General features: G+C 43.8%; 1 protein-coding gene and 1 pseudogene across 3 annotated transcripts; both read right to left on the bottom strand.

Moving 5' to 3' along the window:
* LOC118236601 overlaps window positions 1-1849 on the bottom strand; it is an 8013-nt pseudogene extending 6164 nt beyond the window's left edge.
* Window positions 1850-21729: 19880 nt separating this feature from the next.
* LOC118235930 (protocadherin-1-like) lies at window positions 21730-51886 on the bottom strand. 3 transcript variants are annotated; one of them, XM_035433829.1, is made up of 6 exons: window positions 51049-51886; window positions 49612-49756; window positions 43994-44817; window positions 41077-43251; window positions 25996-26212; window positions 21730-22681 (listed from the first exon to the last, which is right to left on the bottom strand). In XM_035433829.1, the coding sequence occupies exons 3-6, from the start codon at window positions 44789-44791 to the stop codon at window positions 22392-22394; spliced, it is 3480 nt and encodes a 1159-aa protein (XP_035289720.1). In that variant the 5' UTR covers window positions 44792-44817; window positions 49612-49756; window positions 51049-51886; the 3' UTR covers window positions 21730-22391. The 3 variants fall into 3 exon arrangements, with proteins under 3 accessions (XP_035289720.1, XP_035289718.1, XP_035289719.1); XM_035433827.1 differs by lacking the exon at window positions 49612-49756 and having other exon boundaries at window positions 51049-51885; XM_035433828.1 differs by lacking the exon at window positions 51049-51886 and having other exon boundaries at window positions 49612-51039.
* Between the last annotated feature and the right edge of the window lie 20203 nt (window positions 51887-72089).

Here is a 72089-nt window from a genome sequence, read left to right as displayed (position 1 = left end):
ATTAACTGATGAAGTTAACAACTAACTACTGAAGTTAATCTGTGCTGCTTTGACAATGCATTTTTACATAATTCATGTTACCAACTACAGTTAATGCTTGGGATTAAAAAAAACTGTTCAAGTATTTGCTAATAGTTAATGTATAAATAAACTTATAATTAGTTATCAAAACAGGATAATCACGTAACTGACAGAATGTGTTCTTACACACAACTACACAATACATTTCATGCTTAATTAATGTATTTGCACAATTCATTCATGTTAACTACATTAATGCCAATTCATGTGACCTCTTTGTAAAGTGTTACCACAGCATTATAAGTCTACAAAAATGCTAAGAACAGTCTTCTGGTGTTACAGTAAGCAGGCAAGAAACTTGTTTTTGTGTGTTGTACTGGCATCTTGATTTGGGCAAGTGGGTTATGCGGGGCTCGCACCTTGATCTGGGCGATAGTGTAACGCTGGTGACAGTGTGGGCAGGGTTCTTTGCGATGGACACAGAGGTTGTGTGAATGCTCCTTCAGGTCTCGGCAGGGCAGGGTTTTAGGGCAGCCTTGGTTGGGGCATTTTATGGTTGCATACTGACATGTCTTCAGATGTTCCTGGGAAACAATTAGAGTTTTAATGCCTAACTGGTTAAACCTGAGAATGTGAATGTGTTCTGCTCAGCCAGAGGAAACTAATGAGACATCACACTGTGACAAACCAACAACTGCATGTGTTTGTGTAAATATATATGTGCGTGCCTGTGCGGTTAGGGTTACCCTAACCCTAACCCTAACCCTGTGCCTAACCCTAACCCTAACCCTAACCCAACCCTAACCCTAACCCTGTGCCTAACCCTAACCCAACCCTAACCCTAACCCTAACCCTAACCCAACCCTAACCCTATCCCTAACCCTGCAGGCTAGTACAGTAACCCTAACCCTAACCCTGCAGGCTAGTACAGTAACCCTAACCCTAACCCTAACTGCAGGCTAGTAACCCTAATCCTAACCCTAACCCTAACTGCAGGCTAGTAACCCTAACCCTAACCCTGTGCCTAACCCTAACCCTAACCCTAACTGCAGGCTAGTACAGTAACCCTAACCCTAGCCCTAACCCTTGCCCTAACCCTAACCCTAGCCCTAACCCTTGCCCTAACCGTAAACCCCCCCTAACCCTAACCCTAACCCTAACCCTAACCCCAATCCTAACCCTATAGCATATATAGGGGCTATATATGTATAGCCCCTCTATATGCTATACATATATAGCAAACCGAAACTGCTGAACAGTTCACACATCAGACTGTATAAATTCACACAAGGACAGCCATAATCCACAACCGTTTCTTACAGGGTGACTTCACATTTCTCAATTTCGTAATAAAACGCTTTGCAAAAAGAAATGATATCTCCTAAAAAACATGTTTTCAACGTACAAAAATGCCAAGTAAAAATTATTGATATCAAAATGACGCCAACTTATGGTACTACAAAAAATGTAGGCTATCTTGCCTCACCGAAATGACATAAGATGTCTTTCAAAGCAATACTACCCAATATGTCCTCTATTCTTTCAAGTCATTTGGCCCTGTGTTTTGTAATCTTACCATTTTGCAATGTCATGCAAACTTTGTAAACTCTAACCCTAACCCTAACCCAGCGTACCTGCAGTTCATGAAACATTCCACAGGGTGGCAGCAGAGGACCACTTATAAATGAATTGTTCCCATGTGATGACCGTTTGGCCGTGTAATAAGCCAGCGTACCTGCAGTTCATGAAACATTCCACAGGATGGCAGCAGAGGACCATTTATAAATGAATCGTTCCCATATCAAGAACGTATGGCCATGTAGAGCATGGCATGAAATGGCACGTCTTTTCTATTGTAAGGAATCCATATTAAGACAGCGATCGTGAGCCAAATGGCTGATATAACTACACTATGGGTCGATGGATCACTACAGCTTGTTCCCACTTGTATTGAAAGATAGAAATCTACATTAACAACGTGTTCCACAAACGTTCCACATATAGCTAGCGTCGCAGCTAACCAAAGTGCAATATTTGTAGTTAGCATAGCCTCACAGTCATAAATAATATTGTGGCGATCCTGACAAAGACTAACCTAGCTAGCTAGATAGCGGGGCTGCAAAGCAATTTGGGGGGGGGGGGGGGGGGGGTTGTATAAAATGTGTATTATTGTTGTAAATAGCCAAACTGTTCGCATGTAAATAGCGCTGCTTAACTGTAAATAGCCTGTGGGGTTTCGTAGAGTAGTCTTGTAAATAATCATGTTCAAACGCACTTATGTATAACAACTGTAGCATGAATGAGTGTCTCTGTTAGCTTGTTGGCTAGCACCGAAGCACCAAACCGTTACCCTCAGTTCACCTGCTATTCTGTTGTAGTGAGTGACGTTGTTACAAAACACAGGGCCAAGTGACTTGAAAGAATTGAGAAAATATTGGGTAGCATTGCTTTGAAATACATCGTATGTATACAAACAGTGGCTGTGACAAAGCGTGCGCTGTCGTGTAAAGGCCAGTGTAAACGCAATAGAAACGCAGTTGAAATATGGCCAGTGTACTTACTCACGGATTTGACGGCCATCCAACGAGCCTTGATTAACAAAAGAATCAGCAAGTCTGTAGAATTAGAGCTCCCTAGGTCGCAACTTGTGTACCCTTCTGTCCTGCTCCGTTGTCTGTTATTTCGTGGAGATGCACTTTTAGTGTTCGTAAGGTTTATAAGGCATTTTCATAGGCTTATCTGAAGGCGGGAATCGTGTTCGCTGTTTTGCTAAGCTAGAACCGGAAAACTTGATTGTGGAGAATAGGAGCAGGCGCATATGTCCCAGCAGGCTTTGCATATGAGAAAATAACAACACTGTGAGAAAAATTAGGACGAAATGATGAAATTGCGTAGTTGAAACAATATGTTTTTAGCAGAATGGGCATGTAGGTGAAGGTTGACATGATCAGAGAATATAGTCCGGAGTAAATAAAGTGACCATGATCGAGCTTAGTTTCCTTAATGCTATATATAATAGTCGGTGTAAACCACTACTCGTTAAGGTGGAGGGTTAAGTAACGTGTGAAATCAATCGCACTGTTGTGCTTCTCTCATGTTCAATAGTAGTGGTTATACTTATAGGTGAGTCATGATTTTAAATGTAATGTTATAATGGGGAGTTGCAGAACGTACATACGTAGTCATTATTTGTATGTGGCTAGATAGAGAACTGGGCGAGGTAACATGAATCTAGAAACGTGGCGTTTGCTGAAGGTTTTGTACGGTAGCCCAGTGAAGAAATATAGTTAGTAGAAATTACACAGTGGCCGATTTAGTATCTCCAATTAACCTGTCTGCATGTCTTTGGGATTGAGGAAACCGGAGTACGCGGAGGAAACCAAGGTGGACACGGGGAAAACATGCAAACTCCGCACAGAGCTGAGATTCGATAACACGACCTTCTTACTGTGCGGCCACAGCGCTACCCACTGCGCCACCGTGCCACCGATTACAATGCTTGCTTGGCAAAGCTATCAAGGATGATCAAGGATGACGTGCCCCTAGCCTCATAGCTCCAGGCTAGCTCCAGTAAATAGGCTACTTGCACAACCGCTTCCTTCCCGTAATTCGTACTGCTCGGTTGTTTCCGGTTTATCAATGGCGACCTTCTACACCCGCTGTCAACAGGAGCTCCCAAAGATAAACATCACTCGCGTTCATAGGATTTTCAAAACGACTAAAGACTCAACCGGCAAATTGGAGAAAGGCTATTAATTATATGCCATGTTGTATATTCGTAACTACGAAGGTAAGAAAACTACTATTAACTGACTGACTAGCTAATGCTGATTAACGTCAAATACTAGCCTCCGTTGTAGCCTACAAGGTCGCTAACATTAACTATCTGTCTTGGGTAATGTTGGGTAATGCTGTGTGCTTCATCTGCTGTTAATTCTCTACCTACAACATTGTAACATGCTTTCTTAACCGGCGTTATATATCAGCCTTAGCTGTCGTTCGAGTTTTTGGTTAACTACGTAGTCAAAACAAAATCCCCGTCCGATATTGCTTGTGTCGACAGTGCTGCGACGGAAACGACGATAGATTTAGCTAGTAGCCACATCTATTCAAAATGTAAACGAGTAAGGCGTTGTTCACGGTCGGGAAAAATTTTATGACCACGTTAGTCTTGTTGTTAGCCACTGCTATGCATAACACTTACTAGGTAGCTACCTAGCGTTATTTGCTACGCGTAAAGTATCATGGATGTGTAAGATGTGTTCACGTAAGTAATACAGACATAACGCTAACGAGACTTTTGATTGCATCTGTTATTTTATTTATTCGGTGTCCAATAAAGACAGACTATCAGGGAGGTCGGCGTGAGAGCGTGACAGTCTGTGTACTTTCCAGTAATGCACGCATTCACAAGGAGTCTGTTGCACACAGCTACAATTTCACTCAATCAACATGTCATATGGACGGAGTGTAGCACAGTGGGTAAGGAACTAGACCTGGTCGGAGGTTCGATTCCGGGTAGGACACTGCCGTTGTACACTTGAGCAAGGTACTTTAACCGAAATTGCTTCAGTATATATCCAGCTGTATAAATGGATACAATGTAAAAATGCTATGTAAAAAAAAAAAAAAAAAAAGTTGTGTAAGTTGCTCTGCATAAGAGCGTCTGCTAAATGCCTGTAATGTAATATGCACCATTTTAAAGAAGAATCTTGCCATCTAGGTCATTGAACTTTGTCAATGTGGTCCAGGGTGTGGGTGTTGCAAGCTTTATATTGTATTGTAGGTGTCTGTCGCAGTTATTGCTTTATAAAATGTGTTGATAATCAGAATGATTGTTAACAGCCTGATTGTTGACAGGATGCAGGAGAGATGTGACCCCTGAGATCACAATTTTCTCTCTCTCTCTCTCTCTCTCTCTCTCTCTCTCTCTCTCTCTCTCACTCACTCACTCTCTAATTCAAATTCAAATTCAAATGCTTTATTGGCATGACATCTTTAAAAATATATATTGCCAAAGCGTAGTGATAACAGTAATTAACTACACTAAGAATATATAATTAAGAAGAAAAAAGAAAACAAGCAGCAATAACAATAACAGCATAAATGATAGGAACATAATACTTATCTATTAAGTTAACCGAATTAAATTAATTGAAAAAAAAACATACATACATACATACGCACACACACACACATATATACATACACACACGTATACATATACATATACATGCAAACACATCTGCATATATACATACACACATACATATGTTTGCAGGATGCTCACCCACTGTCCCTCAGGCTGTGACAGGCAAAAACGTATCTAGCTGCGAGTGAGGCTGTCGCTCCTTCTCCTAATAGGACTCGCAGCTTTTGTTCATTTGTTAGGGAGGGAAATTTGTTTAGGAATGTTGAATTCTGGATCTTATTAAAATATGTTTCCCTTATCTGTGAATATTTTTCACAATATAACAGGAAGTGCATCTCTGTCTGTACCTCTCCTGTCTTGCAGTGACCACATATACGTTCTTCTTTGGGTAGCCATGTTTTTTTGTGCCTTCCTTTTTCAATTGCTAAGGTGTGGTCACTGAGCCTGTACTTGGTCAGGATTAGTCTCTGCTTTGTATCTCTGACAGAGGAGAGGTACTCTGCCAAATTGTATTCTCTGTTTAGGGCCAAGTAGCAATTAAGTTTATTTTGTGTTTTGGTTTCATTATTCCAGTGTTCCAGATAGGCATCTTTTGTTTGTTTAATTATTTGGTTTATTCTAATTTCTGGTTTTAAAGCAGCGCTGGTCTGAGTTTGGTCAGTGTTTGGTTTTAGTTGGTTAGTGAGTCTCATGACCAGCTGACTGAGAGGACTCTTTTTGGGTTTCAGGTCTTGGTTTCTCAGGGCTTGAAATTGAATTGTGTCTTGGGGACTTGATTTGAGGTGCATCCAAAATTTAAGTGCTCTTTTTTTAATGTTAATTATCAATGGGTATCTGCCTAATTCTGCCCTGCATGCATTGGTGGGAGTTTTCCTTTGGATGTTTAGTATTGTTCTGCAAAATTCTGCATGCAAGGCCTCTATAAGATGCTTGTCCCACCTACTGTAGTTGTGATAACTGAGTGGACCACATACTTCATTTCCATATAAGGCAATTGGTTGGATTACACTGTCAAAGATTTTAAGCCAAATTCTAATTGGTATGTCTATTTTCTGAAATTTTCTTCTGATTGCATGAAAGGCTCTGCAGGCTTTTTCTTTTAGTGTATTCACTGCCAGACCAAAGTTTCCTGAGGCACTTCTTTTGAGCCCCAGGTAATCATAAAACAGGGAGTGCTCTAGTACGGTGTTTCCTAGAGTGAACACATGTCTGGTTTCCTGAGATCTGGGTTTCTTTTGGAATATCATTATTTTAGATTTTTTAAAGTTTACTGTCAGTGCCCAGTTCTGAGAGTATTGCACCAGTAAATCAAAATGTTTCCCTTGTTCTGTGGGTGACAGCAACACCAGGTCATCCGCATAGAGTAGGAATTTAACTTCCTTGTTGTTTAGGGTTAAGCCAGGGGTAGCAGATTGTTCCAACAGCACCGCTAACTCATTAATATAGATATTAAAGAGCGTTGGTGACAAGCTGCATCCCTGAAAAACACCTCGTCCTTGAGTGAAGAAATCTGTTCTTTTATTCCCAATTTTTACTCCACATTTATTATTGACATAAATAGATTTTATTATGTCATAAACTTTACCCCCTACACCACTTTGGAGAATTTTATAATATAGTCCTTCTTGCCAAATAGAATCAAAAGCCTTTTTAAAGTCTATAAAGCATGCAAAATTTTTATCTTTGCTTTTTTGGTGTAGGCTACATGTTGGTTAATTAGGGTATGCAGGGTGTAAACATGATCAGTTGTGCGATGTTTTGGTAGAAAGCCAATTTGTCCTTTGCTCAAGACATTGCAATTCATAAGGAAGGCTAGCATTCTGGCATTGATAATGCTGCAGAAAATCTTCCCCAGATTGCTGCTCACACAGATGCCTCGGTAGTTATTAGGGTCAAATTTGTCTCCACTCTTGAAAATTGGGGAAATAAGCCCCTGATTCCAGATATCAGGAAAGCAGCCAGCTTGGAAAACAAGATTGAATAATTTCAGCAGGGCCTGTTTCAGCTCAGGGGTGCTGTGTTTAAGCATCTCTGTCCTGATGCTGTCAGGTCCACAAGCTTTTCCAGGTTTTAGCTTTTTAATGTTGACTTCTAATTCTTTCATTGTAATTTGGGAATCAAGTGGGTTCTGATAGTTTTTAGTAGTTGCTTCAAGGATTTGCAACTTTTCTTGGATTTGTTTTTGTTCATAATTTAGATTATTAGGTGAAGTTTGCTCATAAAATTTTTCAAAATGATTTTTCCAAATGTTGCAATTTTGTAAGGACAAATTGTCTGGTTGTTTTTTGCTCAATTTGTTCCATTTTTTCCAGAACTGATTTTGATCAATGGAGTCTTCAGTTTCTTGTAGTTTTTGATTATAATGTATCCTTTTCTTTTCCTTTTTGTACTCTCTTAGTTTTTCAACATAATTTTGTCGCATTTCTGTGTTGAGTGGCTGTCGGTGTTTTTGATTGGATAGCAGTCTTAATTCTTTCCTGATATTTCTGCAGTCCTCATCAAACCACTCTTCTTTTTTCAGTCTCTGTTTGGATGCAGAGCTGTTTTTGGTAAGGCCTGCTTTATTGGCTGATTTATGATATATATATTATTAATTTTTGTTACAGCTATATTTATGCCTAATTGGTTTTGCTGGAACTCTGTTGAGAGAAAGGTGTTAATAATGTTAGTAGTTTCAGGTGAACTGATTACACTTTTGAATTTGACTTCACTGTCAGGAGCCCATCGATATGACCTGTTTAATCTGTACAGTTTGCAGGGCTCAGACTCTGCTATTTGTTCTATAATTCTTTTTAGGTATACATTTATCTGACAGTGATCTGTTAGTGGTGTTTGTGGTCTGACAGTGAATGCACTAATATCGGAGGGGTCCATGTCAGTAATGGCATAGTCAACTACACTACTCCCAAGAGCTGAACAATATGTGAACCTCCCTTAAGTGTCCCCTTTGATCCTGCGATTAAGCATGTATAGACCTAGGGAGCGACAGAGATGCACCAACTCTTTCCCATTTTTGTTACAAATATGGTCAGGATTATTTCTGGGAATAACGGTAGGAGTGAAGTATAGAGAGGACTGTCTGAAGATATGGCTATTTCCAGTAGAATCTACTATGTCAGGTTCAGATCCTGTTCTGGCATTCAAATCTCCGATCAATAGAACATGGGCCTGGTAATGTGTGATCTCTTTATGAAGATTTTCAAAAAAGTTTTCATTGTTGTATGGTGACTCTAAAGGGGGAATGTAGGCCGCACATATATATATAAGTCATTATCACATTTGATAATATTTTTATTTAATTTTAGCCAGATGTGTGTTATTGCCTTTTTAATTTGTTCTAATTGGGTTGACATCATCTCTGTACCATATGATAATCCCACCTGAATCCCTGCCGTGACTTATGTTTTTCTGTTTGAGGGATGACAATAAAATTTTTTCATAGCCTGGGGGACAGTGAGTATCAGCATCACCTCAACACCATGTCTCCAGCAATATTATAATATCATGTTCTGAAATGCATGAGATTAATTCTGGGTTTGTGCTCTTCAGTCCAAAAACCGAAGAATACAAGCCCTGAATATTCCAAGAACTTATTGAGAGAGATTTCATTAACAATTGATTATGTAGATTTCTGTACAGTGACAAGTAGAACAATTTGATCAATGTGTTTTTAAGCAATTTATTTAGTAAAGCAAATTTTATTTATTTATTTATTTATTTATTTTCAACCAAGAATCCTACAGATGAGCTGTAGCAACTGTTTCACCTCTCCTATGTTTGAGTGGTTTGATACTACCTGAGCATAGGTAGGCTGGCACTCAGGGGGTAGCTGGGCTCCGCTGGGCTGGGTTCTGTTGGGCTGGCCTCTGCTGAGCTGGGTTCTGCTGAGCTGGGTTCTGCTGGGCTGGGCTCCGCTGTGCTGGGTTCTGCTGGGCCATGTTCCGCTGGGTTGGGTTCTGCTGGGCTGGGTTCTGCTGGGCTGGGATTCACTGGGTTGGCCTCTTCCTGGCGGGATTCTTCTCTCCTTTGATGGGTGTGGCATGTGCTGTCGTCTCTGGTGGGGCTGTGCTGTCCCTCTAGTGCAGGGGTGGCCAACTCCGGTCCTGGGGAGCCGCAGGGTCTGCGGGTTTTTGTTTTGACCTTAAATACAACAACCACTTACACAAAATAAACCAGGTGAGGTGAGTTAACTATGTAATCAACTGCTTTAATTGATCAATTAAGTGCCAAGTAAAAACAAAAGCCAGCAGACCCTGCGGCTCTCCAGGACCTGGGTTGGCCACCCCTGCTCTAGTGAGATGTGGAGCTGAAGGACTTCTGTCAGTTGCTGCCTCTCTCAGGTCTTCTGCGGAGATCCATACACTGTCACGGCCGAGGTGGACATGGTCGTATAAGTGCTCATGTGAGTTGGGTGATGCGCGATGTTTATGTTGGTAATTATGTTGAATGGGAAGTCGGTCCGTGGCAGCAATGTGGAAATGGTGATTTTTGCCCTTGGGAATTCTCTTTGTGCTTTTTTAACCACCTTAATCACTGCTTCTGGTACATTCTGCCCCTTGTGACGCAAGTCATTTGTACCTGTGTGGATTATGATGTTGTCAGGATCTCCCAGGCGTTCATGACAGAGTAGTTGGAGTGCACTGTCTGTGTGGGGGCACCAGAACTTTCCAACGCTGTGATGGGGGAACAGCTGCCTGTGGTTGAGGAATTTGCCGTTGGAATCAATAAGTATTGCAGTTTTAGGGGGCTGTTGATGGCGTGTTTGTCTCTGTTCTTCTGTAACTGGCTGTGCATTGGCCGGGGCTGTCTGTGAGGCTGGAAGAGCAGTGTTGTCCTGTGGAGGGCTGGGGGGACTGGGGTCCTCATTAATGTCTAGGCTGGTCTGTGGTTCTGTCTGGCTATTGGTCTCCGTCTGTGAGCCTGTGTCTGTGGTCTGGCTGTGCGGGGACTGCTCTGCTGCTGTTATACTATGCACCTGCTCCCTCAGATGGAGTATGTGTAAGTCTTTGTGCTGCAGCTCCTCTCTCACTTTAAGCAGGTCATGTCTGAGAGCCTTGTTTGCTTTATGAAGCTCAGTCACATTTTCTCCTAACTGTCTAATTGTTGTTTTGGTTTCCTCTTTAAATAGCCTCATGTCATCTCTTAGCTGTTCAATAATGTCCATCTCTGATAATTTGTTCTCTCTGAATTCAGTAATCTCCACTTCTAGAAGGGAGAGGCACTCCTGAATGCGCTGCACTGACGCTGGTGTCCTGAGTGTCGGTGGGCTGCAGTGGGCTCTGTGTGCGCTAGAGCAGGCTGGCAGAGGGGCTCTACAGGCTGTGTGCACAGGGGAGACTGGAGCAGTGGTTTCAGCAGCTGAAACATTTAGGGAAGCCAATGCACCTGCTGCTGTTTTAGTGGCCTTTTTGCCGTTACCAAGAGTGTTTAGGCGATCAAATCTTTTTTCAAAATCCTCTAATTTAGTTATTGATCCCTGAACCATTACAGTGCCCGTATTATAGAAATTTATGTTAAATTTGGGTACAGTGTCCATATATAGCTGACGAATTGATTTGTTGCCACTCATTTTCATTTGCCTGTAGTCTTCATGAAGGGCAGAATGCCAGGCCTCTGGGTGCTCAGTATAGAATAGCAGGTCTGTTAGAGTTTCTTTGTTGCCTTGCAGTTTATAATCTGCTCTCAGTGTTTCTGGGTAATCTTTTAGCAGTTTGCTCCTGTACTTTTTTTTCCCTGCCTCACTTGTGATGTCATCAGGGTAGTGGATTGCTGAACAACGTAAGCTCCTCCCACTATGCTGCTGTTGAAATGTATCCATTTTCCCACTCTTTCCCAACTGAAAAAAAAAATGCCGGTTGCTGTGCTCTGCTGTCAGTTACTGGTGCAGAGCTGAAGGGCCTACTTTGCCGATGTGAATTAGCTGTAAAGTTTTGGGTTTTTGATAAATTGTATAAGTGTCCTACCTTCCAAATCTTCTTTATTCAGTTCCCTTATCCTTCCAGATTCTTGCTCAATGTCCTTTTCCCTGGTTATATTGGTTTTGATCTTATTCTTCCAGCTTGTTTATGCTAGTTTTAATAGCAGGCTAACTACTTTGTTAGCATACTCTGCTTACTGTCTCCTCACCAAATGAAAATTGTTGTTTTATTATTTATTTATATTTTTGGTGTATCAAAATTTTGCTCACCTTCTTCCTGGTCTCTTTAGCTTTAATATAAGGTTATACTTCTCATTGTACACAATCGATAATTAATAAAATCACTGGTTGTAGTAAGCACTCATAATTTTGCTTCTCTCTCTCTCTCTCTCTCTCTCTCTCTCTCTCTCTCTCTCTCTCTCTCTCTCTCTCTCTCTCTCTCTCTCTCTCTCTCTCTCTCTCTCTCTCTCTCTCTCTCTCTCTCTCTCTCTCTCTCTCTCTCTCTCTCTCTCTCTCTCTCTCTCTCTCTCTCTCTCTCTCTCTCTCTCTCTCTCTCTCTCTCTCTCTCTCTCTCTCTCTCTCTCTCTCTCTCTCTCTCTCTCTCTCTCTCTCTCTCTCTCTCTGCAGCAATCCGCCAGACCGTCTCCAGATCTCTTGTGGCACGCTACCAGAAATGTGAGCCGCCCTCACATTTTCTCATTTTTTTGTCATTCTGTATCTGTCTGTGTTTTTTGCTGGACCCGGAGCCCGCCCTCGCTACCAGAAGTCTTACTGTTAAAAATGCTGTCTTCGCTTTTATATACAATAAAAAAGAAAATGACCTAAATCAGCTTCAGGCTCACTGTTTGTACTGGTCTTTTACTCTGCTTGCTTTTTCTTTTCCAACCAGCCTTTGACTAAAGGTAGACTTAACATTCCTGATTTACTTTTCTGTTAGTTTGCTTTTTTTTCTCTATGATAGCACCTGATGTGTCAGAGATCTGGGTCGATCCTCAGAGCGCACGTTACTTTGGCAGAAAAAAAATAATTTAATCGTGCTTCGCCCTGCTGTAATCAATGGTCATGTGAAAACATGTATACCGGTATAATTACCTGTGCCCAGATATGCATTTTAATGCATACATTCACATGCTGTGAAATATTCTCATTTATTTATACTCATCCCTGAGAAATTATAATATAATGAATGATTAACTCTTCAAGTAGGCAAGTTTAATTAGATTCTTAGAGATTAAAACTGTTAGAATGCTCATCTGAAGTGCACGTGTAACTACCTGATCTATGCAAATAGCAACTTTCTATGGGCTATAAGCCTGCGTTATGATTTGTTTTTATAGTTGTTGCTATTTGAATTACCTGTTTTTAATTTGTGTTTTATGAACATATTGTTTTTGCCACTCTGTTTTTAAAATATGTTTTTATTACATCTGCTTTCCCCCCATTCATATTGGGATATTGAATCATGCTACAGTTTATATGTCTTATCCTTACAGCTCAGGACTCACTGAGATGGAAGAAACCTGGTTTTTGAATGTGTATAAATGTGTTACTGAAGGTGTGTTGGGTAGGGGGTGCGATGCCTGTCTCAGTGACCCAGCGTTCCTTCTCTCCCTGCAGGAGGAGGTTTAATGTGCTTCGACAGAAACCGGATCTCTTCAGAGGAGAGGTATACCTAAGAGAAAAGTGCGTGGGGGCGGGTGGGGGGCGGCAAGGTGCGCCCGAATACCCCTGTACCCCTCTTCGGTTCCGTCACGATCGCCCTGTACCCCTCTTCGGTTCTGTCACGATTGCCCTGTACCCCTCCTCAGTTCTGTCACAATCCACTGTACCCCTCTTCAGTTCTGTCATGATTCCCCTGTACCCCTCTTCAGTTCCGTTACGATCGCCCTGTTCCCCTCATCAGTCCCATCACAATCCCCTGTACCCCTCTTCAGTTCCATGACAATTGCCCTCTGCCCTGTGTTCAAGATAATAAATGACCACTGAATCTTGAAACAAATGTGTATTATTTACGTGTGAAATAGGACGGAGTGTGGCACAGTGAGTAAGGAACTGGGCTTGTAACCGAAAGGTCGCAGGTTCGATTCCCGGGTAAGGACACTGCCGTTGTACCCTTGAGCAAGGTACTTAACCTGCATTGCTTCAGTATATATCCAGCTATGTAAAAAGTTGTGTAAGTCGCTCTGGATAAGAGCGTCTGCTAAATGCCTGTAATGTAATGTAATGTAATGAAACCTATGGCAGGATTGTATATGTATTCCATATTTAATCACAAATATTCAGTGTGTAACATTTTAATTGTTGTATTGGCATGCCTTTGGGATATTGTTCCCTATCTTGTTGCTAACCAACAGGACGGCCACTGTCTACTTGCAGGACATGATTCGATTCTATACACCTGCTCGACCACTCCGCTCTGCAGCAGCTGGGTGCCTTGTACCCTCTCCCACCCGAGTAAAGGGATCACAGAGCTTCTCCACCCTAGCTCCTTAGTGGTGGAACAAATTCCCTGTCCCTCTTCAAACCTCTCGCTCAATACCCATCTTCCGGCCCGGTCTGAAGATTCATCTCTTCAGACTATACCTGGACTAACTGCCACCACTCTGTGAATCATTTCACTTTAAATCCCCCTTTCATGCTACTCATGTTACATGTACCCCCATTCCAGCACTTTTTGTCATTTGTATTTTAGTCCTAATATTGTAGCTTGTTTTTCTCCCTAGTTTGCCTTGGCATAAGCTTGGTCAGAATAATGTTCACTGCATGAACTGAACTGTGTTCTTGGCTATAAATAACGGTACAAAATGAGTATTGTACCTTATTGAACCTGTGTTTTGTGCTTGTCATTGGACCATGATATGCACTTTTGTATGGCGCTTAGGATAAAAGCATCTGCTAAATAAATGTTAAATGTGAATGATTTCCAATCCATCGGTACCAGAAAAAGCATTTTGAATTTTTAGGTGGAAATACTTTATTGATCATAAAATTGTTAAAACACATTGTAATTCATTTATTTCATCACAGCTGTATTATAAACATGATTTCTTATCCATCTGTACCACAAAAAAACATTTATATTTTTTAGGTGGAAATACTTTATTGATCATAAAATTGTTAAAACACATTGTAATTGATTTATTTCATCACAGCTGTATTATAAACATGATTTCTGATTCATCGGTACCAAAAAAAATGCATTTCGGAACGGGTGCCGCTTTTGACCCTTTTTGGACATAAGACATAGTCTTATGTATTTTTCCATTTTCCATGAAAACACATTGATCATAAAATTGTTAAAACACATTGTAATTGATTTATTTCATCACAGCTGTATTATAAACATGATTTCTGATTCATCGGTACCAAAAAAAATGCATTTCGGAATGGGTGCCGCTTTTGACCCTTTTTGGACATAAGACTATAGTCTTATGTATTTTGCCATTTTCCATGAAAACACATTATTGATCATAAAATTCTTGAAACACATTATAATTCATTTATTTCACCACAGCTGTATTATAAACATGATTTCCTATCCATCTGTACCAAAAAAAAAGTATTTAGATTTTTTAGGTGGAAATACTTTATTGATCATAAAATTGTTGAAACACATTGTAATTCATTTATTTCAACACAGCGGTATTATAAACATGATTTCTGATTCATCGGTACCAAAAAAAATGCATTTTGGAACAGGTGCCGCTTTTGACCCCTTTTGGACATAAGACTATATATAGTCTTATGTATTTTGCCATTTTCCATGAAAACACATTATTGATCATAAAATTGTTAAAACACATTATATTTCATTTATTTCACCACAGCTGTATTATAAAGATGATTTCTTATCCATCTGTACCAAAAAAAAAAGCATTTATATTTTTTAGGTGGAAATACTTTATTGATCATAAAATTGTTAAAACACATTGTAATTCATTTATTTCATCACAGCTGTATTATAAACATGATTTCCTATCCATCTGTACCAAAAAAAAAAGCATTTAGATTTTTTAGGTGGAAATACTTTATTGATCATAAAATTGTTGAAACACATTGTAATTCATTTATTTCATCACAGCTGTATTATACACATGATTTCTGATTCATCGGTACCAAAAAAAATGCATTTCGGAACGGGTGCCGCTTTTGACCCTTTTTGGACATAAGACTATATAGTCTTATGTATTTTGCCATTTTCCATGAAAACACATTATTGATCATAAAATTGTTAAAACACATTGTAATTGATTTATTTCATCACAGCTGTATTATAAACATGATTTCTGATTCATCGGTACCAAAAAAAATGCATTTCGGAACGGGTGCCGCTTTTGACCCTTTTTGGACATAAGACTATAGTCCTATTTATTTTGCCATTTTCCATGAAAACACATTATTGATCATAAAATTGTTAAAACACATTGTAATTCATTTATTTCATCACAGCTGTAATATAAACATGATTTCTGATTCATCGGTACCAAAACAAATGCATTTCGGAACGGGTGCCACTTTTGACCCTTTTTGGACATAAGACTATAGTCTTATGTATTTTGCCATTTTCCATGAAAACACATTAATGATCATACAATTCTTGAAACACATTATAATTCATTTATTTCACCACAGCTGTATTATAAACATGATTTCCTATCCATCTGTACCAAATAAAAGCATTTATATTTTTTAGGTGGAAATTCTTTATTGATCATAAAATTGTGAAAACACATTGTAATTGATTTATTTCATCACAGCTGTATTATAAACATGATTTCTGATTCATCGGTACCAAAAAAAATGCATTTCGGAACGGGTGCCTCTTTTGACCCTTTTTGGACATAAGACTATAGTCTTATGTATTTTGCCATTTTCCATGAAAACACATTATTGATCATAAAATTGTTAAAACACATTGTAATTCATTTATTTCATCACAGCTGTAATATAAACATGATTTCTGATTCATCGGTACCAAAAAAAAAAGCATTTAGATTTTTTAGGTGGAAATACTTTATTGATCATAAAATTGTTGAAACACATTGTAATTCATTTATTTCATCACAGCTGTATTATACACATGATTTCTGATTCATCGGTACCAAAAAAAATGCATTTCGGAACGGGTGCCGCTTTTGACCCTTTTTGGACATAAGACTATATAGTCTTATGTATTTTGCCATTTTCCATGAAAACACATTATTGATCATAAAATTGTTAAAACACATTGTAATTGATTTATTTCATCACAGCTGTATTATAAACATGATTTCTGATTCATCGGTACCAAAAAAAATGCATTTCGGAACGGGTGCCGCTTTTGACCCTTTTTGGACATAAGACTATAGTCTTATGTATTTTGCCATTTTCCATGAAAACACATTATTGATCATAAAATTGTTAAAACACATTGTAATTCATTTATTTCATCACTGCTGTAATATAAACATGATTTCCTATCCATCGGTACCAAAACAAATGCATTTCGGAACGGGTGCCGCTTTTGACCCTTTTTGGACATAAGACTATAGTCTTATGTATTTTGCCATTTTCCATGAAAACACATTATTGATCATAAAATTGTTAAAACACATTGTAATTCATTTATTTCATCACAGCTGTATTATAAACATGATTTCTGATTCATCGGTACCAAAAAAAATGCATTTCGGAACGGGTGCCACTTTTGACCCTTTTTGGACATAAGACTATAGTCTTATGTATTTTGCCATTTTCCATGAAAACACATTAATGATCATACAATTCTTGAAACACATTATAATTCATTTATTTCACCACAGCTGTATTATAAACATGATTTCCTATCCATCTGTACCAAATAAAAGCATTTATATTTTTTAGGTGGAAATTCTTTATTGATCATAAAATTGTTAAAACACATTGTAATTGATTTATTTCATCACAGCTGTATTATAAACATGATTTCTGATTCATCGGTACCAAAAAAAATGCATTTCGGAACGGGTGCCTCTTTTGACCCTTTTTGGACATAAGACTATATAGTCTTATGTATTTTGCCATTTTCCATGAAAACACATTATTGATCATAAAATTGTTAAAACACATTGTAATTGATTTATTTCATCACAGCTGTATTATAAACATGATTTCTGATTCATCGGTACCAAAAAAAATGCATTTCGGAACGGGTGCCTCTTTTGACCCTTTTTGGACATAAGACTATAGTCTTATGTATTTTGCCATTTTCCATGAAAACACATTATTGATCATAAAATTGTTAAAACACATTGTAATTCATTTATTTCATCACAGCTGTATTATAAACATGATTTCCTATCCATCTGTACCAAAAAAAAAAGCATTTAGATTTTTTAGGTGGAAATACTTTATTGATCATAAAATTGTTGAAACACATTGTAATTCATTTATTTCATCACAGCTGTATTATACACATGATTTCTGATTCATCGGTACCAAAAAAAATGCATTTCGGAACGGGTGCCGCTTTTGACCCTTTTTGGACATAAGACTATAGTCTTATGTATTTTGCCATTTTCCATGAAAACACATTAATGATCATACAATTCTTGCATCACATTATATTTCATTGATTTCAACATGTTTTCCTATTCATCTGTACCAAAAAAAGGCATTCTGAATTTTTAATTGAAAACACTTAATTGATCATGATTGTTAATACACAATTAGCATTTTCTTTTTAAAAAAATTATTTTTCTGCGTTAGTTTTAGGACTAAGGTTTTATTTTTCAATTAGGGTTGAGGGTGACCTATGGTTTTATTTATTAGTGTAAGATTTAGGATTTTCTAATTAAAGTTAAGGCTGACCTAGGGTTTTAATAATGGTTAGGGTTAGGGTTAGAGTATTATGTGTTTTTACTTATGGTTTGGATTATAGTTCTGGTTTTATTATTGTTATTAACGGGTTGTAGTTTTATTTCGGGTTGAGGCTGACCTTGGGTTTTATTTTTTTATATATAGTTTAGACTGACCTAGGGTTTTATTTTTTATTTCAGTTTGAGACTGACCCAGGGTTTTATTTTTTATTAAGGGTTGAGGCTGACCTCAGGTATTAAAAAAAAAAAAAAAAGGGTTCATGGTTACTTTTTTTAGATTATGGTTGAGGCAGTCCTTTGGTTTTATATTTATTTATGGTTGAGGCTGACCTAGGGTTTTATTTTTTTTATTTTTTTGAACACTGACACATTTATAAAGCAAATTCACATTTAAAATGTGTCAGTGTTCAAAAAAATTTTAAAAATTAATTATACCAAAAACAAGACAAATGTGGGTGTGAAAGTCAACATTATCAGTAGTGTAGGTGAGTGGAAGTGTGAAAGGTATGCTGCAGCAATGCTGTATGGTGTAAAACCAAAAACACAGTCCACACCAAAACAGAAACCAAACAGTGGTGAGAGAGCTCTCCCTCAAACTGGAGACAGTAATCTTAATCTCTCTGGGAGCCCTGAACACATGTGCTCCCAATTGCATCAATGACCCTCTGCGACCCTCTGCTCTGCTCTTCAGGCACCTGTGAACAATACCACAACGTAATAAAAACATAAGCTTTTATAAGGGAAGTGGAATAAATGCAAAAATTTTGAAAATGTCATTTTTTGATTTGGATGGATATATAAGAAGAGCCATTTACAATCAGTTTAACAATAATAGCATTGCAGAGTTAATTCAGCATGCAATAAGCTGAGAATAATCATGAGAGCATGGATGAGTATTATTTCAGGCGGTTATTTAAAAGAGAAAGAGACATCAATACAGTTATTTATTTTTCAGAACATATTTTATTATGAAGCTTTAAAATAGAAGACTAATTACAATGGATTCTCTCAACATGCAAATACTTCAACAAAACGAAACGTATAAGAATAAAACAAGCATTGTATAATCAACCTAGCTTCTCAGTTTTAAAACATGTGGAATCCAAATAAAGCATTGAACCCTTGAAGGAAAAGAAGCTAGGGAATCACTACAGCACAGTGACACCAAAGAAACCCATTCAACCCAATAATGCCCCTAGCTTAAGTAGTTTACAATGTCTATAACCATTACATTTTTTAAACAGTAAGTTTTAAAGCACACTTGCAGATACAGAAAACTGTGCAAAAACATGGCATTACAAGTATATTTCTGTACAAATATAACCAACATTTAGGCAAACAATTTTACTTTCTGAAAAGACACTTTAAAGGCAGTGTATTTCTGTAATTCAGGCGAACAATGACATCCATTACTTCCCACAGTAAAGAAGCTCTAACCATAAATCATCAGTAATCACTCAGAGACAACAGTAACACTTTATTGATTATTTGTGATCCATGAAAACCCTCACAATATGAGCACAGGAGATGATTAGTATTTTAAGCTGTTCTTGGAACCTTACACTCCGAGCGGTCATATTATATATAAAATGAAAACATTTTAGTTTTCAGTTTCATTCATGTGTTCAGGGGTGATAAAAACTTTGAATGATGGATTCCACTTATTTTTCCTGTTGCTCCATTATTTTTCTGTAGTATCAGAGAAGATGGCCTACACCAGCATGTAAATGTGAGAAAGTAATTTCTATCTGATATGGTAATTATACACTGAACAACACATTCAAAATTTGCAATTTATGATATAATATGCATGTTCAGACAAGAATAAACCCGATTAATGAAATACAATTTCAGAAATGTACTTCAAACTAAAGCTCCATAATCTAATTATGCTCAGGTCTGTCAGTGATGATCTCCCACAGAAGAAATTTTGCTGAAGAGATAAGTTATAGAACGGGAGAACAATTAGCAGGAGCACGCTGACTCTCACACACAGAGAGCTACAGCACTCCTAATGAGGTTTTCCTCTGATCTTGAAAAATTGCCTGGGATGCTCAAATCAGCTGCGATACAGTTTAGTGAATGCCCAGCTTTAACAACTGTCACAGACTGCTCATAAAAGTAGAACATAGAAAGGTGAAGTAACCTTCTACCTAACCACTTTCTTTGTGCTGCTACCTTCAAACATGCTGCTGATTTATCAAAGCCTTTCATGTCACCAGTGCTGAGAGGGCCTGTAGTGTTGGGTCATGTGACTGAGAGGGCCTGTAGTGTTAGGTCATGTGATTGAGTGCCTGTAGTATTGGGTCATGTCAATCTCTACTTTTTGCACATTTATCATAGTGAATGTAATAGAAGTTTCAGATGTAGGACTGCAAAAAAGTAGGAAGAGAGAATATAAATAAAAAAATAAATAAAAAAAAATAAAAATAAAAATATATATATATATATATATATATATGAGCCATTAGATTAGATGAATCATCAAGACTGATAACAATTACTGCTTAATTACATCCATTATTTAATACCTGAAGACGTCAGGTGTAGCAGGTCCAGCATGTCAGCTGTTACTGGAGTTAATAGAAACTGCCAGCATCTGTGGGTACAGCTGAGAGCGAGAAAGTGTTCTCAACATGCATAACATTTTTGACATGACTGAGACAATGATGCTCTTTCAGATGTGAATACAATGGTTCTTCAGAACTCTGAAATATCAAAATGCACTGTGTTCATTGAATTATTATTGATTGGAAATGTTATGTCGCCTTGTAAAAAAAAAAAGTTACTGGCACGGTGAAGCTATAGACTTTCACTTGACTGAACCGATAATCAAACTAGCGGAAAAAGGCATGCCATTAGAACAGTCATTATTTCTGTCTACATTAGCTGTCTGAACAATATATCTCATTTCAGCGATCAGCTCCAAGAGCAGTATGCTATTTGTGAAGCTGAGAGGCAGTGATTATGAGGACTGAATCATCCACCATCTTCTGATCCGGTGTCACCAAGGACTGAATGCAAATCCACCCTGGTCCCAAAACTATGTAGCAGTTAATCCAGTGCTTCTGTCAATGAAAACACCTCTTAAACACAGCACTACCATCATACAAGTGGCAGTCCGCTCTCACCTGCTGCTGAAGGTAACACCCCTTCCTGCTGGAACTCTCGGGGTGCTGCCCCTTGCTCCCCGCAAGTAAGTGACTGAGAAGTATTGATGCTTGTGACTGAGGGTCAGATGCTAACTCTGTGACACACCTTTTTAAAGGCATATTACAACATTAATGCACTGTGGTTTGGCTTCATTTTCTACTGCTTTTGGATGCTAGAATACTTCATATGGCACATTAGAAACATGTTGCAATAAACTGTTGTCTAACTGAAGCAGGTATCAGCAGCTTTAATGAATTTTGCAATATTTTATACACATTATTATTATTATTATTATACTTTTATGGGAAGGGCACTGACAATTGTTATGTCAGTTACTCTGTGGTTTCTCAAGTATGCCAGCTCATCATTAAGGAACAATAGCACCTCTGGGTATTTGAGAGTCTGTGGCAGCCCCTAACCCTGGACGTGTGCCATTGCATTACAGTCTGGGGGGGGGGGGCGTTTCCAACTAAAAAACTGAGAGCTTGAGAGCCAGGAGGATACATTTAGAGCACAGTCATGGTGTGGTCAGTTTGCAGGTCAGGGTTCCTCTTCAGGGAGGGGACAGTGTACTTCGCAGCCACAGTGATTTAGACTGTGTATAACCTATAACTAAGCACAGTGTGTTCTTTCTGTTTTGGCTTTTTTTGTTTTTACAAAACGTGAGACTTCCACAGAACAAAGACTAAACATTACAAAAGAACCCCTCCTAAGCTGTTCTAAAGTATCACGTTAAAATGACCTTCAACCAGGCCCTGTTACCAGTGCATGTGCCGCAGAACTCTCTACTCAAACTAATGAATTCTGGCTGTTTTCTTCCAGTAACAACAACAATTCTTTATCACTGTAAAACAACTACAACAAAATGCCCCAAATGTGAAGCTCCTAACAGCCAAAGGGAAAGCACTGAAGCCCGACAGACATATGCACACCATTAAAATGTATTTACACCGCTGTACAGTAAAGTCTGCTTAGTGTGATTTATTAATATTAATAACTATTTCCTCTTGTGCAGAACGACTGTCATCAGTGGGATTTATTTGGAGCTGGATAAGATATGGATTCTGGCAGGACTGGTGGATTACCTTTACAACATTCCACAGGCTTCCAGAACAGGCCAGGAATGTTGTGATGTATCTTTCAGTCTTACATCAATGCATTGCAGGAAACAATAAAAAAAGGGAAAAAAAAAAAAAACAGTTAATTGTATCATCATAAATCAATGAGCTGCTGCTTACATTCCTGTAGGGCTGAATCTGTTTCATGTACTTAAACCTTCTGGGTGGTTCAGTGAGGGGCATTTGTGTGCTCCTCACAGGTAGATCTCTCTTTTGGAGGTGTGACGGGCAGGTGTGTCCTTGCGGAAGGCACCGTGGGAGGCCGGAGGCCCAGTGCACTGTTCCTCCTCGCTCCCCGGACGCCCATTGGCCAGCTGTCCTGCTCTCTCCTGGTAAGGCACGAATGTAGAGAGCTTTGGGGCACTCTTGGTCTTGCGTGTCGGGGACGACTGACCTGGCATCCAACAGGTGTCTGAATGACCAAATTCAGTGCATTCTGGAGTGCAGTTCCCCGTCATGGTAACGTCAGGGAGAGACCGTACATCTGTACAAAGAAACACCGCACAGTGGATTTATCATGCTGTTTCCATGGAAACCAGACACCTCCACAGAAACCTTGCACTTGTCTTCAAGGGAGTGAAGAGCTGTCAGTCATAATTTTTAATTTAATTTAATGACAGCCTATTTATGCATTCCAGTAATGGCAAGTAATGGCACTGACAACTGGGACATGTAGGACTCAATTCAACCTTAAGACAGAGGTACACGGGCACCTAAACAGCAGTTAAAGGGATCCACCATGTGCTAGCTTCAAGACACTTACATTCAAGAACAACATCATTTAGGATAAGGGAATAAAACTGACAGATTCACTTCTACTCGGTTTAAAATATAATCACAAAATATGTTCTTGTGTTCATTGGCTGATAAGATTATCAGCCGTAAACCTACAAACCACTCCCAGGGCTCATTTTAAAATTTGCAATAAAGCCAAAAGTACTGAGTATAAATCCAAGAAAGTTATAGTTATCTTATACAATACATTTGTTAGACCACATGCTAGCAAAAATGTCAATATCCTTAACATTTGCACACAGATATGCACGCCCACGCAGGCAAAGTTAATTCTTTGACTGTGCCAGATTCTTTCCAGTTCCCTTGTATGGTTAGATTTGCTAAAGGGTTACTGGCAGGTGCCGCTAACCCCTTGTGCATCTGACATATCTGCCTTCGTTACACCTGACAATTTCATGCAGTACACGGTCGTGGCTTTCGGAATGTGAAACGCCCCCGCGACCTTTCAAAGGTTGATGACTTTTCTTTTGGAGGGGGTTTCACACTGTGAAGCTTATTTAGATGATCTAGTCTATTCTTCCTATTAGATGGAACATGTAAAAACCCTGGGAATTGTGTTCGATCGTCTGAGTGCAGACTCTTTAACCCTTTATTTGGCAAAATGTTAATTCGGAAAGCCACGGTCACATATCTCGGAGGAGGTTAGGGTTCAACGCGTTGCCAGTGCCCACCACTAAGCGGGAACGTCATAGTTTTCTGGGCATGGCGGGTTACCGCAATTTTTGTAACAATTTTTCTACTGTGGTCTCTCCCCTTACAAGCTTGCTCAGTCCACCTTGTGCCTTTGTCGGGTCCCCCGCGTGTCAACAGGCTTTCGAGAGCGTAAAGGCGCTCTTGTGTAGCGCTCCTGTGCTTGCTGCCCCAGACTTCTCATTACCATTTAAGCTGGAGGTGGATGCGAGTGCCTCCGGTGCTGGAGCAGTGCTTCTGCAGGAGGATATCAATGGAATCGACCATCCCATATGCTACTTGTCCTGAAAGTTTAACAAGCATCAGGTAAACTATTCCACCATTGAACAGGAGACACTAGCATTGCTACTGGCGCTTCAGTATTTTGAAGTATACGTCGGGTCTAGCTCTCTACCCGTTACGGTGTTCACCGACCATAATCCGTTGGCCCGCATGCGCAACAATAACCAACGATTGATGAGGTGGTCCTTGTTGGTTCAAAATTACCATCGGAATAAAAGCACAAGAAGGGGTCAGAAAATGTGTTAGCGGATGCCCTGTCGCGCACTTAATTTTTAAATTGTATTTATTGTAATTAGCATTACTAGGGTGTTACGTGCCAGGTTTTTGTTCTCTCCCCGTCTCATTATTCTGTAAAGTCTGTGCTACAGGTCACTCCGCAATTGGTGAGGCAGAGGAAGCGTAGTTTTTCCCCCAATCCTCTTCTGCGGACATCGCTTGGCGGCGAATGTGGACCCGACCCACACCTGTATAAGACCGTATTGTCAGTTACCTGAGAGTGACTTAGATTTGAATTTTGGTTCACCTTTGTATTGACTTTGTGCTGTTGTGACTTTGTGCCATTTTGACTTCTTGCCCGTATTTTTTTTTAATAGACTTTGAGTTTGGGTTTGCGTCCCTGGTTTGGTTGCTGGTTTTTGTTGGGTTAGGAGTGGGAATTAGGTAGGTGTTTTTTCTTATTACTGTCACTGTTAGTTTCACTTGTGTATATATATATAGATAAGGGCGTGTACCACCCTTGTATGTTTTTGTTCAGTTTAGCGTAGTCAGTGTAGTCAGTTAGGTTCGGAAGATTTTGGGTTTCAGTCAGTTAGTTTCTTTAATTTCTCGAATTGTTAGTATATTTTTGTTTGTTTATTTTCTTTTGTTTGGTACCGCCCAGTGTTTCCCCTCCTGTTTGTGTTCTCTGTATATAAAAATAATTGTGTAAATAAATTAAGGACTAAAATACCGACATCGTGTTTTCCCTGTTAATTAAATTTAATCAATAAATAGTCATTCTCTTTGTTACACCCCTGTACCCCTAGACCATCTTGGGGACGTAACAATGCACACGCACGCATGCAGACACGCACGTGCACGCACACGCACGCACACACACACACAGGTTCTGTTTTGATTTCTCATGCGTACTTATCAGGGGCTTTTTTTGAGCAGGTTGTTTTTTTATTGTTGTTTTCAGCCCTGTTTCAGATGAGGCTAGGAGAGTGAGGAGGCTAGATCCCCAGAAGACTCATGCTAAAACATGGTTAGGGAAGATCTCTTTCACAGTGGCAGGTGTAGTTTTCCAGGTATGGGCTGGCTGCCACCTGTTTCCCTATTCTTGTATTTTGTACAACCTATAGGTTTACTTTGGCTTGTCATTTTTTATCTAAAACTTACTAATGTAAAACTAAGTGACTAAAAATGAATATTTTTGTTAAACTGGCAGCAGAGTCTGATCCCTATTGCAGTCGGTACCCTTTTCGGTTGCTCGGCCAAGGTTTCGGTCATAGCAAGGACAAACTAAAGCAATGAACTGCAGCATCAATCTCATCACGTCGCTGCAATCAGAGCTGGCTGGAGAACAATAAATCAAACTGCACCAGGATGGAGGAAGTCAAGACTCTCAAATTTATACTGACCTTACTGCAATGGCCACAGGGAGAGTATTCCTCAAAGTGCATTTTGTGGAAACGGTACACAATCGAGTAAATAAAATTTAAAAAATATACAACAATTATTCTGCCAAAAGTGGATGATAAGAGTGGATCAAACTTATTTATGCAAAGTTCTTCAGATATTTTGAGGCACAATGTTCTGTACACTGAGGAGTTGAACAATGAAAATAAATCTTTTGCAAGATTCTAGGTGCAATATCATCACCTCTCTCAGTGCTGTATGTGGAGTATGAGGTTCAGTTCATATTGCTCTCAGTGCTGTATGTAGAGTATGAGGTTCAGTTCTTACTGCTCTCAGTGCTGTATGTAGAGTATGAGGTTCAGTTCTTACTGCTCTCAGTTCTGTATGTAGAGTATGAGGTTCAGTTCTTACCGCTCTCAGGGTGCTGGATCTCACCGATACTGCCGTCGGGAGTGGTCCTCTCATAGTGCTCCTCGGGCACAGCCAGGGGCCCAATGCGGGGCCCTGAGGAGGACTTGCTGCTTGGGGTCTCAGACTCCTCCAACCCGCTGTCATACAGGCTGTGAGCGGGATCCTGCATGTCAGGCGTCTGATTGGCTGTGGAGAATGTCACTCGCCGATGAGGAAGCTGTAACATGAAGGAAACACAGAAATGTTTGTGAATCTAACTTGACCGAAAAACACACCATACTCGTGCACACACACACACGCACACCCACACCACACTCACATATTCACACCTTACACTCATATAAAACACCCACACCAGACTCACACATCCTTTCAGACCAGTACATCATAGTTGCCGTTTAACTGTAGTTCGTGGAACTGTTAGTGGACATAAAAATTAAGATCTGGAAAATAATTATATAATAATTAATAATTACAATTTTAACATTGTAGATGCTTACAGACAAAGAAATATTACAAAAGTTCATTTTACATCGAAAACAAACTGCATATAATCTGGAGATACAGTTACAATCATAAGCACCACTGCCAAGATGCATACCCAATGGGCTGCCAGATAAAGATAAGGGCTGTTTATTATTTTAAATTAAGACAGACCATTAAGTAGCAGTAGAGGCCAGCCCCCCCAGCTCTGCATGAAGGTCTGTCAGGGTTGGGGGGGGGGCATAGGCTGAGGAGAGGGAGGTGGGAGTGGCTGCAGCTGTGATGCAGGTATTGCTGAGGGCTCAGGAGAGGAACAGGCCATTCAGCCCAACAATGCTCGCCATTTTCCTCACTAAATTAGTGCTCTGATTACCTACAGACCAGATAGTATCTAACACTATCAAGCCTAGTCTTGAAAATCCCCAGAGTTTCTGCCTCTATGCAGTATTTCACAGTAAGAACATCATACCAACTGTCAAACATGCTGGTGGTAGTGTGATAATGTGGGGATGCTTTGCTGCCTCGGTACCTGAATGACTTGCTATTATTGAAGGAACCATGAATTCAATGCTGTCAGAAAATGGTCTTCTATCAGTGAGCTGAAGCTGAAGCATTATTGGGTTATGCGTGTTACGGTTGCTCTCAAGCCCCCCAAACATAAGCTATGCCGACACCAAGGTTTCCCAAAACTAACCAATAACTTTGATTACAAAAAGAAATACTAAAATAGCTGCAAAACACCAGATAAAATCAAGACCCGGCCGCGGTCGAGAGGTGAGGAGAAAAAGTCCCATCTCCTGAGAAGCCGAATCCAGGCTTCTTAAAAGTTCACCGCCACAGGTGCTCCCAATTAACTTTAAGACACACGCGTGTCCAAACGGCCAGCGCCCCCACCTGAGGCGGAGGGACGCAACACCCCCACCACCAGCTGGGAACACCAGTCCCCAAAACAAAACAAAGTGAACAAGGGGAGACAAACCAGGGGAGACAGAAACGCCGCAGGATCTCTACGCGCGCCGCACGCGCGCGACGCCGCAGGAACTCTACGCGCGCCGCACGCGCGTAGAGTAAAAACAAGGGACTATTAGTCTATAGTACCATGTGCAAGTACACGGACATTCAAGCAAACTCAACGTTACATCTCGAGACTCCAGCAGTTTATCGGACGGTTTCGCAATATAAATAATCTAGGACCGAAGCAGAAACACTACCAGGCTAACACGAAACGGACAAGGTCAGAGACTTAATATTCGGAAACCGACAAATGCACGACAGTATTCTTCACAATAAGGAACGAGAAAGCAATAGACGCGAAGTTCGGAAATCGAAAGACCGTCTGGGCTAAACCATTCTAACATGGCCGAACACTAAGCAAAACACCATGCAGGAGGATCAGCTGACAGACAATTATCACGAAGCACCGATAACAAGAGACTAACCAAAACTTTACGTAGCCTAAATGTTTAGGCGTCCATGTTACTCAGTTATCAAACTGAACAGTGCTATCAAAAAAACCATACCAGTCAAACGATTCTCTCCTTTTCCCAGATCAATCGGCCCAGCTGGACGAAACAGCTGATACAAATCCAGAGTGATTAAACCAATCAGTGGCGCTACCATTGAACTATTGTGGGCTTCCCCGATCCTATCTAACCAAACAGAAAAAAAACTAACTCAAACTAGTCTTCGGTGGTTTTCTGCGCTCGGGGCGACTTTGAACGCTAAACTCGTGAGCACTCAGCAGACCACTTTACTAGTCGACCTCAGTGCCCCGAAGCGTAGCTCCACTCATATTAACCACCAAAAACAAAAAAGGAAAAACAATGAAGTGACAAGTCCCTTGGACCCGCCCGGCGGCTAAGCTAACCGGGCTAAGAACAGAAAATGTAAAACTATAAAGGGTAAAATCCCGGACGAGCCCCCATTTATGTTACGGTTGCTCTCAAGCCCTCGCAAACATAAGCGATGCCGACACCAAAGTTTACCAAAACTAACCAATAACTTTATTTGATTACAAAAAGAAATACTAAAATAGCTGCAAAACACCAGATAAAATCAAGACCCGGCCGTGGTCGAGAGGTGGGGAGAAAAAGTCCCATCTCCTGAGAAGCCGAATCCAGGCTTCTTAAAAGGGCACAGCCACAGGTGCTCACAATGAACTTTAACAAGACACACGCGTGTCCAAACGGCCAGCGCCCCCACCTGAGGCGGAGGGACGTGACATGCGGCAAGCAATGATCCAAAACACAAAAGCAAGTCCAAATCTTAATTACTGAAAATAAATTAAAGTTTTGGACTGACCAATTCAAAGACCTGACTTGAACCCAACAGAGGTGCTGTGCAGGACCTGAAACAAGCAGTTCATGGCCAAAAACCTGCCCATTTGCCTGAATTAAAGCATTTCTGCAAAGAAGAGTGGGCTAAAATTCCTCCACATCAATGTGAAAGACTGGTATCAAATCATAGAAGGCATTTGGTTGCAGTTTTTTCACATATGTGATACGGCTGTTTGATAACTTTTTCATGAAATTAATGAATTCATATTTTACTCAGGCCCCTTTTGTCTGACATGACATTTTGTCTAGAGATCTGAAACCATTCTGTCTGTCAAATATGCAATGGTAGAGGAAATCAGGGAGGGGCCAAACCCATACGACATAGTGAGACTGAGCTGCACCTCCGCTGCGGCTCCATCCCCCCCCCCCCCACAGTGCCTTGGCTCTAACCCCTAGCTGAGGCACTGTAGCCTGCATGCTGCTCATTTTGTTCAGTGCTGGGGGCCTACTTTCCAGAGCTGACAGACACACTGGCCTGAAGCTGGAGCATTTAATTCAGAAAGGAAACTCTTCTGACAGGGAGAGGATACTTCAAATAGACAGTGTGTTTGTGTGTGTGTGAGAAGGAGAGATCTGTGTGTTTGTGTGTGTGAGAAGGGTGATCTGTGTGTCTGTGTGTGAGGAGAGATCTGTGTGTTTGTGTGCGTGTGTGAGAAGGAGAGATCTGTGTGTGTGTGTGTGTGTGTGTGAGTGAGAGAAGGAGAGATCTGTGTGTGTGTGTGTGTGTAAGAAGGAGAGATCTGTGTGTTTGTGTGTGTGTCAGAAGGAGAGATCTGTATGTGTGTGTGTGTGTGTGAGAGAGAGAAGGAGAGATCTGTGTGTTTGTACGTTTGTGAGACAGAAGAATATAGACTTTTTCTGACTGTGTCTGTGCTTTGAAGGAAAGAGAGAAAGAGAGATGAGTCACATTCCCTCTCACATATCAGTACTCAGAATTTTGTACAACATTATCTCATAAAAAACACGTTTTCAACGTTTTCAACAAGAACTGAGGAAATATTGGGTAAATTTTGTACAACATTATCTCATAAAAAACACGTTTTCAACGTTTTCAACAAGAACTGAGGAAATATTGGGTAGCATTGCTTTGAGATACATCTTATGTCATTTCGGTGAGGCAAGATAGCCTATATTGTTTGTAGTATCGTAACTTGGCGTCATTTTGATATCAATACTTTTTAGTAACTTGGCATTTTTGTACGTTGAAAACGTGTTTTTTATGAGATAGTTAGTAGAAATGGCACAGTGGTGAACCGGTGTAACTTTTAAATAAAAGGAATACATTTGCGTCATGAAATGCATATGGGTGGCCGTGAGTGAGGTTTACCAGTCTGTGACTTCGTTAGCTAATGCCATAGCTATGCAATGCGTGAAATATCATTAGCGAACCTGCCGGTAGTTTTAAAGAAGAACACAAGCCAGTAAGCACAGAAGAGCTTCCGTTGAATCCATATGGCTTAGCAATATTATAGCCGGTCAATAACTGAACGTACAGACGGTAAGTCATAATGCATATATCTTAGCAATATTGTAGCCGGTTAATAACTGAACGGTCAACGGCGGGTAGATATGGTGCAAAAGCAATAATTAAGAAGTAGTAGACAATTATTAGTGAGGGTCGAAGCAAGTTAAAGAAACGGGTTCCAAGCTGAGCTTGAACATGCGACCTAGTGTTCCCAAGCCTGTAACCTTACCCACTAGGCCACAGACGGATTAGCTGTTCAACCTGCGGAGTTGCGGAATGTACATAAGTACTAATTGTTTGTAGCGTATGTGGGTAGATAGAGAACAGGGCGAGGTAACAGGAATGTAGAAACGTGGCGTTTTCAAGTTGCTTGAACATGCGACCCAGTGTTCCCAAGCCTGTAACCTTACCCACTAGGCCACGGATGGATTAGCTGTTCAAATTGCGGAGTTGCAGAATGTACATAAGTAGTAATTGTTTGTAGCGTATGTGGCTAGATAGAGAACAGAGCGAGGTAACAGGAATGTAGAAATAGAAACGTGGCGTTTGCTGATATGAAAGTTTTGTACGGTAGCCAAGTGAAGAAATATAGTTAATAGAAATGGCACAGTGGTGAACTGGTGTAACTTTTTAATGAAAGGAATACATTTGCCGTGACTTCGTTAGCTAATGCCATGCAATGCGTGAAATATCATTAGCAAACCTGCCGGTGGTTTTAAAGAACACAGGCCAGTAAGCACAGAAGAGCTCCCGTTGAATCCATGTGGCTTAGCAATATTGTAGCCGGTTAATAACTGAACGGTGAACGGCGGGTAAATATGGTGCAAAAGCAATAATTGATAAGTAGGCTAGTAGACAATTATTAGTGAGGGTTGAAGCAGGTTAAAGAAACGTGTTCTAAGCTGGGCTTGAACCTAAGACCCCATGTTCCCAAGACTGTAACCTTACCCACTAGGCCACAGGCGGACTAGCTGTTTGAACGGGAAATGTTTCAGAATAAAAATGTATGGGTATTTTTCGTGTGTATGCGCGTTTTTGATTGGGTCGTGTAGGGCAGATTTGGCTGGTGTTAGTGAAATGTCCAATGGGGAGACATGTTGTTAGTGGGATAGGCGGCAGGAAAAATAAGAATGAGAAGAAGAAGAAGAAGAAGAAGAAGAAAGAGAAGAAGAAGAAGAAGAAGAAGGAGAAAACGCAAAATCCCCTTAGTTTGGGGCTTTATTGTGTGGACATGTGAAGTTGTTTATGAATTCTGTCTGTTGAAATGGGGTCAGAATGTACAGAATTTAATGTTTTTAAGGGCTGAGTGTCTGTGGCTGTTGTGGTTATTTCTGTGGGGAACCCTGAAAAGTGCCAAACTCTCGGTGCTGTATAGGTATGGGGGCATGCCCCCGCCAAGGCGTAACTTGGCGGGATGGCATACCTGCCATCCCAATTTCTCATATGGATTTCTGAGGGTAAGATTTGTTGTCATTACACAAATAAATATAGAACCATGTGTTGTGTCAAATAGAACCTCCCTCAAGGCTGGGGTAAAATACAACATTCTGCCCGAGGCTGGGGTAAAATACTGCCTCCCAACCCTGCTGCCCCCCACTGTCCTACTGCACTGCTCCTGATTCCACTGCCCTACTGAACTGCTGCCCCACCCAACTGCCCTACTGAACTACTGCCCCACCAAACTGACCTACTGAACTATTGCCCTACCATTCTGAACTACTGCCCCACCCTACTGCACTACTGAACTACTGCCCCACCCAACTGCCATACTTCTCCCACACCTCCAAATTCTGACAATATGGGCTAATTATGGCCTACTAATTATGGATTGCTTGCTAATACTTGGCACTTCTCAGTTTTAGATGGGCTCCCCCTCTATAGCTGGGTTCCTCTCGATATGTTTTCCCACCAGGCAGTTTGTCCTCACCATCATTTCAGGGTTTCTCCTTTTGTGTTTGCTACTCTGGGGTTAAGGCCTGTATGTGTATTGTGTATGATTTGACTATTGTTGTGCAACTTGAAATCAGCTTATTAATCAACACCGCTTTTGTTGCTGTGGGTGGCCAAATATTCTGATAATGCATGCCATGTCAATCATTCTGGTTCCCAGCTGATCGCAGACCCAGAATATTACATTACATAACATAACTTTTACATGTTTCATTAATCAACACAGACATATCTCACCATGAAACTCAATTGACTAATATACCTGTATTTTCACATTTGCTTTAGCTTTTTAAAATTTTTTTCAGTTGACTGTGAAAAACAGTTCTGTTTTACTTGCATCCCTGTTGATGCACATGCACACATAAGCCGCGTTTCCACCAAAATTACCTTTCAGTCCCAGGAACTACTTTACCAGGAACTAAAAGGTTCCTTCAGCCAATGGTTGTCTGCGTTTCCACCAGGGTCTAAAGTACCGCGAAGATTAGGCAAATTAGCTCACTGACGTATGAAAAAGCGACGTTGTCGTCGGTCCATCTGTCATATGATTTCTTCTGTAACCCCATACTACCACCGAAGTAGCCTACATTATTTTCTAATAACCGGGACAGCCCGGAGGGGTTTATTCCACTTATATACAACGGGTTACCAACAATGACTATATATGGTTACTTTTGTATTTATTGATTTTCATATATCCTCTCAAACACATTCATTATGTTTTTATGCGAACATTCGCTTTCATGTCTTGACATCCGAAGCGACAGAATGCAGTCACATTTATATGTATAACTGGCAACAACAGCAGAAAACATGCACACGTTGTAAACAATTTGCTGTTTGATTACTTTCTCGTCGTCAATTCCATATAGGCCAATCGCAAAATGACAAGAATAGAACGAAAACTCGGACTTGCGTGAAAATGTAAATTAGTAGTGGTACAGCCACCGTTTGCTTTCCTTTGAAGTTACTGCTAGCCGAGCAGCGAAGTGTGCCCTCCAGATGCGAACCATGCACCATAAATTAGTCCATAGTCTTCCTGGTCTTTTCGTGGAATTGAAAAATGCCAGTAAAATTGAGTAAAATTACGGCAGTCTGAAAAAGCTAAAGGGAAGATTACTAGAATTAACCTGTTATTTTACCCGGACAAAAAGTGCGGAAGGTGATTTCCAGTTTGCTTGTACTGTATCACCAATGTTAATTACGCAGAGCTACCGCATACCTCACATCTGTATCAAACGTTTTGAGTCAATTACAACGGGCTAACAAAGAAAATCCGGAAGAAAATATTCAGCAACCGAATTAATCCGTTTGAATGTTTTAGTACGTAATATGCTGTCCCAGCAGGAATGCTTAGCATTTTATAAAACGAATACTAAAGCAAGAAAAGAGCAGAAGAGCACACGTTATAATTCCAAGACGTTGGCAGGCTATAACCAAAAGTAGGCTACTGCGCCGCATAACATACAAGTTTGATTTGAAGTTGTTATGAAAATAAATTGGTTTGCCGCTGCATATTTTCAAACATGGCGGGTAATGGCGGAAAATAAATACAACACAAATACTGCGAGTACTCGACCAATCATAAATGTTCAGCGCTGCAAGCTCCACCCAAAAGGTTCCTGTACTTTCGGAAAGTACTACCCCCCGAGCAGGAACCTTTTGGGGGGTAAAATAAAGCCCCAGGAACTAAATTTAGACCCTAGTTCCTGCGGTGGAAACGCACTGAGTTCCTCAAAAGGTTCCTAGTTCCGGGGTATAGTTCCTGCGGTGGAAACGCGGCTATATTCTCAAGGAAATGTTTCACCCATTTAGGGGTTTCAAATCTATGAATAGATACTTTTAAATCTATGAACCCTACAATAAATTATAATTTATTTAAATCTCTTTCAGCCATAATTTTTTAAAAGTAAAGCACTGACCCCTTTTGAAGTTTTCCTACCAAGAACAGACAGAGCAGCAGAACAAGAGGAACATCATTTCAAACCTCTGAGAGAGACCGTTATCTGCCCCAGCTGGGCCAATTAGCACCACTGTCCTAAAAACAAGCAGGCGGTCTCCCAGCAACCATCTTCTGAATATCACACATTTAAGACAAGGCCTGTCAGCACAGCCTCCTAACCGAGTGAAGAGCCTTTGGAGAGAAGCCACTGGGAGAAGACCTCTCAAAGGTGAGAAAGGGTGCGTGTAGAGATACATAATCATATCAGGGTCATATCTGCATTGAAAGGGTAGAGCGCATAGAGATACATAATCATATCAGGGTCATATCTGCATTGAAAGGGTAGTGCATGTAGAGATCCATAATCATATCAGGGTCATATCTGTATCAGCCAATGATAGTTTAGAATAAACACATGCTATCTGGGATGGATGCTTATGGCTGATATGAAGACAAGATAGAGTACTATCTATGAGAGTTCAAAATCTCATAAGTAAGAGAAATTTTCTACCATCAAAATTTGAATAAAATGTTGCTTAAAGGCATAATTATTATGGCCCAATTATAATTTCCCATTAAACCTGAAACTAAAGAGTTTAAATGCACTACGCTTTAACTAAGCAATAATGAAAACCCTATCTTTAATTTTTATTTTTTTTAAAATAAAACCAGGGAAGATCATAGTAATGCCAATGATGCCATTCACAGCAATAAAATGACCCTGGTCAGCTGTGGCTCAAACAAAAGAAAAAATTATAACACATCATTATTTGTTCATCATTTCACAAGAGTGGCATGGCTCACTTAAACTAAACAGAGCAGACAGATCTCCTTTGGAGGGAAAAGGTGCCAGCATTCGCAGGGATAGTACAGAAGCTTGTGTACATTGCAGACAACTTTCTCCTGGGTTATTATTTTATCTGTAATGACATAGAATTTTTCACTCTGGAGGTGCGATGGGGTAACAATTTCTCTTTTTCATAGCTCCTCCATTTCAAATGTGCAGCCTACAGTCGATGAGATAGCATGACCCACACACGGCTGCATGACCCACACACGGCTGCATCACCCACACACACGGCTGCCTGACCCACACACACGGCTGCATCACCCACACACGGCTGCCTCACCCACACACACGGCTGCATGACCCACACACGGCTGCATCACCCACACACACGGCTGCCTGACCCACACACACGGCTGCATTACCCGCACACACGGCTGCATCACCCACACACGGCTGCCTCACCCACACACACGGCTGCATGACCCACACACGGCTGCATCACCCACACACACGGCTGCCTGACCCACACACACGGCTGCATGACCCACACACGGCTGCATCACCCACACACACGGCTGCCTGACCCACACACACGGCTGCATTACCCGCACACACGGCTGCATCACCCACACACACGGCTGCATCACCCACACACGGCTGCCTCACCCGCACACACGACTGCCTGACCCACCCACATGGCTGCATCACCCGCACACACGGCTGCCTCACCCACACACACGGCTGCATCACCCACACACACGGCTGCCTCACCCGCACACACGGCTGCATCACCCACACACGGCTGCATCACCCGCACACAAGGCTGCCTCACCCGCACACACGGCTGCATCACCCACACACACGGCTGCATCACCCACACACGGCTGCATCACCCACACACAGCTGCATCACCCACACACAAGGCTGCCTCACCCGCACACACGGCTGCATCACCCACACACGGCTGCATCACCCACACACAAGGCTGCCTCACCCGCACACACGGCTGCATCACCCACACACACGGCTGCATCACCCACACACGGCTGCCTCACCCGCACACACGACTGCCTGACCCACCCACATGGCTGCATCACCCGCACACACGGCTGCCTCACCCACACACACGGCTGCATCACCCACACACACGGCTGCCTCACCCGCACACACGGCTGCATCACCCACACACACGGCTGCCTGACCCACACACACGGCTGCATCACCCACCCACACGGCTGCATGACCCACACACACGGCTGTATCACCCACACACGGCTGCCTCACCCGCACACACGACTGCCTGACCCACCCACACGGCTGCATGACCCGCACACACGGCTGCATCACCCACACACACGGCTGCCTGACCCACACACACGGCTGCATCACCCACACACACGGCTGCATGACCCACACACACAGCTGTATCACCCACCCACACGGCTGCATGACCCACACACACGGCTGCATCACCCACACACACGGCTGCCTGACCCACACACACGGCTGCATCACCCACACACACGGCTGCCTGACCCACACACACGGCTGCATCACCCACACACACGGCTGCATGACCCACACACACGGCTGCATCACCCACACACACGGCTGCATGACCCGCACACACGGCTGCCTCACCCACACGGCTGCATCACCGACACACACGGCTGCATCACCCACACACACGGCTGCATGACCCACACACACGGCTGCATGACCCACACACACGGCTGCCTCACCCACACACACGGCTGCATGACCCACACACACGGCTGCATGACCCACACACACGGCTGCCTCACCCACACACACGGCTGCATCACCCACACACACGGCTGCCTGACCCACACACACGGCTGCATGACCCACACACACGGCTGCCTCACCCACACACACGGCTGCCTGACCCACACACACGGCTGCCTGACCCACACACACGGCTGTCTGACCCGCACACACGGCTGCATGACCCGCACACACGGCTGCCTGACCCACACACACGGCTGCCTGACCCACACACACGGCTGCATTACCCGCACACACGTCTGCATCACCCACACACACGGCTGCCTCACCCACACACAGCTGCCTCACCCACACACACGGCTGCCTGACCCACACACACGGCTGCATGACCCACACACACGGCTGCCTCACCCACACACACGGCTGCATCACCCCCACACACGGCTGCCTGACCCACCCACACGGCTGCATCACCCGCACACACGGCTGCCTGACCCACCCACACGGCTGCATCACCCACACACACGGCTGCATCACCCCCACACACGGCTGCCTGACCCACCCACACGGCTGCATTACCCGCACACACGGCTGCCTGACCCGCACACAGCTGCCTGACCCGCACACACGGCTGCATCACCCGCACACACGGCTGCATCACCCCCACACACGGCTGCCTCACCCACACGGCTGCATCACCCACACACGCGGCTGCATAGCCCACACACACGGCTGCCTGACCCACACACACGGCTGCCTGACCCGCACACAGCTGCCTGACCCGCACACACGGCTGCATCACCCGCACACACGGCTGCATCACCCGCACACACGGCTGCCTCACCCACACGGCTGCATCACCCACACACACGGCTGCATCACCCGCACACACGGCTCCCTGACCCACCCACACGGCTGCATGACCCACACACGGCTGCATCACCCACACACACGGCTGCATGACGCACACACACGGCCGCATGACCCGCACACACGGCTGCCTCACCCACATGGCTGCATCACCCACACACACGGCTGCATCACCCACACACACGGCTGCCTGACCCGCACACAGCTGCCTGACCCGCACACACGGCTGCATCACCCACACACACGGCTGCATCACCCGCACACACGGCTGCATCACCCGCACACACGGCTGCCTGACCCACACACACGGCTGCATCACCCACACACACGGCTGCCTGACCCACACACACGGCTGCATCACCCACACACACGGCTGCATGACCCACACACACGGCTGCATCACCCACACACACGGCTGCATGACCCGCACACACGGCTGCCTCACCCACACGGCTGCATCACCGACACACACGGCTGCATCACCCACACACACGGCTGCATGACCCACACACACGGCTGCATGACCCACACACACGGCTGCCTCACCCACACACACGGCTGCATGACCCACACACACGGCTGCATGACCCACACACACGGCTGCCTCACCCACACACACGGCTGCATCACCCACACACACGGCTGCCTGACCCACACACACGGCTGCATGACCCACACACACGGCTGCCTCACCCACACACACGGCTGCCTGACCCACACACACGGCTGCCTGACCCACACACACGGCTGTCTGACCCGCACACACGGCTGCATGACCCGCACACACGGCTGCCTGACCCACACACACGGCTGCCTGACCCACACACACGGCTGCATTACCCGCACACACGTCTGCATCACCCACACACACGGCTGCCTCACCCACACACAGCTGCCTCACCCACACACACGGCTGCCTGACCCACACACACGGCTGCATGACCCACACACACGGCTGCCTCACCCACACACACGGCTGCATCACCCCCACACACGGCTGCCTGACCCACCCACACGGCTGCATCACCCGCACACACGGCTGCCTGACCCACCCACACGGCTGCATCACCCACACACACGGCTGCATCACCCCCACACACGGCTGCCTGACCCACCCACACAGCTGCATTACCCGCACACACGGCTGCCTGACCCGCACACAGCTGCCTGACCCGCACACACGGCTGCATCACCCGCACACACGGCTGCATCACCCCCACACACGGCTGCCTCACCCACACGGCTGCATCACCCACACACGCGGCTGCATCACCCACACACACGGCTGCCTGACCCACACACACGGCTGCCTGACCCGCACACAGCTGCCTGACCCGCACACACGGCTGCATCACCCGCACACACGGCTGCATCACCCGCACACACGGCTGCCTCACCCACACGGCTGCATCACCCACACACACGGCTGCATCACCCGCACACACGGCTCCCTGACCCACCCACACGGCTGCATGACCCACACACGGCTGCATCACCCACACACACGGCTGCATGACGCACACACACGGCCGCATGACCCGCACACACGGCTGCCTCACCCACATGGCTGCATCACCCACACACACGGCTGCATCACCCACACACACGGCTGCCTGACCCGCACACAGCTGCCTGACCCGCACACACGGCTGCATCATCCACACACACGGCTGCATCACCCGCACACACGGCTGCATCACCCGCACACACGGCTGCCTGACCCACCCACACGGCTGCATCACCCCCACACACGGCTGCCTGACCCACTCACACGGCTGCATCACCCGCACACACGGCTGCCTGACCCACCCACACGGCTGCATCACCCACACACACGGCTGCATCACCCCCACACACGGCTGCCTGACCCACCCACACGGCTGCATTACCCACACACATGGCTGCATCACCCCCACACACGGCTGCATCACCCACACACAAGGCTGCCGGTCAGTGTACCCAACACCATGGCTTGCTGTTTATTGGTCTCTTTGATATTAAGCACTACCGCGAGTACAAATGAGTGCAGAGTGCAACTGGGCTCCTAGTTTCACCTTAGCAACGGGGTAGCAAGTTCAAACCCTTAATTACATATTCAAAATTTTTAATCTTCCTCAGATTCAAACGCATTTGAAAATCAGTAAACAAAACAAGTAACAGCCTTGGAACATACAGTTCACACACCGGAGAGGTGGTGCATTTAATATGTAACTGATGGTGAAACGTGAAAAGGTCATGCTAAAAAAGTAGCCGATTTATAGGTATCTGAATATTATTAATTTATTATTTATAGTGCATCATTCATCATTTTCACCAGGCAAGCACACCATATTACGATATACAGAGAACAGAGACTCCCCATGAGTTGACATCTGTGATCATTTACCTCTTCTTGTATGTGAAAACATGGCTGCAATTTGCATTAATGTGCTATAATGTAAAGCACTGACAATTGGCCAATATAGCCAGGACAATGTTGGTTATTGATTTTGGCCCTAGAATAACCCTATCATGCATTACAATCACTTAGACATGCTTATCCAGAATGACATAAAGAAGGAAACACCAGTGTTAGTCTCAGGAACACAAAAATTTGATATCACCAAGAAGGCACAGAGGCCCATTAATAATCAATATGTGTCATGTTAAGCTAACAAAAACAATCTGTACAATAACTAAAGTACCAGGAGACAGATAACCTATTTTTGCACAGCTATACCTATAACATTATTCAAAGGGAAATCCAAAAAAATAGGAGAAGAAAGGCTATCCACAGGGGGTTAGGGAAGCCATGGTGTAATCTGAAGAGGTGAATCATCAGTTGATTAGAATATGGGCAGGTTTTTGGCTATTATACCATTCTTTTCAGGTATGCTTGAGCTCATTGTCTTGGCGGGTGACCCATTTTAGCTTTAGGGAGTGGGGGCAGGTTTTTGGCCAAAACGTTATTGTAACTTGGAAGGTCTTTGAGTTTATGACTCCACAGACCTCAACAAGAGCTCCAGGAGATGTACATCAGCTCAATAACATCAGAATCCACTGCCATATTTCATCATTGGTATGACATCCTTCTTCCAGTGAACCTGGCCAAACACCTTCAGTTTGGTCTCATCCAACCATGAGACCCTTCAGCCCCAGTGTTTAAAAAACAACTTAACACTTTTTAAAAAGGGCCAATAATTTTTATCTTTGTCAAGAGTTCCAATCAGTTTGAAAGCCATTGCAGGGTTTACCCATTTCAGTGTAATAATGTGATAGTCTTAGCTTTGTCCTTTCCAACCCCAGCCCATACCTGGCCACTTCAGTAATTATCACACACTTGTCCTGTTATAGTAATTATCACACACCTGTCCTGTTTCGTACTTATTACACGCCTGTCCCATTTCATACTTATTACACACCTGTCCTGTTCAGTGGTGATCAGGCACCTGTCTTATTCAGAACTTATCACACACCTGTCTCATAATACAAACATCTGGTGCACACAGTGGTGGCCTACCTGTCTGCTGCCGTACTTCAGAGGGTTGGGCTTGTAGCTCTGGTCGGAGAACTGGTCAGAGCTGATGGAGTTCTCGTCTCCAGTGCCCACGAAGGTGTTGGCTGCGGGGAGGTCTTGCACAGCCTGGTGTTTGGTGGAGGTGGAGGTGGAGGGGGACTGGGGCTGCAGCTGGATGGAGGGCAGAGGGGAGTTTGAGCGGTAGTGGCGACCCAGGTCAGGGCTGCTCGGTGGGTAATTCAGGGGCAAGTGGATCCTGGGACTAACGCTGACACCATCTAGGCTGGTGCCTTCCTCCTCGTCTTCCTCTAACGGTGCGGCCTGCTTGCTTGCCCCACCCTTCTTCCCCTTCTTGCCCCTCTTGTGCTTGGGGGCCTGTTTAGGGGTGTAGGGGTCTTTACTTTCCTTCTTCCCAGCCTGGTAGCCACTCTTACCATCCTGCTGCAGGTGGTGCCGGACAACCACTACGACGATGATGATGAAAATGACCCCCGTGATGCCGGCCAGGCTGCCGTAGAGGACATTGCTGTGCTGAGAGGCCAGGCTGTGGTCAGGCTCCCCGGCAATGTCGGTCTCCAGAGGAGTGTACAGGCTGTGCCCCACCAGGGATTCCAGCAGGGTGATGTTTCCGATGGTCTCATTCACATAGATGTGCACCAGGCCTGTGGTGTGTCTTTGGGGCTTTCCTTTGTCACTCACCCTCACCACCAGCCTATGGAGGCCCTTGTGGCCCTGGGTGATTTCCTTAGCCAGGGTGATCTCCCCGTCGGAGGAGGAGATGCGGAACAGGCCGTGGGGGTTCCCTCCCGTGATGCTGTAGGTCAGCTCTGCATTGGGACCAATGTCCATGTCCTCAGCCTCCACCTGGTGCACGTGGCTGTCCGGGCGGGTCAGAGGGGACAGGCATTTGTAGGAGGAGTTTGAGGGCTTGATAATGTAGGGGGCGTTGTCGTTTTCATCCAGCACATTGATAGTCACTCCGACAAAGGAGGACCGGGGTGGATCTCCACTGTCCACAGCCTTCAGGCGGAAGGTGTAGGTGCTCTCCTTCTCACGGTCGAAAGAGATGCTGGACAGGATGGTGCCGCTGCCGTTCTGGATCACAAACTTTCCGTCGTCCGACTCGGCGGTAAGCTGAACCCGGGCGTTCTCCCCTTTGTCTGCATCTGTGACTGTCACCATGCCAACAGGGCTGAGGGGGGGCATGTTCTCCAGCACGGAGAAGCTGTAGGTGCTCAGCATGAATTTGGGGTCATTGTCGTTCCGATCCAGCACCCTGAGCAGAACTGCAGCAGTGCCGCGGTGGCTGGGCACTCCCTTATCGGTGGCGGCGATGTGGAACTGGTAGCGATCGCGGTGCTCCCGGTCCAGCGGGCTCCTCACACGCACCTCCCCTGTGTCAGCGTCAATCTCAAACAGCCCCTTCGCAGAAGAGTCCGCAGTGATGAGACTGTATGTCAGCTCTGCGTTGCTGCCACTGTCAGCATCCGTGGCTACGATGTCGAACACCTTGTCTCCTGGTTGATTTTCCTCTGCAAAGTCCACCTCCAGCTGGGCAGAAGCGAAGACAGGTGAGTTGTCATTCACATCCGTCACTTGCACTTTCAGAGAGTTAGTGCTGGAGAGAGCTGGGTTTCCTGAGTCCACCGCCACGATCTCAACTCGGTAATCCTTCACAAGCTCGTAGTCCAGAGGGGCGGTGGTCTGCAGGAAGTATTTTCTCTTGTGGTCGTTCGGTGTGTCCCCAGCCGGCCTCAGTTGGAAAGGGACATCCCTCGCCACCACACAGGTGACCACCGCGTTCTCCCCCTCATCCCGGTCAGACACCTGCACCAGGGCCACCGCAGTGCCAATGGGCATGTCCTCAGAGATGTTCGCTACGCCGTCCTGGTGTATGACTAAGCCAATTCCTCTGATCTCAATTGTGGGGGCATTGTCATTCTGGTCCTTTACATTAATGGCAACAAAGACTTTGGAACTTTTAGGCATAGACCCCTTGTCCCTGGCAACCACATAAAACTTCATGGAGCTAAACTCCTCCCGGTCCACGTGCCCCCTGACGGAGATGATGCCGGTGGAGTGGTCGATGCGCAGTAGCCTCTGTGTGGCGTCAGTGGCCTGGTGCAGCATGTACTCGATCTCCCCGTTTGGCCCCATGTCTGAGTCATCAGCCCTCACCTGCAAGCACAATGCAGACCCTGGAATAAAATTCCTGAGAGGGAATCCCTACAGTAACAGCGCTGATATAGCAGCCCTACAGTAACAGCACTGATATAGCAGCCCTACAGTAACAGCACTAATGTAGCAGCCCTACAGTAACAGCACTGACATAGCAGCCCTACAGTAACAGCACTGACATAGCAGCCCTACAGTAACAGCACTAATGTAGCAGCCCTACAGTAACAGCACTGATATAGCAGCCCTACAGTAACAGCACTGACATAGCAGCCCTACAGTAACAGCACTAATGTAGCAGCCCTACAGTAACAGCACTGACATAGCAGCCCTACAGTAACAGCACTAATGTAGCAGCCCTACAGTAACAGCACTGACATAGCAGCCCTACAGTAACAGCACTAATGTAGCAGCCCTACAGTAACAGCACTGACATAGCAGCCCTACAGTAACAGCACTGATATAGCAGCCCTACAGTAACAGCACTGATATAGTAGCCCTAGAGTAACAGCACTGATATAGCAGCCCTACAGTAACAGCACTGATATAGCAGCCCTAGAGTAATGGCACTGACATAGCAGCCCTAGAGTAACAGCACTGACTGACAACTCGCTAAAATGTTAGACAAATTATATTTAATCACCAATGAAAAGTAGTGCATATTTATGATGCACATATGATTGACTAACCCTAATCCAGCAGAACATGTCTCACACTGATGATGCAAACCTGATGGATGTCCTACCTGAAGCACAGAGTGACCCACGGGGCTGTTCTCTGGCAGATCGGCTTCATACATGGGCTGCTCAAAACGAGGTGCGTTGTCATTGGTGTCAGTGATGAGGACTCTGAGCAGGGCGCTGCTGTAGCGTGGAGGGTTCCCTCCGTCCACCACCTTAATGCTCAGATCATACGAGTCCTTCTGCTCACGGTCCAGGCTGCCCACAACCACCAGCTGCGGCAGCTTCTCCCCACGGTCCTCTGCCACCTGCAGGCCGAACAGCGCCAGTGCATCTGGCCCTGTGGTCAGAGAGTAATCCGCCACCCCGTTCCCGTCCGCGTCGCGATCAGTGGCCAGTGGGATGGGGAACAGCGCCCCGCTGTGGGTGTTCTCTGGAATGGACAGGGTCAGGATGGGCGAGGGAAACTGTGGCGTGTTGTCGTTCATATCCAGGACTTGGATGCGCCCCTCGATGAGTCGCGGGCTCTGGTTTTGGTTCAGATCCGTGATGGACACCTCAAACTCCAGAAAGCAAGGCTCAGCCTTCAGCAGGCTGCGGCAGTCCCTCAAACTCTCCCTGTCGATTGCCGTCTCTGTGGTGAAGATGTCTCCGGTTTTACCATCCACTCGCAGGTAGGGGGCACCAACCTCCAGCTTGTACAGGTGGCCAGAGTCTGGGAGGCCCTGGTCTGCGGCCAGGCTGCCAATCAGAGTGCTGGGAGGCTGCTCCTCCTGGAGCTGGTACAGAACTCCGCCCAGAGACTGGCCATAGCACCCCAGCAGCACTGCCCACACCAGCAGCACACCCATCCCCCTCTCCATCACATTCCCCCCGGCACAGCTACAGCCTGCAATACACACACACACAACATGAGCTACAGCCTGCAATACACACACACACAACATGAGCTACAGCCTGCAATACACACACACACAACATGAGCTACAGCCTGCAATACACACACACACAACATGAGCTACAGCCTGCAATACACACACACACAACATGAGCTACAGCCTGCAATACACACACACACAACATCAGCTACAGCCTGCAATACACACACACACAACATGAGCTACAGCCTGCAATACACACACACACAACATGAGCTACAGCCTGCAATACACACACACACAACATCAGCTACAGCCTGCAATACACACACACACAACAAGAGCTACAGCCTGCAATACACACACACACACAACATGAGCTACAGCCTGCAATACACACACACACAACATCAGCTACAGCCTGCAATACACACACAAACACACACACAACATGAGCTACAGCCTGCAATACACACACACACAACATGAGCTACAGCCTGCAATACACACACACACAAAATGAGCTACAGCCTGCAATACACACACACACAACATGAGCTACAGCCTGCAATACACACACACACAACATGAGCTACAGCCTGCAATACACACACACACAACATGAGCTACAGCCTGCAATACACACACACACACACACACACACACAACATGAGCTACAGCCTGCAATACACACACAAACACACACACAACATGAGCTACAGCCTGCAATACACACACAAACACACACACAACATGAGCGACAGCCTGCAATACACACACAAACACACACAACATGAGCTACAGCCTGCAATACACACACAAACACACACACAACATGAGCAACAGCCTGCAATACACACACACAACATGAGCTTCAGCCTGCAATACACACACACAACATGAGCTACAGCCTGCAATACACACACACAACATGAGCTTCAGCCTTCAATACACACACACAACATGAGCTACAGCCTGCAATACACACACACAACATGAGCTACAGCCTGCAATACACACACACAACATGAGCTTCAGCCTTCAATACACACATGTGCACACACACACACACACACAACATGAGCTTCAGCCTTCAATACACACATGCAAACACACACACACACACGCACACACACAACATGAGCTTCAGCCTTCAATACACACACAGACACACACACACACACACACACACACAGGCACACACAGATGCACACACACACACAGGCACACACAGATGCACACACACACACACACAGGGGCGACATAGCTCAGGAGGTAAGACCGATTGTCTGGCAGTCGGAGGGTTGCCGGTTCAAACCCCGCCCTGGGCGTGTCGAAGTGTCCTTGAGCAAGAAACCTAACCCCTAACCTCTAACTGCTCTGGCGAATGAGAGGCATCAATTGTAAAGCGCTTTGGATAAAAGCGCTATATAAATGCAGTCCATTTACCATTTACCACATAGCTCAGGAGGTAAGAGCGGTTGTCTGGCAGTCTGAGGGTTGCCGGTTCAATCCCCCACCCTGGGCATGTTGAAGTGCCCCTGAGCAAGACACCTAACCCCTAATTGCTCCCAATGAGCTGATTGGTACCTTGCATGTCAGCTACTTAACATTGGCGTGTGAGTGTGTGTGTAAATGAGTGAATGAAAGGAGCTATATAAATGCAGTCCAATTACTATTCACATACACAGACACAAACAGCTATACCACACACACATACAAACAGCTATACAACACACACATACAAACAGCTATACCACACACACACACACACACACACATCAACATCAGCTTCACTCACTCCCAATTGTTATTGAATTAAAACATCTTCCCCATTGTTATTGAACTAAAACATCTTCCCTGCTCAGAAAAACAACACATTAATATTATAAGAAAATGTTCTTATAACCCCATATCAATTCTGTTCTTCCTAATAAAATTGATAAGCATATTACAAAAGTCAATGTTGGCATCTTGATAAGAGAATTGTCACAGAAATTATAATTATTACAAACAAGAACTAACTACTGTTCAGACCTGATTACCAGAATGTGCAGATGTTGAAAACCTGTATGTACAGATTAAAGAGCACTGTCCTTTAATACTTACTGTAACCTTAGTTCCACATTAGGCCTTGAAGTATGTGTGTATGTCCATTTCTGTGTGTGAGCAGCCAGGTGTGTGTGTGTGCATGTGTGTTACAGGCTGTAGCTGACTATATGAGAGAGAGAGGGGGTCTGATGCCAATTATCCATTTAGGTTCTGATTTGATCCACGCGTCCCCACTGTAAAAGTCTTATTTTCAGGTCTTGATTTAAAGAAACTGATTAATTAACTTCAGTTTTTGTTTGTGTGCGTGTGTGTGTGTGTGTGTGTGTGAGAGAGAGAGAGAGAGAGAGAGAGAGAGAGATTCTGAATGTTGCAGCGTGGTTATGTTTGTATGTATTTAGCCCGTATGTAACTGAATTACTAAATGTGTGTGTGTGTTTGCATTTATGCATATGTATGTGTGTGTAAGCATGCATGATTTATGTCTCAGCTGGCTTTCACGCCATATTATTCATAAAAGGTAAATGTAAATTATCCGTATAAAGATGTATAACAGTCTCCTTTTAATGCAACTATATTGGTTTACAGGAGTCCTTATCTAGACCACATTGAGCAAATACATTTACAACATACCTAGAACTTGTAATGAGTATTTCCAAAATAGCTCGTGAAAAAAACATCATGCATATTGTTATCTTGATTCATTCATTCATAATTCACGAGGAGGTCCGAATATGCAAAAATTCAACCCCAACAAATAGTTTTACAGATTTATTAAATACTAAATTAGAAAGTGATCACCATCTGGATCTCAGTAAAAAGAGACAAAACAGCAGAGGTCATGATAGAATCTGTTTGGAATCAAATATTATGGACAAAAGCCACAGTTGCTGAAGTCAAATCATCTGAAAATCTGGTATCTACCTCTCAGAGTTCAGCCTCTCCCCTAATGCTGGCTCATCCTCATAAAAACGACAAACTCCTCTCCCAACATACGCCACTCCTATGATCCTCCTACCCAAACCTCAGAAACACCTCCTCCTGCACAAGCCCCTTTAACCCAAACCCCAGAAACACCTCCTCCTGCACAAGCCCCTTTAACCCAAACCCCAGAAACACCTCCTCCTGCACAAGCCCCTTTAACCCAAACCCCAGAAACACCTCCTCCTGCACAAGCCCCTTTAACCCAAACCCCAGAAACACCTCCTCCTGCACAAGCCCCTTTAACCCAAACCCCAGAAACACCTCCTCCTGCACAAGCCCCTTTAACCCAAACCTCAGAAACACCTCCTCCTGCACAAGCCCCTTTAAGCCAAACCCCAGAAACTCCTCCCTCATTATAAGGCCCTCCCACTGAAACCTCAGTAACCCCTCTCTTAGCCTACACCCCTCATAATCAAACCTCAGTAACCCCTCCCTTAGCCTACACCCCACATAATCAAACCTCAGTAACCCCTCCCTTAGCCTACACCCTTCATAATCAAACCTCAGTAACCCCTCCCTTAGCCTACACCCCTCATAATCAAACCTCAGTAACCCCTCCCTTAGCCTACACCCCTCATAATCAAACCTCAGTAACCCCTCCCTTAGCCTACACCCCTCATAATCAAACCTCAGTAACCCCTCCCTTAGCCTACACCCATCATAATCAAACCTCAGTAACCCCTCCCTTAGCCTACGCCCCTCATAATCAAACCTCAGTAACCACTCCCTTAGCCTACACCCCTCATAATCAAACCTCAGTAACCCCTCCCTTAGCCTACACTCCTCATAATCAAACCTCAGTAACCCCTCCCTTAGCCTACACCCCTCATAATCAAACCTCAGTAACCCCTCCCTTAGCCTACACCCATCATAATCAAACCTCAGTAACCCCTCCCTTAGCCTACGCCCCTCATAATCGAACCTCAGTAACCCCTCCCTTAGCCTGCGCCCCTCATAATCGAACCTCAGTAACCCCTCCCTTAGCCTACGCCCCTCATAATCAAACCTCAGTAACCCTGCCCTTAGCCTACGCCCCTCATAATTAAACTTCAGTAACCCCTCCCTTAGCCTACGCCCATCATAATCAAACCTCAGTAACCCCTCCCTTAGCCTACGCCCCTCATAATTAAATCTCAGTAACCCCTCCCTTAGCCTACACCCCTCATAATCAAACCTCAGTAACCCCTCCCTTAGCCTACACCCCTATAATCAAACCTCAGTAACCCCTCTCTTAGCCTACACCCCTCATAACCAAACCTCAGTAACCCCTCCCTTAGCCTACGCCCCTCATAATCAAACCTCAGTAACCCTTCCCCAAAGTAAACTCCTACAACTCAACAGCATTATCGGTATTTGCAGCCATGCTGGTTTTAGTTCATTGTACTGCAAAGTTAATTTAATCATTCAGTACTATGTTCACAGCATCCACATCGAATGTTGACCAATAGTGCATCCCACAGAAAACAATGGTAAGTGCTTCAATTCCCCAGAAGGTGTCACTGTTTCTCCTCTTCTCTGAGTGGTAAGTGGTTACAATACTATTGGCGGATACTGAGCGCTGATTATTAAACCACACAGCTAACTCATGAATTAGACCATTAAAATCATAATACAAATTTAAAAAAAGATTTTTTTCCTTCAATGCTATCTTCCTTAGTGAACAAGAAACAATATTTTAAATGCATCCTAATTTTACTTCTAGTAAAGAGGGAAATAAATCCAAAAATATAGAATATTTGCAATCCAGAGTATATTTGTAGTCACATACTGACCCACAAAGTCTGTGCCGAGTCCTGCGTAACGTTGGTGTGTGGATGGTGTTCCACACAAGGAGGGAAGACAGGGACTGTGTGCTGGATACAGTGTGTGGTCAAATGGCCACAGCTTGACATCCTCACGAAGACGTGTCAGAACAGGCTGCCACAGGGCAACACTGTTACTCTCCCTGTGCAGTTACCTGGCTGCAGTTACCTGGCAGCAGTCTGTGCTAGTGCAGTTACCTGTGAAGTTACCTGGCTGTACCCTGCATCTAACTGTGCAACCAAGATCTTGCTCTTTCTATTTATTTGATTAGAGATGAGTTTGTCGCAACTGTAACGTCTCTAAACTGACTGAACCATAACAGTTCCTTCTAAGGCTGAAATGCATGTCAAAACGACCTTCTGTCAGTATGCATTTCTGCTTCTGAACAAATTACTGACAAGCAAACTCCTCTTTTGACGGCTTTCAGGAACTCCGGTTGCTAAACTTGTGCGCTGTTGGTGGGAGTTTCCCCTGATATGTGTACATAATGCGTTAATTATCAGGCTTTCGTTTTGCATACCCCATTAGTTTCGGCATAGGCTACATTACTCTCTGGGCTGATGCATTTTCGTTGTGTATGTACAGGCTCAGAAAAGGCTCCACTGTTGACGGATTAGACTGAATATACAGTTAAAGAGCGATGACCAGACAATTAAAACCGAGCTCCTCAACGCAAAGGAGAGAGGCTGGGAGCAGAATCAATAGCCAAGCGAGGCTCCGCGCCAGCCGCTCCCCCGCTGGGGATTGAACTGCGATACACGGAGAGAGGAAACTCCATTTAATACGATGAGTGGAAACATAATAGCATTCCAAGACCAGCGAATACATACCGGTTCAGATATTACAGTAAGCTATATATACCAAATCTAAGACTGAGAGCATACGCCTGGATGCATTATAATTATATCTGACACGTACGATGGCCATTATAGCGGAGGCAAACAAGTGTCCCCATCATGTTCATATAAAGACGGCCCAGGCGCCTATCTGCGCTCGCGACCTGATGCTTTTTGAGTTAAGAGCTCTACATGCGACGTCTTCTTCGGCAGCTGCGTTTACGAATGTTTACGGCTGGTTGTATATTGTTGCGTTTATCCATTAGCAATACGCACGGTACGAATATTTTCGGATGTGGTTCAGTTACGGATGATTGCAGATCATGCATTGTGACAAACGCGAATAATAAAAACACGATTGGCCAGACGAGAGATACATAATTATATCTGGAGTGCGAATCGTTTACCTGGCTGGCATTTGGGTGTGCAGAGCTAGCAAATGAACTAAAATGACACGTTTTTAGTAACATTCACAATTTAAACTGAATATAAAGGCAACATATATGAAAACATTCTGAACTGTTACGAGTAAATATAGCGTCGATATCGTAATGCACATATTCCACCTACTTTCTTCAGCCACGTAGATGTATTGGATACCTTCCCGAGGTAGAGAACCCGTCTCTGAGCGGTTTTGGCAGAATAGGAGGCGCGGTTCCCCCCCTCCCCCCCCCAGACGCCGACACTTTAGCCCTCAGCCCCCCAGGATGCAGCGTTCAAAGGACCAATTCCCACAGTGACTAAATCCACGGGCAGCACCAACAACAGTTCCTCCAAATTCCACAATCCCCGATGAACGTTCACCTCCCAGTTTAAATCTCGGAGCCGAACCAACAACACAAATCGGATTTCCCTTTTTTGTTCCTTGCCAAGACAAAGAGCTCAACGGGTCAGCAAGTCTGGACCATTGTCACAGCATTTCGTCATTTTGACTAATGGTTGTGGAGAACATTTCAAACCGACGTAGACTTAAAATAATATATCCTTGATGTCGCTTCATTGTGGAAGTTTCCCATTAGCTGCGCAGTAAACACACATGAACAACAGGCTGTCTGTCAAATTCTAGACAACAGTCCGTATTTCTGCCTGTCCTCTCAACAACTCAAAATAGCTGTAAGAATCGAGCAGACTGCCAACACGCTCGGCTACACCGTACGCGCGCGTTTTTGAGGCGGTCCTCGCGCCCCACTCGCTCGCTCTTCCCGAACAGAAACGGCTGAGGGGTGGTGCTCCTGACACCGCTTTCCGCCCCTCCAGCAGAACAACGGATCATTTTCGTTTGTCGTTTAGTGTAAGATGTGTCAAAGTACAAATAATATAAACAAACCAAGTACGGACCCTCTTTTACTGAAAAATATTTTGAAATGTGTCTATAAACCACTTGTTTTTACGTATGCTTATTCGGTGTACTGTGTCAATTCTAGTGCCTTTAATTAACTAGCACGAAACGACCGGAAAAAACCCAAACATATTTATCGATTTTAAGGTGCTCAGCTCCACGTGCCGGCAGTGTTCATCCACTTTCAGGAATTACTAGCCAAACCAAATGGGTGTGGCTCGAACGAGCACGCAGCATCTCACTTTCCTGTAAAATCTGCTCTTATTACCTTCTACAAGACTAGCTCTCTGCGCAACTGTTGAGCCTACAGACTCTACAGGCAAATCGTTGTTTGCATAACTTTTTCGAAGATCATCCGACCTCTCCCAGACACATTTCAATTATGCCACATAAATCCTTCTTTTTCAAATATTATAATTTCTCACGTGGTGAGGAGAGTGCAAGCCTGGTTGTCATGCACTGTACATGTGCCAGTCTTATCAGTGTGCCTAGCAGGTTCTGTTCTATAACAATTTAACATTAACCTAGCAGGATCTGTTCCATAACAGCTTAACATTTAACTAGCAGGTTCTGTTCTATAACAGCTTAACATTAACCTATCAGGTTCTGTTCTATAACAGCTTAACATTTAACTAGCAGGTTCTGTTCTATAACAGCTTAACATTAAACTATCAGGTTCTGTTCTATAACAGCTTAGCATTAACCTATCAGGTTCTGTTCTATAACAGCTTAACATTAACCTAGCAGGTTCTGTTCTATAACAGCTTAGCATTAACCTAGCAGGTTCTGTTCTATAACAGCTTAGCATTAACCTATCAGGTTCTGTTCTATAACAGTTTAACATTAAACTATCAGGTTCTGTTCTATAACAGCTTAACATTAACCTATCAGGTTCTGTTCTATAACAGCTTAGCATTAACCTAGCAGGTTCTGTTCTATAACAGCTTAGCATTAACCTATCAGGTTCTGTTCTATAACAGCTTAACATTAACCTAGCAGGTTCTGTTCTATAACAGTTTAACATTAAACTATCAGGTTCTGTTCTATAACAGCTTAACATTAACCTATCAGGTTCTGTTCTATAACAGCTTAGCATTAACCTATCAGGTTCTGTTCTATAACAGCTTAACATTAACCTATCAGGTTCTGTTCTATAACAGCTTAGCATTAACCTAGCAGGTTCTGTTCTATAACAGCTTAGCATTAACCTATCAGGTTCTGTTCTATAACAGCTTAGCATTAACCTAGCAGGTTCTGTTCTATAACAGCTTAGCATTAACCTAGCAGGTTCTGTTCTATAACAGCTTAGCATTAACCTAGCAGGTTCTGTTCTATAACAGCTTAGCATTAACCTAGCAGGTTCTGTTCTATAACAGCTTAGCATTAACCTATCAGGATCTGTTCTATAACAGCTTAGCATTAACCTAGCAGGTTCTGTTCTATAACAGTTTAACATTAACCTATCAGGTTCTGTTCTATAACAGCTTAGCATTAACCTATCAGGTTCTGTTCTATAACAGCTTAACATTAACCTATCAGGTTCTGTTCTATAACAGCTTAGCATTAACCTAGCAGGTTCTGTTCTATAACAGCTTAGCATTAACCTAGCAGGTTCTGTTCTATAACAGCTTAGCATTAACCTAGCAGGTTCTGTTCTATAACAGCTTAGCATTAACCTATCAGGTTCTGTTCTATAACAGCTTAACATTAACCTATCAGGTTCTGTTCTATAACAGTTTAACATTAACCTAGCAGGTTCTGTTCTATAACAGTTTAATATTAAACTATCAGGTTCTGTTCTATAACAGCATAACATTAACCTAGCAGGTTCTGTTCTATAACAGCTTAGCATTAACCTAGCAGGGTATGTTCTATAACATCTTAGCATTAACCTAGCAGGGTATGTTCTAATGCACAGAAATATAAGCCTTGTTGCTTGTCACTGTTCTAATGCAGTGTAATATACACCTAGTCAATCGGGAGTGATTCTGGTGTGTAGATTGTTTTAAACAATAACCAGAAAATGAGCCTGTTGTCACCACTGCTCTACAGAGCTCCTACCCCAGGCCCTGGGAGTATTTCAGTTTCCTTCTCACATAACTCCCTGCTCATGCTGTTCAGCGGACACAGAACATGTCAGTAATCTTAAATGTGTTCATGTCACACCCATCCTCAATACAATTTCAATTCACAGGCTACCTGTTGCAGCTGGCATCCAGTTTAAAACATTAGCACTAGCCCACAGGGCAGTGATTGGAACAGTGCCACTATACATCCAGTCAGTCTTCTAACCTCATTTCTGATTGGTTAATCATAAGCTAAGTGACATGTAGATAAGCCAATAAGATATCTGGGTTACGAACATAAGCAGATCCAGTGAGCAGCGATGGGACAGAGGGAGGGGCTGACACAGGCTTTATTTAGAGAAAAAACCATTTCATAGGAGGGAGCCCTGGATGTACGTTCAGTTTGACTATTTGGAAAAAACAGAAATGTCTTTCAGACATGTTGTTATACAATTGACATCAATATTTTTCCAAGCTCATTAAGTATAAATGACAAAATCTTCAAAAGTGTTTAAAGTAGGTTTTTCAAACACATCCCTGTATCTGCCCTGGCTCCACACAGCTGGGATAAAGCCATTTGGGTCAGGACAGCAGAATCATGAGCAGCGTTAAGAGCCAGAAGGAAGCTTCCCCCACCCCCCCCTTCACCACCACCTCAAACCATTATCTTTGGTGCTAGTTCACATTGATATATTTACGGTTTTATGTAATATTTTTGTGGTTATGTTTTTATTCTAATGGCTTGTTATCATTGTAATCTGCGTGTAAACTGGTATTTTGTATTATTGGTGATGTTCCATATTTACTCATTTTTCAGGCAATGATGTCACTCAGGTGTGTCACTATTGCTTGTGTCCTCCTGCAATATGAGCTGTTCTGAATTAGAGCATATGTTAAATGACTGCACTGTAATATGAACCTTGCGGTTCGGTTATGTTTTCTAACAGTGTGATATTAGCCAAGTGGTTTGGCTTTATTATACTGCAGTGTGATATTAGCTTCCTGGTTTGGCTTTATTATACTGCAGTGCGATATTAGCTTCCTGGTTTGGCTTTATTATACTGCAGTGTGATATTACCTTCCTGGTTTGGCTTTATTATACTGCAGTGCGATATTAGCTTCCTGGTTTGGCTTTATTATACTGCAGTGCGATATTAGCTTCCTGGTTTGGCTTTATTATACTGCAGTGTGATATTACCTTCCTGGTTTGGCTTTATTATACTGCAGTGTGATATTACCTTCCTGGTGTGGCTTTATTAGACTGCAGTGTGATATTAGCTTCCTGGTTTGGCTTTATTATACTGCAGTGCGATATTAGCTTCCTGGTTTGGCTTTATTATACTGCAGTGTGATATTACCTTCCTGGTTTGGCTTTATTATACTGCAGTGCGATATTACCTTCCTGGTTTGGCTTTATTATACTGCAGTGTGATATTACCTTCCTGGTGTGGCTTTATTAGACTGCAGTGTGATATTACCTTCCTGGTTTGGCTTTATTAGACTGCAGTGTGATATTACCTTCCTCGTTTGGCTTTATTAGACTGCAGTGTGATATGAAGCTGGTGATTTGGTTGTGTTCTATCACAGTGTGATATTAGCCTAGTGTAGGTTTACATTTCTGTCTCGCATACACTGCTCAGGAATTGATGACCCAAGCATGTCATTATTACAGAACTTTCCTCTTGCTGCCTACACACACTTACATTGCATGCGTTTTGTTAAAAAAAATGAGCAATGTTTCTCCCAAAATGGCATTTACTCATTAGCAGATGGAGGATGAAAACCTGGTACTTCTGCTTTTGTTATTCTTAATACTGAGAGACTGCAAAACGGCTGTGGTGAATACACGTGGATATGCCATGCAGTCAATGTCAATGTTAATGAATTAGACAGAAATAACTGCTAGTAATCAATGTTCAGAAAATCAAGTCAAACCAGGACACACAGTCTGGCTTCTTACCTGCTCACCAGTGAAGTGACTGCATATATAAAAGTAATAAAAGGTCATCATAACCATTTAGGTTTGACTACTTAGGCCTGGGTTGAGGCCACTCTGGGGTAGTGCTACTAAAGCAGAGGGGACTCGGAAACCTGCAGAACAGGGCATACTACAGACTCCATACTGTCATCTGCACAATACAGACCCCCCACTACCGTCTGCACAATACAGACCACCCATTGCAGTCTGCACAATACAGACCCCCTACTGCAGTCTGCACAATACAGACCCCCCACTGCCATCTGCACAATACAAACCCCCCCCACTGCAGTTTGCACAATACAGACCCACCACTGCAGTCTGCACAATACAGACCCCCCACTGCCTTCTATAAAATACACCCCCCCACTGCAGTCTGCACAATACAGACACCCACGGCCATCTGCACAATACAGACTCCCCACTGCCGTCTGCACAATACAGACTCCCCACTGCAGTCTGCACAACACAGACCCCCCACTGCAGTCTGCACAATACAGACCCCCCACTGCCATCTGCACAATACAGATCCCCCACTGCAGTCTGCACAATACAGACCTCCACTGCAGTCTGCACAATACAGACTCCCCACTGCAGTCTGCACAATACAGATCCCCCACTGCCATCTGCACAATACAGATCCCCCACTGCAGTCTGCACAATACAGACCTCCACTGCAGTCTGCACAATACAGATCCCCCACTGCAGTCTGCACAATACAGACTCCCCACTGCAGTCTGCACAATACAGACCTCCACTGCAGTCTGCACAATACAGACCTCCACTGCAGTCTGCACTACTCCTGTGAAGTGACTGCACAGCTCAGCTGGGGGGCTGCAGAGTGACTGCGCAGCTCAACTGGGGGGGCTGCAGAGTGATCAGCTGTGCCCTAGCCTCTCCTTCCAGCACCCCAACCCTAACACTAACCCTAACTACCTCCTCTTTTATATGAAACACACAGAGCAATCTGGGCCCAGTTACAAGTTTGCTTGGGGCATTTGCTTCTGAACTCTTAGAGCTTTTTGTTAGTGTGTGCTATTGTACTGAGCTCTCATTCTCTATGACAGAATGAATGTGAAACAGTCTACTGCTCCTGAGATGCTCTGCTGGCTCATTAATCACTGCTCACTACCCCAGAGATATGCACAGGAAGGGCCTCCTCTGACTCTCAGTGGAGCGAATCAATTTGCAATAAACGGGCATGCATAAATAATAAGCAGTCATACTGGACCCTAGCTGCTCTCTCATTTCTCTGGATCCATAATCTTGACCACGACCCTGGATAAAGCATTATGACACACCCCCTGGATAAGGCTCTGTGACACACCCCCTGGATACAGCACTGTGACACACCCCCTGGATAAGGCTCTGTGACACACCCCCTGGATACAGCACTGTGACACACCCTCTGGATACAGCACGGTGACACACCCCCTGAGTACAACAGGACAGGGTGGGGGTAAATATTGATGTGGCAGGACAGGGTGGGGATAAATACTGATGTGGCAGGACAGGGTGTGGTGGTGTGGGGGGGCAAGGCGGTGGTGTGGGAGGGCGGGGCGGTGGTGTGGGGGAGCGAGGCAGTGCTGTGGGAGGGCGGAGGAGTGGTGTGGCGGGGCGGGGCAGTGGTGTGGGAGGGCGGAGTGGTGGTGTGGCGGGGCGGGGCAGTGATGTGGGAGGGTGGAGCGGTGGTGTGGGCGGGGCGGGGTGGTGGTGTGGGAGGGCGGGGCAGTACGGTGGCAGGGTGGGCAGTGGTGTGGGCGGGGTGGGCGGTGGTGTGGGAGGGCGGAGCGGTGGTGTGGGTGGGGCGGGGCAGTGGTGTGGGTGGGGCAGGCGGTGGTGTGGGCGGGGCAGGGCAGTGGTGTGGGCGGGGCGGGGCAGTGGTGTGGGAGGGCGGGGCGGTGGTGAGGCGGGGCGGGGCAGTGGTGTGGGAGGGCGGGGCAGTGGTGTGGGAGGGCGGGGCGGTGGTGTGGGGGGGCGGGGCGATGTTGTGGGGGGGCGGGGCAGAGCTGAAGCTTTCCCAGGATTTTAGAGCTGAACTCTATTTATCTACTCGTTTTTCTGCCTCCATTATAGCAGCATTCTCGCTGGGACCCGTTCGGTTTTCCCAGCTCTACAGCCTCCAGAGCGGAATTGTGTTTGTCTTCACAGGTTTATGAGATCTCCATTCTGTGTCTGAGAAGAAAAGAAGCCCAGGTGAATGCAACCTGCACAGTGGGCTTCCGTCATTAGCAGACCAAGGCTGTGAATGTTTAAAATCAGCCTGTATAAAATGGTATTTTAGAAAAAGGAGGGCCTGATCCTTGCTCCTGTATTATTAAAGCGGAGTTAAGCTTTGATGAGTCCAGGCATTTCACCTGGGAACACAGGACAGAAATGGCTTCTGAGAGAGAGACTGAACAGCAGCCGCAGACTGAGGGGGATGGAGGGGTGTCAGTGACATGGGTGTCAGACAATACCTCATTCTGTACACCCCCTGTTCAGCCTGCTAAACTCTGGATTCAGTGCGTTACACACCCTATCAGCCTGCTAAACTCTGGGCTCAGTGCGTTACACACCCCATCAGCCTGTTAAACTCTGGGCTCAGTGCGTTACACACCCCATCAGCCTGCTAAACTCTGGGCTCAGTGTGTTACACACCCCATCAGCCTGCTAAACACTGGGCTCAGTGTGTTACACACCACGTTCAGCCTGCTAAACACTGGGCTCAGTGTGTTACACACCCCATCAGCCTGCTAAACTCTGGGCTCAGTGTGTTACACACCCCATCAGCCTGCTAAACTCTGGGCTCAATGTGTTACACACCCCATCAGCCTGCTAAACTCTGGGCTCAGTGCGTTACACACCCCATCAGCCTGCTAAACTCTGGGCTCAGTGCGTTACACACCCCATCAGCCTGCTAAACTCTGGGCTCAGTGCGTTACACACCCCATCAGCCTGCTAAACTCTGGGCTCAGTGCGTTACACACCCCATCAGCCTGCTAAACTCTGGGCTCAGTGCGTTACACACCCCATCAGCCTGCTAAACTCTGGGCTCAGTGCGTTACACACCCCATCAGCCTGCTAAACTCTGGGCTCAGTGCGTTACACACCCCATCAGCCTGCTAAACTCTGGGCTCAGTGCGTTACACACCCCATCAGCCTGCTAAACTCTGGGCTCAGTGCGTTACACACCCCATCAGCCTGCTAAACTCTGGGCTCAGTGCGTTACACACCCCATCAGCCTGCTAAACTCTGGGCTCAGTGCGTTACACACCACGTTCAGCCTGCTAAACTCTGGGCTCAGTGCGTTACACACCACGTTCAGCCTGCTAAACTCTGGGCTCAGTGCGTTACACACCCCATCAGCCTGCTAAACTCTGGGCTCAGTGCGTTACACACCCCATCAGCCTGCTAAACTCTGGGCTCAGTGTGTTACACACCCCATCAGCCTGCTAAACTCTGGGCTCAGTGCATTACACACCCCATCAGCCTGCTAAACTCTGGGCTCAGTGCGTTACACACCCCATCAGCCTGCTAAACTCTGGGCTCAGTGTGTTACACACCCCATCAGCCTGCTAAACTCTGGGCTCAGTGCGTTACACACCACGTTCAGCCTGCTAAACTCTGGGCTCAGTGCGTTACACACCACGTTCAGCCTGCTAAACTCTGGGGTATAGTGCATTACACACCCCGTTTGTCCTGCTAGACTCTGGGGTTCAGTGCATTATTCACCTCTTCTGTATCTTGCTAAAACACCAGGGACACATCCCACCCTGCTAGTGCTGGCTGGGGCCCTGTAGCATTGTAATTAATTGTAGCAAGACACACAGAGTTAAACATCACAAAAGAAGCTGCCATTGGAGATGAGATTGCCTGAAAAATTTATTTTCATTCTTTTAATTAAAGAATGACTTACTGATGTGGTACAATGTGAAAGACTGAAAATTCATAACCTCTGCCATTTCTGTCAAAAAGTCCTTCTGATAATCCCATAAAAGTGAATAAACATTGACAACTGTTACAGACGTCTTTCAACCGATCCTACATCACAGCAGAGCCACAGGAACTTTGGCTTTGAGCTCCTGATCTGCGGGGAGCATCAGAGGCCTGGTGTTATCAGCCTGGAGCAGACACGTGCAGTTTTCTGTGCTACGTGTTACAGCCTGGAACATGCTGAAGGGTGACCTGCACCAAACACCGACTCATACCAGTGAGATACAGGCATTCTCCAAATACTGCTGTCTGCCAATCACAGTCCTGTAGAAAGAGCAGCAACCCCTACAGCTTGGGAACATCAAACACCTGTTACAGTTTTTCTCAATTGTTTAAACACGTTTTCTGAAACTATAGCTCAACTTCTCAAAACTCTACACACAAAGCACAGAAACAGTTAACCTTTTGCCAAAACTACACAAATCTCTTGCAAAATGCATTCATGCATTCAAAACCATGTTCTCTTTTCTCAAAACTGACTTTTTCCATCAAAATGATTCACACAGGCCTCATATGAATAGGTCTTATTGAGCATTGATTTCACACTGGTGCGATAAATTTAAAAACACAACCATCAAAATACTGTATATATGTTTTGGCCTCATGAGGTCATGTTACATATTTTGAGTTTTGAGAAGAGAGAACATAGATTTGAATGCATGAATGCATTTTGCAAGAGATTTGTGTAGTTTTGGCAAAAGGTTAACTGTTGCTGTGTTTTGTGTGTAGAGTTTTGAGAAATTGAGCTATAGTTTCAGAAAACGTGTTTAAACAATTGAGAAAAAATGTAAACAATTGGTATGTTCAAATTAATATTTATTTTGTATCAACTCATTTAATAAATTATTGGCTTGATTTTGATGAGTCTTAGTGTTGGGATATGATTACACCCTATCGGGTAGGAAACTGGAAAAATAGAGATGCCTTTGATCTCACAAATCCAACAGTGCAAGACACACATTTTCAGAAGTATATGTGCTGTGTAGTTTCCTTTAACATTTGAAGTTTCCTTTTGATGAAACTTAGATTACAGTTTACACACCAGAAGAGCAGTCATCTCCATCTAGAGCCCTGTTTCCATGGTGACAGTGTGCTTCCTGTGGTCTGTGGTAAGTAGCAGGGCTTATGGGAGAGTAAACACACTGGGAACAGAGGACAGCCTCTCCTGTGGTCTGTGGTGAGTAGCAGGGCTTATGGGAGAGTAAACACACTGGGAACAGAGGACAGCCTCTCCTGTGGTCTGTGGTGAGTAGCAGGGCTTATGGGAGCGTAAACACACTGGGAACAGAGGACAGTCTCTCCTGTGGTCTGTGGTGAGTAGCAGGGCTTATGGGAGAGTAAACACACTGGGAACAGAGGACAGTCTCTCCTGTGGTCTGTGGTGAGTAGCAGGGCTTATGGGAGCGTAAACACACTGGGAACAGAGGACAGACTCTCCTGTGGTCTGTGGTGAGTAGCAGGGTCTATGGGAGAGCAAACACACTGGGAACAGAGGACAGTCTCTCCTGTGGTCTGTGGTAAGTAGCAGGGCTTATGGGAGAGGTCTCATGGTTTACAGAATAAAAACAGCTCCCACACTGTGCTCTGTAGTTCTGTCCATGGTGCTGATCTCTACACTGTGCTCTGTAGTTCTGTCCATGGTGCTGATCTCTACACTGTGCTTTGTAGTTCTGTCCATGGTGCTGATCTCTACACTGTGCTCTGTAGATCAGTCCATGGTGCTGATCTCTACACTGTATTTCTATAGTTCTGTCCAAGGAAATGTTCACATTACTTTTCATTGCTTAATGGTTATTCAGGTATTCAGTTAGTATTAAATAGCTTTAATGGATTAACCTTTACATTGAAACAGGCTTGGAGTTAATTTCCTTGTTTCATTTCTTATCATCAATATTTAATCCTGTTTTACATCATTGTTACAGGAGCACGGGGCAGAGCAACATGTACTTTACATGGACTAAGACCATTATATGAAGTTTGTGTGCTGTTAATATCTCACTGTACTGACTAGCAGAGTGATTGAGTCTGACCAGCTTTCCACTACATATTTGTAGTTTGCTGGGTCCTATGATTCGTGCTTATTTGCAACAATAACCTTGGAAGTTACTTTGGACAAGAGCATCTGCTATATAAAAACACAAATGTACAGGGATCATTTATCACAGTCATCAATTTCTGTCTAAAATGGTCAGCCTGTATTTCATTGTTAATTAATTTACAAACAAAGGATACTTGAGACATTGAAACAATGCCCCCTCTGTATTGAAACTGTTTTCACTTGATTACTATGCACTGTACTGCATAGCACTAGAGCTCAGTCCTGTTACACTGGGTACAACAACCTCTGAGGCTTACTGATTAATTAAATGTGTTCATTACGTAGAAGGACACATAGTCCTTACACACAGACAAATAGATCGAATCATTCTTTAAAACAATTAACTCCTGATAGCATCAGATAATTGTGTTTTGGAGTGATTTAGGTTGCCAAAAGTGAAGCGTGTGGACCAATCAGGAGATCAGCAGATTATCAACATCAGACCGGTGGCCTGCTGGGGAGGGAAACTGCATGCTGGAGAAAATATGGCACTTATCAATGGAACAGAAATATGGAACATAAACACATAACATAAAAATGGAACAGAAATATGGAACATAAAAACGTAATATGAAACTGGAACTGAAATATGGAACATAAACACGTAACATAAAAATGTTACTGAAATATGGAACATAAACACGTAACATAAACACGTAACATAAAACTGGAACAGAAATATGGAACATAAACACGTAACATAAAACTGGAACAGAAATATGGAACATAAACACGTAACATAAAAATGTTACTGAAATATGGAACATAAACACGTAACATAAAACTGGAACATAAATATGGAACATAAACACGTAACATAAAAATGGAACATAAGCACGTAACATAAAACTGGAACAGAAATATGGAACATAAACACGTAACATAAAACTGGAACTGAAATATGGAACATAAACACGTAACATAAAAATGGAACAGAAATATGGAACATAAACACGTAACATAAAAACTGCAACATTAAAATGGAACATAAATATGAAAGCGATAAGGAAACTTACATGGAACATAAATACGGAACAGGATTATTGGAAATACAAGTTTCTGAAAATAGAGGGCTGATATACTGTCTGCAAATTCAGTTCTTTCCATTATATTCCTTTCAGAGACAGAAAACTATTCACTTGAAAAATTGAACTATTCTCAAAGTCATGGTCATACAAATGTTGTTTTCACATGAAACTTGATTCACAAATTGAAATTTATAAAACCTGAATCTGACATGAAGAAGTTATTGTACATACAGTACACAAAATCCAGAGGAAAAGAACATTCCCTGGTGGCTATACAGAGGGACTGCAGGTTCAACACGTATTCCGACATTGGCAATCCCTTCTCATATGGATATGTATAGGCGATTAGACCATGCAAGCATCAGATTTATTTTTGTGATAAACACAGTGAGATGCAATGCTGTGGGCGGTTAAAATAGGCTGCAGTAGCCATATGCATAGGTTTGGGGGAGACAGGGTGATGTGTTGCCCCCAATATTGTCATATGAATTGGTCCCAAGACAAGCTAGTATGCTTGTCACATTTGATGTTTCACTACACAAGACAAGGTGGTCCAGCATTTTCTCTCCTCAAAGTAAAAATTAAACCTATGCAAATGATTGCAGCACTTGCTGCTAACATTATCAAGCATGCAAAACTTTATGAAAACCAAAACAGCATTATAACAAAAACAAAAAAAATAAAAATAAAATAATAATAATAACTGCATGGTTCCTGCCTTCTGCCCAATGCATGCTAAAACTTAAAATCAATACACAATTTTAATATACATCACATGGCATAATGATTGACACACAAAAATGCTACATAGTTGAGAGCTATATTGAGAGTGAGCAACAGAAGGCTTGTATCCATAGCTGTTAATAACAACTCAATTTAAATAAAATTGTAACAAATAATACATTTTGCAATACTGAAACTTAAAACATTGACATTGCTGTAAACTAAGAAAACTAATCAAAACAAAGAAAAATAAAGATGTAAAATGGCTATATATTATCAATATTTTATCATGACAGTGGTTTTGCAGTAAAGAGCAGAAAAGCTCATCTAAGGATATCTGAGTGTTTAACTTGCGCACAATTTTATGAGGATTTCTTATTTATTAACGATTAATGGATAGGAACATTTCTTTGTGCATATGGACAGTATATAAAATGTTTGTAGGGACATTTTAGGAAATGATCGTATGCTCACATTTATGATCGATTCCAAAACAATTTTATGAAAGAGGTTCCCTGGAGTGTAAAATGCTGGGGAGAACTCAGATATACTCAAAATCTGAGAAGAGAAATAAAGACAGTCTCTGCATTTTCCATTTAGAACCAGTTTAACACTCGCATGCAACACAATCCAAATCACATTGTTATTTGAATTGTACATGTGATCAAACCCAACAGGAGCAGCTGAATCATATTCTTCAGCACCCTGTTAATGGAGGTTTAAATGCGCTCTGTGATGTGATGTCTGTGGGGGGAAATGACACGTTACCCTGCCTGTGTTTCTCCTGCTCTTCCTGTCTCCAGGCCAGGCACTCTCCTCGCTGATGCATGGCTCATGTTGCCATGACAACATATAAAACCCTGCTGGTGCTTGACTGGCAGGCCTTGATACAAGAGCCCCCCCTCCCCCCTCCGTACACACATACACGCACACACACACACACACACACACACACATGCATGCATGCACGCACGCACACCCACACGTGCGCACACACACGCAGACATGCATGCACACACACGCAGACACACACACATACAATGCACATTGCAAGTTGTTATTTTTGCTATATAATTAAGGCATTTGGATTTGAGATCAAAAGATGAATATGAGACAAAAGAACAGAACATCAGCTTTTATTTCAAGCCATTTACATGCGTATATATTTTCACTGTTTTACAGAAACAGCCGTCGAGTCCCCCCATTTGCAGCTGTACAAAAGTAAGTTAATGACTGACAAATGCCTTCAGTATATTTCATTGTAATGTTCCCATTCTTTTGGAGGGCGCTGGAGAGACTCACATGCACAAATGCAGACACAGTAAACAAAGAGAAAACTGGTCGTTTCAAGTATGAGTCGTAACAGCAAAGGCCTGACAACAGAAACTCTCAGGATGACAGACAGCACATCTGCCAGCACAACTCAGCTGAACTGATCTTCAGTCCTGTTTCAATTAATACAGCAGCCTGAGCAATGTAGCTGTCATAGGCCCCTTCCCACCGTGCACTGCAAAACAGCCTCTAGAGGTCTGAGAATTAAGCTAACCTACATATTATTACCATCATTTATTAATGCGAGTTCACAAACATGAAGAGCCTTCTTCCAATGAACAGGAGAGGGGCCTGAGTGCAGCCTTGCATGTCATTCAATTAAACCAAATATGTGAAAATGCGAGTTATATATACACCTTATTCACAGTAAAACATAAACATTCTGTTATCATTGTTGGTGGCAAAGAGTAATGGAGCATAAATCCAGAGATTTAGCATCTCCATTTTACCACATTACTGCTAATGCTAATAGTTCTGCTGCATTTCAGCCATTTAACAAATGCTCTCACCCAGAGGAACTTAACACAGCTTACCAGCAGGATAATTACTGGAGCAAGTCAGCACAATGCCTACTATTCCTGTTAGAACTAACGACAACAGAACCACCACTAACTACTACCACTGCTAACTACTACTACCCATAACTACGAGTACTACTCCATTACATTAGCAAATGCTCTTATCCACAGTGAATGGACATGGCTACTAGTAATGCTGCTGCTGCTGCTACTGCTAACTCACACCGCTCACTGAACACTCATACTGAACACATTCCTTCAAACAGCCCCTTTCATACTCCTACTGAACACATTCCCTCAAACTGCCCTTTTCTGGGGGCTGTGGGGTAATAGCACACTCCTACTGAACACATTCCCTCAAACTGCCCCTTTCTGGGGCCTGTAGGGTAATAGCACACTCCTACTGAACACATTCCCTCAAACTGCCCCTTTCTGGGGCCTGTGGGGTAATAGCACACTCCTACTGAACACATTCCCTCAAACTGCCCCTTTCTGGGGCCTGTGGGATAATAGCACACTCCTACTGAACACATTCCCTCAAACTGCCCCTTTCTGGGGCCTGTGGGGTAATAGCACTCCTACTGGATACATTCCCTCAAACTGCCCCTTTCTGGGGCCTGTGGGATAATAGCACACTCCTACTGAACACATTCCCTCAAACTGCCCCTTTCTGGGGCCTGTAGGGTAATAGCACTCCTACTGAACACATTCCCTCAAACTGCCCCTTTCACACTCCTACTGGACACATTCCCTCAAACTACCCCTTTCACACTCCTACTGAACACATTCCCTCAAACTGTCCCTTTCACACTCCTACTGAACACATTCCCTCAAACTGCCCCTTTCTGGGGCCTGTGGGGTAATAGCACACTCCTACTGAACACATTCCCTCAAACTGCCCCTTTCACACTCCTACTGAACACATTCCCTCAAACTGCCCCTTTCACACTCCTACTGAACACATTCCCTCAAACTGCCCCTTTCTGGGGCCTGTGGGGTAATAGCACACTCCTACTGAACACATTCCCTCAAACTGCCCCTTTCTGGGGCCTGTGGGGTAATAGCACACTCCTACTGGACACATTCCCTCAAACTACCCCTTTCACACTCCTACTGAACACATTCCCTCAAACTGCCCCTTTCACACTCCTACTGAACACATTCCCTCAAACTGCCCCTTTCTGGGGCCTGTGGGGTAATAGCACACTCCTATTGGACACATTCCCTCAAACTGCCCCTTTCACACTCATACTGCAATAAAGCCATTAATAAGGCTGCAGTTGAGTCAGTCACTCCAGCTCCTTCAGCAGGACTGTGAGGAAGATCAAAGTGATGTTCTCTGGTTAAATGAACAGCCTGCAGTGCCAGCTCATTATCATATAATCCAGGACAGCTGCTTTTCAACAATAAAGCTAATTTCACATATTAATGTATTTTTCATAAGCTGCAGTAATTACAGCTTCATTAATGAATTGTCAAATGTTATTAATTACCACCAATTTATACCAGTGTCTGCTGTACAGTCATGTTCACACACTGTTGTCTGCTGAAAACAAAAGGCTTCAATGCACACAGAAGATGCAGCACACATTCTGGTGCAAAAAGGCCAGCAAAGAGTCTGGCAGAGCGAAATATGGCTGGGTCCTGTTTTAGGGGCCAAGAACAGCACCCGGATAGGTCCTGTTTTAGCACCCAGACGGCCCTCATGTATATGCAGGGACAGCCACACGTCTCTTTGCATTTTTGCCACAGAGAGGTGAGCTGCATGGAGACTTATTTCAAAAAAGGCTTCACAGAGTGAGTAAAATTAATGTGGCATTTACAGGTTTGACTATCAGTCTGTAAGAGGGCACTGACACATTCCACAGATGAAAAGACACATTTCAGCAAATAGACTCAGACTACAGACCAGGCAGACTTCCTTTAATAATTACAAATATTCATTTAACAGTTAAAACCACTCATTTAACAATGACAAATATTAATTTAATAGTTATACTAATATCTTTAAGCATTCCTTTGTGTTTTGGCTATTTTATGCCCCTCTGTGCTTTAACCAGGACTAAACACAATCTGCCTCTCAGCTTGACTGCAAACAGCAACATTTTAAAGATTCCTTATGTTTTCTTCAATAAGGGATAACTCAGTTCAAAGCCTGGTAAGATTACTTACGTTTTCTTCAGTAAGGGATAACACAGGTCAAAGCCTGGTAAGATTATTTACGTTTCTTCAGTAAGGGATAACACAGGTCAAAGCCTGGTAAGATTATTTAAGTTTTCTTCAGTAAGGCATAACACAGGTCAAAGCCTGGTAAGATTACTTACGTTTCTTCAGTAAGGGATAACACAGGTCAAAGCCTGGTAAGATTATTTACGTTTCTTCAGTAAGGGATAACACAGGTCAAAGCCTGGTAAGATTACTTACGTTTCTTCAGTAAGGGATAACACAGGTCAAAGCCTGGTAAGATCATTTACGTTTCTTCAGTAAGGGATAACACAGGTCAAAGCCTGGTAAGATTATTTACGTTTCTTCAGTAAGGGATAACACAGTTCAAAGCCTGGTAAGATTATTTAAGTTTTCTTCAATAACGGGTAACACAAGTTAAAGCCTGATTGCGGCGCTGGTGTCATTTCTTGTGTTGCTCCCTGTTTTCTAGAACTTTATGTTTATTCTGAAGTGCTTGAATACATACAGTATATAACAATGTAAAATAATGATGGTCCTTTTTATACAACATAAAGAACTGCTATCTATATGCTCCGCTGACAGGAAATATTTTCTAATTATGAAAAGTATAGCTTTTTGAAATCAGTCATATTGTATAACTCAGCAATTAGAGAAAATATTTGAAGCAGCAAGTGTATGCTAGTGTGATGGTGTACCTGTTGCCTGGTTACAGTGCTGAGTGCAGCCACAGCACTCCAGGCCTTTGGGAGGATTCTGCTTCTCCCTCGCAATGTGCCCAGTTGCCATGGTGATGGCAGTTAACCTTTACTTTGTTTCAGTTAACTGCAGTCTCACTATCCTCATGTTAGCCAACCCTTTAAAAATGTGTACTCCACCTTTGCAATTGTCTGCCACGAAGTAGAGCCCAGCCTGTAGGTTTTTCTGCATTCAGCATGGTTATGTGTATGAGCGTCTTTAAAAGAGCAGACATTAATGTGTTCTGACAGAGCGGTCCCTCAAAGATAAAGGTCACATGGTGAGGAGGACCTGTGCTTGAAGATTAAACGTGTATAATACCATTAGACACCTGTCCACCAGGTCACAGGCCCACAATTTTACTCACAACCTTCCTTTTAGCACAATTACTGCACTTATTAAGATGAATAAGCTCATGATTCACTCCCCAAAGACACGACTGCACACAGTCCACGGGTCAGGAAACACAACTAAACCTGACACACCCTCCACATGCACACACACACACACACGCTCACATACACACACAAACACACGCACACACACAAACAAGCACAAGCACTCATACACACACACACACACACACACACCCTCCACATGCACACACACACACACACGCTCACATACACACACACACACGCACACACACAAACAAGCACAAGCACTCATACACACACACACACACACACACACACACATGCTCTCACACACACACACACACATACACACGCATACACACACACACAAACAAGCACAAGCACTCATACACACGCTCACACACACACACACACACTCACATGCTCACACACACACACATACACACACACATACGCGCACACACACACACACACGCTCACACACACACACACACACACACGCTCACACACGCACATGCTCACACACACACATGCACATGCTCACACACACATACATACACACACACACAAAAAAAGCAAGAGCACTCATACACACACTCGCACGCACACACGCACACACAAACAAGCACAAGCACTCATACACACACACACGCACACGCTCACACACACACACACACACACACACACGCTCACATACACACACACACATACAAACAAGCCTGAGCACTCATACACACGCATACACACACATGCACACGCTCACACGCATGCGCACACACACACGCACACAAACAAGCACGAGCACACGCTCACACACAAACAAACAAGCATGAGCACTCAAACACACACACACATGCACACGCTCACGCTCACACACACACACATGCACACACACACGCTCAAACACACACAAACACACACAAACAAGCATGATCACTCAAACACACACACACGCACACGCTCACACACACAAACACACACGTACACACACAAACAAGCACAAGCACTCATACACACACAAACACACACAAACAAGCACGATCACTCAAACACACACACATGCACACGCTCACACACACACACACAAACAAGCACGAGCACTCATACACACACTCGCACGCACACACGCACACAATCACACTGGTCACATGCTCTGCTGATTAATTGCTTTCATTTACAAGATAAACATTTGTTTACAGTGCAAAAACCCAACCATGGAAAATATTACATTACATTACAGGCATTTGGCAGACGCTCTTATCCAGAGCGACGTACAACAAAGTGTATAACCATAACCAGGAACGAAGTATGACGAAAACCCTAGAGAGAAGTACCGGTCCAAGTGCAGGGAACAACCGCATAGTTCAACTTGGACCCTGAAGGTTAAACTGATTAACACTAACGCAACGAGAACGATAAAAGCAGACCCAGAGGCAGAAAGCAGATAATTCACAGTAAATGTAACATTTAACATCATCCCCTAGAAACAGTACATACTGAATATATTGGGTCTATTTGGAGCTGGCAGGACACATGTATTTAGTGTCCCTCTCCCATGCACTGTAGTTCTGGTGTGAGGTATGGTCAGCTCCACCATCAGCCATGGCAATCACAGAAGCAGCTGAACTGCTGCACGTCAGAAATACTTTGATATGGTCGATATTATGCATGATTAGTACATTTATCTAAAACATGCATGCTATTTTTGCAAATACGGCACATTCACTAGCCATTTTGTAACACTGCTTATGAGAATTCCTTTTCCTTCACAGAGTACTATTGATACCACAGCCTTTGCTGGGTCAAAAACCTTTTATTTTTCAATTGCACAGAAAATGTTTTGGAGAAGTGGAGGCAGCATGATTCCATAGGGTAATATCCTACTGACAGAGAGAGGCAGGATGATTCTATAGGGTTATATCCCACTGACAGAGAGAGACTGCAGGATTATATAGGGTTATACCCTCCTGACACAGAGAGGCTGCATGATTCTATAGAGATATATCCTACTGACAGAGATAGGCTCCGTGATTCTATAGGGTTATACCCTCCTGACAGAGAGAGGCTGCATGATTCTATAGGGTTATATCCTAGTGACAGAGAGAGGCTGCATGATTATATAGGGTTATACCCTCCTGACAGAGAAAGGCTGCATGATTATATAGGGTTATACCCCACTCTGCCACAGGGCCAAGTCATGCAGTGCTTTATAAGTGATCAATGGCATTCTGAAATCAATTCTAAAATGTATGGGCAGCCAGGGTAGGGAAGCTAAAGTTGGAGTTATGTATGACCGCATGTTTATTCTAGTTAGCATGCTAACTGAAACATTTTGAACAACTTGGAGCTGGGCAATGGCTTGGCAACTTCAGTAGTTACATAAAGCATTGCATTAATATAATCTAAAGGAAATAAAAGCATGTGAAATTTTGTCAGTATCCACACAAGACAAAGCAAATCTAATTTCATGTGGAGTGTGGAGCTGGTAGTAGTACAAGTTGACAAGTTTATTTAAATATAGTTCAAAATTGAGATTGCTATCAAAACTAACCCCATGATTTCAGGAAGAAAGCTTAATATTGGAGGCTGGTTACTGGTTTAATAAGGACTTTAGTTTTTCTGGGTTTACCTGGAGGAACATCGCCTTTACAGTCATGCAGAACTGATACCTTGTTAAAATCAGAGGGTCTGACTGACAGTACAGCTGGGTAAGGCCTCCGTAACAGTTGAAGGATATGTCATGTTGCTGGATATTATGGCCTAATGGTAACATTACATTATATTACATTTATTTGGCAGATGCCTTTCTGCAAAGCGACGTACAAAAGTGCATTTCATGGTCATGGACAACTACAAAACACAGGTTCAAATAAGATACAATACTCATTTCGTACAGGTATTTCTAGCCAGGAACATGCATACTGAAAACAGAATTGGCCCCAATATGGTCCCCTGTGGAACACCACAGGTAATCGAAGCAGAGGGTATCATATGATCACCAACCACAACACAAAATTTTATGAGAAATGAGAAATAATCTAGTACAGTCCCAAAAATATTATTGCCCAGGGCTGTTAACAGTTGTTTAGTTATTACTTTTCCTCATATTTTTTAAATAAATACCAGTTCTGCGATCGTCCTGTATACTTATGCATCAGGGGTATTCTTTTTAACAAGAAGCGGCACTACTACACATTAATGTAATCTGGAACATAGAGAAATGGAAAGTAAATCTAAATATCTCCAATTACAATG

This window comes from Anguilla anguilla, chromosome 9 (assembly GCF_013347855.1).
Source record: "Anguilla anguilla isolate fAngAng1 chromosome 9, fAngAng1.pri, whole genome shotgun sequence".
In the NCBI taxonomy this organism is placed as follows: Eukaryota; Metazoa; Chordata; class Actinopteri; order Anguilliformes; family Anguillidae; genus Anguilla; species Anguilla anguilla.
This window is presented reverse-complemented; position numbering and strand designations above follow the sequence as displayed.

What these genes read in the sequence shown, in the direction of transcription:
- LOC118235930 (XM_035433829.1), bottom strand. Translation starts at nt 44,791, where the DNA reads ATGGAGAGGGGGATGGGTGTGCTGCTGGTGTGGGCAGTGCTGCTGGGG. An exon ending in TGAAGTACGGCAGCAGACAG is followed by an intron (nt 26,213 to 41,076) that starts GTAGGCCACCAC and finishes TTCATGTTACAG; the next exon opens with CTTCCTCATCGGCGAGTGAC. An exon ending in GATCCAGCACCCTGAGAGCG is followed by an intron (nt 22,682 to 25,995) that starts GTAAGAACTGAA and finishes TTCTTTGTACAG; the next exon opens with ATGTACGGTCTCTCCCTGAC.